The 72089-nt window shown below is 31.4% G+C and overlaps 4 protein-coding genes and 1 pseudogene across 6 annotated transcripts in view; 2 read left to right on the top strand and 3 right to left on the bottom strand.

The window, feature by feature from the left end:
• Positions 1-2310, top strand: part of LOC117909605 — a 3247-nt gene extending 937 nt beyond the window's left edge. The window contains exons 2-3 of the mRNA XM_034823674.1: positions 1594-1694; positions 1846-2310. Coding sequence (XP_034679565.1) covers positions 1594-1694; positions 1846-2127 — 383 coding nt within the window. The 3' untranslated portion in view covers positions 2128-2310. The remainder of the gene's footprint in view (positions 1-1593; positions 1695-1845) is intronic.
• Positions 2311-4109: 1799 nt separating this feature from the next.
• Positions 4110-8880, bottom strand: LOC117908464 (cysteine synthase 2-like). 3 transcript variants are annotated; one of them, XM_034822060.1, is made up of 6 exons: positions 8595-8880; positions 8249-8323; positions 5912-6055; positions 5280-5669; positions 4956-5191; positions 4110-4668 (listed from the first exon to the last, which is right to left on the bottom strand). In XM_034822060.1, exons 1-6 carry the CDS (start codon positions 8790-8792, stop codon positions 4446-4448), a joined length of 1266 nt encoding a protein of 421 aa, XP_034677951.1. In that variant the 5' UTR covers positions 8793-8880; the 3' UTR covers positions 4110-4445. The 3 variants fall into 3 exon arrangements, with proteins under 3 accessions (XP_034677951.1, XP_034677952.1, XP_034677953.1); XM_034822061.1 differs by having other exon boundaries at positions 4956-5128; XM_034822062.1 differs by lacking the exon at positions 5912-6055.
• A 28037-nt stretch (positions 8881-36917) lies between these two features.
• LOC117908582 (procyclic form-specific polypeptide B1-alpha-like) lies at positions 36918-37868 on the top strand. The gene is made up of 2 exons (XM_034822228.1): positions 36918-37435; positions 37609-37868. Exon 1 carries the CDS (start codon positions 37056-37058, stop codon positions 37419-37421), a length of 366 nt encoding a protein of 121 aa, XP_034678119.1. The 5' UTR covers positions 36918-37055; the 3' UTR covers positions 37422-37435; positions 37609-37868.
• A 19077-nt stretch (positions 37869-56945) lies between these two features.
• Positions 56946-59363, bottom strand: LOC117908564 (two-pore potassium channel 1-like). Its single transcript, XM_034822211.1, has 3 exons — positions 59275-59363; positions 57412-58350; positions 56946-57293 (listed from the first exon to the last, which is right to left on the bottom strand). The coding sequence occupies exons 2-3, from the start codon at positions 58311-58313 to the stop codon at positions 57143-57145; spliced, it is 1053 nt and encodes a 350-aa protein (XP_034678102.1). The 5' UTR covers positions 58314-58350; positions 59275-59363; the 3' UTR covers positions 56946-57142.
• Positions 59364-66306: 6943 nt separating this feature from the next.
• On the bottom strand, positions 66307-67414 carry LOC117908148 (annotated as a pseudogene).
• Between the last annotated feature and the right edge of the window lie 4675 nt (positions 67415-72089).

The following is a 72089-nucleotide window of genomic DNA, read 5'->3' as shown; positions in this document are numbered from 1 at the left end:
CTTTTATGTTTTCATTATTAATAGAGGTTTTTTTTTTTTTTAATTCCAATAAATCTGTTGTGATGATTATAAATGTGTGGAGATCCTGATTAGGAAATCTTTTGTTAAATGGTTTCATTTTTGCTTTTTGACTTGGGTCACTGTCTTCCAACACATCATTGGTTGGACTTCTAGAAAAATAGAGAACTCGTGTAAATTAAGCCAACGGTTTTCGTTGACACCAACGGAGAAAATTCAATGCTTTCCCATGCTGACATTCTATATCATTTAGAGAGGGTTAGGCTTGACCTTGAAGTAGTGGGGACAACTTTTTAGAGGAAAGAATTGAATTTAGAAACGCAAGTTTTGAATCAGAAATTGAGAAGAAACTTGAGATGGATCGTGGGCAGTAATAATGGATCATAGTTATTAAAGGTACACCTAGGCCCAAGATGTAGTGACCCCCAGCTATGATGCCTAATTGGACAGGAGGGCCTCATCTTTTGAGACAGAGATTGGGAAGAGACTCAGGATGGATCATGGCCAGTAATAAGGGGTCATAGCTGTTAAAGGTAGACCTACGCCCAAGGTGTGGCAACCCCCCAGCTACGATGCCTTGTTGAACAGGGGCACCTCATCTTTTGATACAGAGATTGGGAAGAAACTTTAGATGAATCGTGGTCAGGAATAATGGATTAAAGGTACACCTAGGCCCAAGGTGTAGCAACCCCAACTATGACGCCTTTAGGGAGATTTATATATGTTGTGTGCACGCGCGCCTGTGCGTGTGTCAAAGCACTGTAATGTTGCCCCTTTTTAAAACCATTTTACCCCTTTGAAAGCAAAAATGGTTATTCCTGTGATGCGGTGAAAAATGCCAACATTCAAAAAAGTGTTTATGCTTCTGCCTGATTTATGAATTATGCAGCACTCAAACTGATTTTTGAGTTACTTAGCCCCCAAACAGTGAAAAATAGAAGGGTTTTTCCTCTCTTTTTCCTCTCTCTCTCTCTCTCTCTCTCTTTAAATTTCTGAATGTATTTGAAATTTCATATCGTTGCCTTATTTTTGTGCTTGGGATCATTGCATATTGGGCATGGGGTTTTTTCTTGTTCTGGGGTGGGTGTGGGAGGAGGGGGGAAAGTGTAGCAGAGAAAGGACATGTAGAAAAAGGGTCAGATAGGGAAAAGGCGAGAAGGGCCAAACAGAACAATAGGTTGCAAAGTCAATCGAGATTCTTCCTTGCATGTGAACCAGCTGGGGAGCACTTGAGGAAAGTGGTATGTGCCTATTGTGTGGCAGGGGCCAAGAATCTCAATTTTTATGTGATATGTAACTGATTAAGTTGATTTTTCAGCCCTTGGGGTTTAGAATTAATGGAACCAAACTCTTTTACCTACCAAAAGCACTATATACTTGCCTTATGACAACTTACTTTTTTTTCTAGTATTGAAGGAAAATTATAGTTCTTTTAGCATACACCATTTAGTTTTCATGTAGCAAAACCTGTAAATTTTAGTGGATTTGGTGTTGTTCCATTGTATAACATGTATGTGGAAGTTATTCAAGTATTCAAACATTTTGACATTGTTGTGGTCTGATATGATTTATTAGACAATGATGACTTCGTGATTCCAAGCTTGGGAATAGGAGACCCAGATCACAGTAGAACTGATGTTTCAGAAGTAGAAGTTTCAAAACCATCTTCCCCAAAGGTTAGCTGCAGAACTTTATTTTGTTGACATGAAGAGGATTTTTTTATTTATTTATTTTAATTTTAAATTTTTAGTCATCTGCAGATGCTGGACTACTAATACTTTGAAGCTTTTATCCTTTCTTGTTGACATGCTTGTTGTACTTGGACAGGCTAAAAAAGAGGAGAATATTTACCTGGGACCCCACGGAGCTCCTCCATCACAATCAAAGCAGCAAGAGCTGAGCTCTTCCAGTCGTAAGCAGCGGTTCAAGCAGAAACTGAAGGAAGCCGACAGCAGGATCAGTGGGACGGGAAGAGAGAATAAGTTGGAGAATCTGAGAGAACTTGTGGGTGGTGGAAAAGCAGGTGTCAACATGTCAAAGGATTCTACCAAGGATTGGCTAGACCCACATTGTCACGAGGCTCAGTTTGAGAAGTGGTACAACCATTAGGTGGAGTATCTTAGAGCTTAACCTTTATAAAGTCTTTTCTATTTCTCTCAAGGTGGAATATATTTATTAAGGTTATGTATCTTGACAATAAGCCTCTGGTTGGACCTATTGGTATTGCTACTATTGCAGAAGATGCTGTGTTGATGAAATTTATGTCATGTTTGCTATTTCTATATTCCTTTCCGCAATGGCACAACGGTTTTGGTTGCTTGCTCAGAATTGGCTTCACAGCCAACAATATATAGTGATCTTTACTTTATAGTAGGCTTTGGGGCCTGGAATCCCATTTGCCCTCTACTTCGTGCAGCTGGTGCGCAGCTGGATTGTTGACAAGGTTCCTTTCACCAGCTCCCTAACTACATTTTTAGCCTTTTTTTCCCCTGTTGGTTCCATCCATCTTCAGTTTGAAAAGCGATGTTTGCTATAAAAGCTTGAGCCAAAAAGTATACTCTGGAGCTGTAAGACTAGGCATGAGAACAGGCCTTTGCCGAACTCTCTTCCGTTGTTGACATTGATACTTTTTTACGTCAATTCTGTGATTTGGTAGTATGGCAACCGATGTTTTAAAGACTGAATGAGCCGGTTGGGTCGTGGACCAGCAGCCTCTCCAGTCCGGTTGAGTGAAATGGACTGTTTATGGGTTGGGCTGTCGTCCAACTGTTTGAACTCTGTAACTACGTCCGGTTTCCCATGTAGTTGGAGCTGTAAGATTAGGCATGAGAATAGGCCTTGTTGAACCGTTTACCATTGTTGACATTATGGCTCTTTTTCTATGTGAATTCTGTGATTTGATAATATGACAACCAATGTTTTAAAACCCAGACCAAGGATCATCAATCGGTAGCCTCTCCGATCTGATCCGATTGAGTGAAATGAACCGATTATGAGTTGGGCCGTTGTCAAACTGTTTGAACTGTGTCTGGTTTCCTTTGGAGTTCAGCTACAAGACTATGGAGCTGTAAGACTAGGCCTTTGTCGAGCTCTCCATTGTTGACACTTGACACTATGGCACTTTTTTATTGTCTATTTCGTGATAACCGATATTTTAAAAATTGGATCGTCTGGTCCAATCGGCCCGGTTGAGTGAAATGGACCATTTATAAGTTGGGCCGTCGTCAAACCGTTTGAACACTGTCCGGTTTCCTATGAAGTAGTCAACTTTTGTTTGTCCAAAACATTGATGGATTTCCTCTTCTGGCCCAAAGTTTCTTACTACCAAGCTCACCAACCTATCATATTTTGATGTGGGATTGGTAATTGGCTATGAAGGAAAAGAAACTCGGTAGACACTGTAGCTAGGGACCTGCAATTGACAAAATGAACAAGGGCCCACCGAGCTGTACAACTCCTTGGGTGTAAATATTATGGTAAATTTTTATATATTAATGTTATTTTCAAATTGTTATCATATAAAATTATAAAATATTTAAGCAGGTATAAATATTTGCACACACATTTATGTATAATATAATATAAATTAATTGATATAGTAATTTTTAAAACAATGACATACATATAAAATAAAATAAAATATTATAATTTTCTTTTCACTTTAAATATATCTTTATATTTAAATATTACACGTATTCTATTTAATAAAATTTAATATATTATTACATTTATATTTATTTTTATCATTTGATTTTATATATCCAATATATAAAAAATATTATTAAAAATTTTAATTATATATTTTAAATTTCTTAAAATTAATATTAATTTTAATAAAATACAAATTATATATTTATAATGTAACCATTTCGACCATGATTCAATCATGGGTTTGACCAGTTTCATCATTAAATAGTGAATATAATTTTTTCGATTCAACTACTGACTATTTTTAAAACATTGGTGACCGACTCAAACAATGAATATGTAAATGCAAATGGTAGGCATGAAAACCCGGGTTGGGCCAATAATTCATTGCTGAACTCCTGATCCCAAAATCAATCACTACAAGAACACTCATAATCCCAAAATTGATCTCTAGAGCAACTCACAAGGCGACTTGATTTATTGATTTTTCATAGAAAAATGATAATGAACTTTGTATGCACTTCTCCTCTATGTAGAAGTATGAATGTCCTAGCCCTTACCAGTTACTAATATGGATCTCTCTGCATCCGCACCATTGTCTTGGTTCAAAAATCAGACCATGGCTTCATACTCGATCTCACATGAGATGCTTTCTAGTGAGCAGCCTGATCGTGCTACTCCAACTTTAGTAAAACATCTTGCAGCTCAAACTGGGGTCAATAATGTTCAGACATCAAAGAGTTGAATGAGACTGATACCTTTTGGCCAGAAAAAAAATCTCAGCTGATGCCAAGGAACTCTAACCCGGTTGCTGTGGGTGTCAAACCATGCTGAGACAGATACTGGGAATCGTAAAATTTGCTCAGATGCCTCATCCCACTGTCACACAGAATTGTTACAATTGTGTGACCAGGGCCGATCGACTGTGCCACTCTGACAGCTCCAACGCAGTTCATGGCTGAAGAACTCCCGACAAATAGTCCATCATTCTTGAGAAGATACCTGATGAAAGTTTAAATGGGAACATAGAATAAGAGCCAATGCTCAAGAAAAATACAACTGTTAAAGATGTTCTTCAGGGTGGCCAAGAAATTTTAGAATTTTACATTTTTCACCATTTGGTTACCACTTCCCTTCCTTGGAGGCTCCCTTTCTTTCATAGAAAGGGTAGAGAAAGAAGCATGTGCCACCATATCATTCCGATGGGATTTTACTTCTTTTTTCTCTAGATTTAGACAACCGCACGGCAATATGAAGAAATACACAAAGGGGGCAAAGTTTGGACCAACCTGGACATTTCAACAGCTTCCATATCTGTGCCTCGGAAAGCCCCATCAAGTTCTGCCATCAAAAAATTCTGGGTCAACCGGTTGATTCCAATGCCTTCAGTAATAGTATCAAATGGATTCTTCAGTCTCCGTCCTTCAGCCTCCTCTCTAGTGTACATTACTCCCCTTGTTATCTTATTGAACAAGCCAGAACCAGGAGGATCAATCAGAAAGCATTTGATATTTGGACTTTTTTCCTGTTGAACATGTAATGACTACAGTGACTTTCCTGGCACAATTGAAGTGCAGAAAAAAGGTTTGATAAAAAGATGGAGGAAAAATAACCTGGAGAGACCGGGAAACACCAGCCAGAGTGCCACCAGTTCCTGCAGCTGCCACGAAAGCATGCAGATCACCACCGGTCTGCTCCCATATCTCAGGCCCAGTACCCTCATAGTGAGCTCGGAAATTTGCTAGGTTTTCAAACTGATCTGCAAAGAAACCACCTTTACAATTGCTTGAGAAAACTGAATTTTGTTTCTCTTCCTCAGATATATGACCATTGGCTTGCACTAGGCCATCAGCATCCATTCCTATATATTTTCCATGCTTTGATGCTAATTCATTTGCCTCCAAAGCTCTCCTCCTTGCAACATTGACATAGTGGTCTTTATGTGTAATTGAAACTGGTCTTACTCTTTCAACTGTAGCTCCAAGGGCTTCAAGAATTTGAGACTGAGAAAAGTTGCACAAGTAATTTTTTTTTTAAATGAAATAAAAATAAATAAATAAATAAAAGCGGGGAATTAAAAAGGAAACAAAAAACCTTAATAGTACCTAAACTAGATAATTTCCTTTTTCTTTGGAAGAAGAGAAAAGAGCGCATAATGGTTAATTGGCTATACAAGTCCAGTAAAAGTTTCCAAACTCAACAAGCACAGCTATGAGGTTTACAGAAGAATAAAGTTCATACATACTTTCTCAATGGCAACATCATCTGGGATAACAACATGACATTTGCATCCATATGCAGGAGCCACAGTAGCAAGGCTAATGGCAGTGCTACCAGCACTGCCCTCTGTCACTACTCCACCTGGAGCTAGCTGGCCAGATTCCAGAGCCTTTATATGGCCACAGGTAACAATGAGCAACAAAGAAAACAGAATAGTTAACAAGGACAGCACAAAACAACTAAGAGACTAGGCATGGAATTATCAAAAAACAAAGTACATGAAATATCAAGGGCAAATGAGCCACCAACACTTACCCACATCCTTCAATATTCTTTTAGAATCTAATATTTGCATATTGGGTGATGTAGGACAACCCTTGGATGGTTGTTTACAACCAGATAAGATGGCATTGGCCTTCAATATTTTAAGATTTAAAAAGAGCAATGGAGAATAAAATTATACCAACATGAAAAAGAAAATAAAAGATTGACAGAAAAGAGGAAAAGGATAGAGAAGAAAAGATAGGATAAAACCTTAAAAATTCACTAAGATTTTCTAGGAGTCTCATCTAGAAGGAAAGCATCAGATTCTTACCATTGAAAATTGCAAGGCTTGAAAAAAATTTTCATATTATTCATTATCATTCATCCATTTATAGCAATTAACCTTATTTATAGTCTTTAAAAAAACCTTATTAACTGAATAAAACCATGAAAAAAAGAAACTAAATGTACATAGAACTAATAAGAACTAAATCTCCAAAATCTACCAAATAATGGAGTTAACTTTTTTTTTTTTTTTTTTGGGAATTAGAAACATAAAGAACTTTTTGGAAACTTATTTGTAATAAGAGTTCCTGATAAAGAAGATTTTCTAGAAACTTTCTAAATTCCAAATAATATCAACGACAACTAAACTTGACTCTAGAAAACTTGAATCGGTAAAATTTTCTCTCCTTTTCCTTTTCTTGGATAGATCTTGGAGACTTGTATCCATTGCTAGGTTTATAGTAGTACCAATATAGCAGTATGATTAGATTCTCAAGCATCACAACATAATGAAGCAATCTACAAGTGCTGCTTGACTTTGAGGGGGCTGTTTGTATTTTCCTAGATATAAATTACAAGTATTATCAATTTACAAAATTTATTATAGAATGCCATTCTGATCGTTTAGTATGGCCGTAATTGCTTTGATGTACAAAATGAATTATAGCCTTCAAAGAATATGGAAACAAATAAACTAATTTAATTTCCACAGGACTTGTGTCCTTAGCTAATTCTGTATCCTGTTGGTGACTGATCATGATCACTCAATTTTTCGCAATGCTTGAACACATAGATGACTGATTCCCACTGGACTATATTTATCTGATGGTTGATTTGTATGCCTATAAGGACGGATTCCTTAACATTTAGAGCATATTCAATTTTAAAGAAACCGAATGGCCCACAGCGTTCTGTAGAATTAAGAATTTCAGATGTAGAGATGCCTCATCCTATCCCTTAGAAAAAAAGGGTTCTGTAAGAAATGATTGTAAACTATTAGTAGCCCTAGAAAGAAAACACAAAACTGGTCCCAGAAATCTACTTTCATAAAGACAATCTCTCCCATACAAACATCAAATATGAAGAGTGAAATCAAGGGAATAAAGATGATTGATAGCCATTTGATACCCTAATGTGTTCCATTTTGTTATAAAGAATTGAAAATACAAGACAGGAATCGGATCAACAATGAAAGGAGGAAAGACAAGTAGTGGGCCACTTCAATGATATTGCATAGGAACATTTGAAAGATGAGAAAAAGAAAGTGTTATGCATCTTGTGACAATGCTTAAGATTCATAATCAATCCCTCCTTGTAATTACTAGCATCAACACTATATTGACTTCCATTTCTTTTTACTCATCAATGCAGCCCGATAAGAACTAATCACCCAATAGGGATAAAACTTTAAATCACATACAAAACAAAGAATCAATTCATGAAAACAGGGTAACTTATGTTTTGTTTGGATATACTTCCTCTTTTATATTTTTAAAAAGCAGAAAACAGAAATATTTTTTAAGAAGTAATATTTTCCTCACATCCATATTAAGCTATAAACTCTTTTAAGTAATAAGCTATAAACTCTTTAAATAAAATTGGAGCCTCAAAGCTCTTAATTCAGCTTAAAAAGGAGCTTTTGCCTTCTCTAGAGTAAATCTAACCAGGGCCTTAAACACAAGGAAACTCCCCCCCCCCCCACCCACAATGTGACTCCTATAAGACAACTCTACTTAGTTGAATCCACTTTTCGATTCCTGTTTCAAAGAGCATAAAACTCTAAATTTTCCTTCTACCGGTAAAAATGACTCACCTCTTCAATGATTTTCACTGCTACTCTATCTTTCACACTCCCTCCTGGATTCAGAAACTCAGCCTTCCCAAGAATCTGCACAAACAGGCAAAAGAAGAAGCATAAATAAATTAACAATAAAATGTAGGACACAGATAACAAAACTGGAAATTTGAAAGGATCCAAGTCAAAAATTAAAAAAAAAAAAAAAAAAAAAGAAAGAAAAAAGAAATGCAAGATTGAAGAGGAAGACTGAAATTGCCAATAAATTTACAAAGACCCGGTTCACAAAAATGGAAACAAACAAAGACCCAGATCACAAAATCAGAAAAGGATGAAAACTTGAAGCAATAAAGATTAAAATGACCTCGCACCCAGTGGCTTCAGAGAGGCTATTGATTCGAATCAAAGGGGTGTTGCCAATGGCTTCAATAAGTCCTCTTCTTGGCTTCTTTTTCGATATCGGTTTGTGGGTTTTTCTGGATCGAGAATTGCAGAGGAGATAGGAGAGTACAGCGATGGAGAGAGCAGCAAAAACAGGCCCTGTGACCTTCACAGGCGCCATTGTTGTGGTGACTAGAACTCGAGACCTTCGGAATTCGGAACAATCAGCAAATGGCCTTTCCAGGGTACGAGTCTCCTTACAGGTAATGGCGGCGTTCCACCTTACCCGCCTTCATGCTTAAGAGAATTATGTAAATATACACCCGTTAAAAAATAAAATAAAAATAAAAAAATGGAAAAAAGGAAAATTACTGCATAGATTCGGTTGTTAGAAATAAGCAATGTTTTCATTAGCGTATCGATGATTTGAATTAAAAAAGTTATCGATTCACCCACAAGTTGGGCTGTAGGTCGTGAAATTATAAATAATAATTTATATATTATATAAAATTTTAAATAATTATAATAAATTAAAATTATATATAATTAATTTTTTTTTAATATATTTCATTTTTATATTTTACATATCTAATTAAATGATGAAAATAAATATAAATATATTAATGTTTTAAATTTTATTAAATAGAATATTTATGATATTTAAATATAAAGATATATTTAAAATAAAAAATTGTAATATTTAATTTTATTTGTATGTCTTTTGTATTTTATTATTTTGAAATTATTATATTAATTAATTTATATTATTTTTTAATTACATTATATAATTATTATAAAAATAAATGTGAAAGTGTTTAATACTTTTATACAATAAAAATTTTGGCTTCAATTTTTACACTCGAAGGTCCTAATTCAAGCTCTCCAGCTCTCAAAATTTTTTTCTTCTCACTAACTAATTCCATATAAAAAATTAATAATATATATATATATATATATATATATGTATGTATGTATGGATTATGGGGTATAAACGACATGCAAGAATCATTAACTTGTAAGACTAAAAACTTATAGGGCTTGATGACAAATGGCTTGGATGGGCTCCTCATAGAGTGATCCGGTTCCCTTATGAAATGTTGTCGTTTTGGTGCAAAATGCATTCAAATATTTTTTTTAGCTTAAAAAGAAAAAATATTGAATTATCCAATTTGGAGAGAACCGACTAGTTCATCGGTCTGACAGTCGGTTCAATCAATTTGATTCAATTCAATCTTTGGCAGACCCATTTAGTTAGACCAAATAGGAACCGTGATTTGGTCGGCAATTGAACTGGCCGGTCCAATCCAGTTTTTAAAACCATGGAAATAAGAGAAGAAACCATAATCAAACTTTAATTTCTATCGTTTCTATATATATTTTTTTCTTGTCTTGGTTATTATCCTCTTTCATAAATCACAATCTAAAGAAGTTTTAAAAAATTCTTCTTCAAAAGGTATCTTAACATATTTTCTTAGGTAGACATTTTTATTTTTGTTTAAGAGTTTACTTTTATGATGATTTTAATTTCTAGGGTTTTATTCTAAATATACAAGAATTCTCTTTATAGGGACTTTAATTCCTAGAGTTTCATTTTGAGTACCGAAGAAATCTCATTTCCTTAAGATCCATTACAAAATCGAGATTGAATTTTTAGGGTTTCGATTTGAATATCTTAGAAATTTCATTTTCTTAAAGTTACATGACAAAACCAAAGTAATCTGACTAAAAAAATTTGAATTTTGAATCTCAAAGCTTAGAGTTTTATGACTCAAACTTCAAATTTTTACATGAATAGATATAATGTCTTCTATTTCATGATTTTTGTTATATTATATTGTTATTGCTATTATCATTTTCATTCTTATTTTTTCTTATTGTTTTTGTAGTTAATTCTTTTTCATGCATCCTTAGAGATCTCTTTGGATTTTAACTTTGTTCTTTTCATTTAGGTATACACATATCTAAATTTTAGTTTTTTTAATTATTTTTTTATGGTTTAATTAATGTCTTTGTCTTATTTTTCAATTTGTGGTTTCTGTTGAGATATTAGGAATGTTTAGATATTAGGAATGTTGAGATATTAGGATATTAATTGTTCTTTCCTTATATCATTCCTTCCTTGTATCATTCTTTCCCTTTCTTAAAATGGTGATTACCCTTTATATATACTCTGTACATGAACGACCAAAAAAAATTTATTTTAAATTTTTTTTACTTAAAAAAACCATACAAAAAAAATAGCGAACAACCTTTGCAACAGGAATCCATGGATTAATAACATTCCGTGATTAGCAATAGACCATAATCCGGAACCTTGTCAAGGCATCAGGGTCGAAATAATCAATGAAAAACTACCATTCATCAATTTGAAGTTGGTATTAGAGCCATGGAACTGAAATCCTGGATATTTTGTCGGTAAGGCCAGTCATCGCCCCTCCTTTGCGATAAAAAAAAAAAAAAGTAAAAAAAATACTATTGTTTTTCAATTTGAAGGTACTTTTTATCCAGGAATTATTTTGACTAAATCAAACTATGACGTTTGGTCACAACTCATAGAGATGCATATTGCCGAATAGGAAAAACTTTCCTACATTCGAGGTAAGACAAATCCACCAAAAGAGTCAGAAAATGGATATGAAAAATGGTATGCTGAGAATCGAAAGGTGAAGAGATGGTTGTTAATGTCCATGAGTCCAGAAATTATGAAGCATTACTTACGCTTACCCACCGCTCAAGAAATTTTGAGTGCATTATCAAAGGCCTTCAATGATGGAAGTGATGAATTACAAGTTTTCACTTTGAATAAAAAATCCTTTACTGCCAAACAAAGCAGCAGGTCTCTTTCTGAATATTATGGAGAGTTAACTGAAATTTTTTGCGAATTGGATCATCGGGATAAGGTAGTCATGAAAGACCTTGAGGACATGGCAACATACCGGAAATCCATTGAACGACAACGGGTGGACATCTTTCTTGCTAGATTGGATGGTGACTTTGAGCAAATTCGAGGAGAGATTCTACGCAAAGATTCTCTCCCCGATTTGGAATAATGCTATGCACTGATTCGATGAGAGGTAGTGCGTCATGCTAGTATGGAAGCAGAATCTGAAAACCCTGACACCTCAGCTATGGTAGTCCGACAGCGATCAACCTAGAATTAGCAGGACCAATCCAAGACCAACCATCCTAAGACATACCCTAATATTGATAAGTCAACCTTCAAATGCACTCACTGCAATAAGACTGGTCATACCAAGAGTTGTTGCTTTGAAATTGTGGGATATCCATACTGGTGGGATCATAATCGTGATCAACGGAAGAAGGATTCCAAGAAAACCTTGATTGCAGTTGTTGCGAAAATAAAAACAGAGGCTAATGTTGATGAAAAAGCCTCTGTATTGGTAGCCGCTACAGATTATGGTGACAATTTTTTAAATACTTCTACACTTGTTATTAATAGTGCATGGATAATTGATTCTGGTGCTACAGATCATATGACTTTTAATTCTAGACAGGTTTCACCCCTTAGACCTTCCTCATAAAAAATTGTTTCCACAACCAATGGTAACACAACCCCAGTCATTGGGGAAAGATCCTTAACTCCACACCGTCATAATAGAGGTATTCCTAAACCCACATATGAACCTGAATTGTCTACCAAAGTCAAATATCACATGAGCAACTATGTGTCTAACCATCGTATGTCTGAATCAAATAAGTCATTTGTAAATCAATTATCTATTGTAGTTATTCCTAACAGTGTGCAGGAAGCCTTGGCTGATCCAAGGTGGAAAGCAACCATGCATGAAGAGATGAAATCATTGCAGAAGAATGAAACATGGGAACTTGTAGAATGTCCACTAGGAAATAAGCTAGTTGGGTGTCGTTGGATCTATATTGTGAAGTACAAGGCAGATGGTAGTATTGAACGATTTAAAGCAAAACCGGTAGCAAAAGGGTACACTCAAACTTATGGAATTGACTACACAGAGACATTTGCACATGTAGCTAAGATCAACACAGTTCGAGTATTACTGTCTTTAGTTGCAAACCTGGATTGACCATTACAACAGTTCGATGTGAAAAATGTCTTTCTGCATGGCAAGTTATCTAAAGAAGTATATATGGATATTCCACCATGATGCATGGTGTCAGAAAAACAATGTCAGAAGGTGTGCAAATTGAAAAAGTCATTGTATGGGTTGAAGCAATCCCCGAGAGCATGGTTTGGAAGGTTCACAAAGTCGATGAGAGCTTTTGGCTATCGTCAAAGTAATTCATATCACACTTTGTTCCTGAAAAAGCAACATGGTAAGATTACGACACTCATTGTATATGTGGATGACATGGTAGTTATAAGAAATGATCCTGAAGAAAGAAAAGCTCTACAAAATTATCAATCTAGAGAATTCGAAATGAAAGATCTTAATTATCTGAAATACTTTCTTAGGATTGAAGTTTCTCAATCAAGTGAAGGAATTTTTCTGTCTCAAAGAAAGTATGTCTTAGATCTTTTACAGAAGACTGGAATGTTGGGATGTCAACTTATTGATACATCAATAGAAAAAAGTCTGAAATTGTGTGTTAAGCCTAATCAAGTATCAACCGATAAGGGAAGATACCGGAGACTTGTGGGGAGATTAATGTACTTAGCTCATACAAGACCAGATCTTGCTTATGCATTGAGTATAGTAAGTCAATACATGCATAATCCTGGAGAGTAACATATGAATGCAGTCATGCGTATTTTGAGGTATTTGAAGAATGCTCCTAGGAAGGGAATTTTGTTCACTAAAAATGTTGATCATCAGAGTATAGAAGTATATACTGATGTTGATTGAGCCGGTGCAGTGGATGATAGGCGATCTACATCTGGTTACTTTACCTTTGTAGGTGGTAATCTTGTGACATGGAAAAGTAAGAAGCAGAATGTCGTCGCTCGTTCAAGTGCAAAAGCGAAATTTAGGGGTATGGTTCTAGGACTTTGTGAGGCATTATGGCTAAGATTCCTCTTATAGGATTTAGGTTACCTATCTAGGCAACCAATCCGATTTTTTTGTGACAATAAAGTCACATATGATATTGCTCATAATCCAGTACAACATGATCGTACAAAGCATGTCAAGGTGGATAGATTCTTCATTAAGGAGAAGTTGGATGATAAGATTGTGAAATTGCTTAAGATTCGATCAAAATATCAATTGGCCGATATCCTCATCAAAGCTACAATCTCAAGTCAGATGTTCTTAAAATTTTTAGACAAGTTGGGCATGTGTGACATCTATGCACCAACTTGAGGGGGAGTGTTGAGATATTAGTAATGTTTAAATATTATGAATGTTGAGATATTAGGATATTAGTTGTTCTTTCCTTATATCATTCTTTCCCTTTCTTAGAATGGTGATTACCCTCTATATATACTTTGTACATGAACGAATGAAATAATCAATGAAAAACTATCATTCATCAATTTGAAGTTCTGTATTAAGTTTATTGAATTCATAATTGGATAATTTGTTTTCTCTAAACTAGGATTTTTTGTTGATGTCCTCAAAGCTCTATTTTTTTCAATAGGAAATGGTTCCCTTTCAAGAATTTTTTTCCTATCAAACCTTGGGAAAAGAAATTTATCATGCCTTTTCAAAAGCATTACAAATAAAATATGTGTTTAAGCTTGAAATTTGTTTATACATTTATTTATATATGTTTTTTTTTTGTTAAGGTCGTCAAAGATATTTTTGTTTGAATAGGAAATAATTCCATGATTTTTTTTCACTTATAACTTCATTTATAAAACCTAGGGAAAAAAATCTTTCATTCCTTTTTAGTAGTTCTCAAAATCGAATACACATCTAAGCTTGAAATTTGTTTATATATTTATTGATATTGGTTTTTTCCCCATTTTTTGTTAACATCCTCAAAGATATTTTTGTTTTAACATAAAATAGTTAATTGAAATTTTTCTAAGATTTTTTTTTTTTCATTTAAGGCTCTATTTATAAAACTTAAGGAAAAGAAATTTGTCATGTCTTGTAGTATATTTAAAAGTAATTTTTTTTTAATATGATGATAATTTATCGAAGGAAAAAAAAAAACATAAAATAGTTGCTTCATAAAGTACTTGGTGCTTTGTTGGTAGATTTTCATTGGTACATGGCTTGGTACTCAAATTAGTTGCAAGCTTACAATGTGACCTTAAAATCCTATACTACTTATTTTTGGTGAATAAATAATATGAATTGTCGATAATTAGTATTGCAATGATGTTACCACATATCAAGTTTTTAACCTAAGTCAATGCTTGTATTTTCCAAAATATACTATTGTAGAAAAATAAATGATCGCATGAGAGTGCTTAATGATATTGACATATGACATCATTTGTATTCATTATTGTATTTGCATTTGATTGAGGTTACTTTATATATTTAATGACTATTAGTCCATTTAATGTATGTTTGAGTTACTTTACATGTTGATCTTTGTTTTATTTTTAATAAAATATGGGTATGACATAAATATACTATACTTTTAATATACATATACTAATATTACAATACACTATAATAAGACTTGATTCGAAACTTTTGATTTGTTTACAAAACTGACAATAATGGGTTACTATGCTATGCTCCATAACATGCTTGATGTTATAAACAAACCTTAGAAGTAAAATATAATATCAATTTGAAGTCACAAGACTTCTAATATTTTTAATAAAAATTAAGTAATAAATTAATGCATTAAGTGGATGGTGGTCATACACTAGAGTGCTATGTTGGATGCCAATAGGTACACAAAAACATCTTTAACATTGTTACTTTTATTATAAAAGCTTAGTATGATAAAATTCATTACACTTGCAACATAAAAACACTCACATTACGATACATTACAACTTAATTTATAAAGTTTTGAATGTTTTTACGATACCGCCAATTATAGGTTATCACACTATACTTCCTACCATGCTTTATACCATAAGCCAACCTTAGAAATTAAATAAAATACCAATTCACAAGATATATAAGTTTTTTTTTTTTTTTTAAAGAAACCATTGTGTATTTTATCAAAAAAATGTTGATTGATAATAACATTGAAATATTTCCTTGTAAGTTCTAAGAGAAGATGACAAAATAAAAGGTAAAACTTTTGACACAACTTCTAATATTAGATGATAATGAAGTTTGGGAGACCATTTACCAATGCATAGTATTAAACCAAAGTTTGGTTAATCTTGATTTTGTTTATAATAAAATAAGATTTAAAACTAATGATTTACTCTAAGTTTGTTTAGTAAGAAGATTTTCAAGTGACAATCATAAACATAAATCAAGCCAAAAGAAAATTAAGAAGAATGAGAAAAGCTTTCAAGTCCCATTTGTTTAAGATCTCTTTGTAAGGTTGTTGATGCACTAAGATTATGTATTTTATTTTTGCATAACAAAATTATCCAAGTTCTAAATTGTTTTTAAAATTTTTTATCATTAGATAATTTCACATTTCCAATTAAAACATTAAGCTAAATCCTTTCTAAACTTGTCTTAAAAGGCTTTAAGAAGCTAAACATAAGTTGTTGGAGGTTCTAGACTTCAAGTTGGGTTGTTTAAGCACTTTACAATGCAACCAGTTAAGGTTCAAGGAATCAGTTGAGCTTGTTAGGCTCAACCAATCGAGGTGCATTTCATACCCCTCATTTTTCAGTAGCATATGTCTAGTTGGTTTGGGCAAAGCCTTGAGCGATCAAGGACCAATCAAGGATCAATTAATGTTTTGACCTCCAATAGTCACTTACCAAAGCATTAAATGTTCAACAATTAGTGAATCGATTGAACCGATTGCCTGATCAATCAAACCTAAACTGTGTCTAACAACTTGTTTGGGCTTCCAAACCCTATTTAAAGCTCTAAACTTCTTTGTTTTTGTAAGGGTGCTAAATCTTTTATGACTACTATTTGAGCCTTGGGGGAGTGTTTTTTCAAACTTGCATATCAATTAGTGTACCTCAATCCTTGTTTATCTTGTATTATTGGAACTTAGATTTCATATTAGGATTTTTTGAGAATATTTCTTATCATTTCTTGTAACTTTTGTGAGGTGAGCTCAAGTATAAGTATCACTTGAGGAAAGAGTTTGGAGACTTGTCTTGAAATGTCTTGTTGTAAATGATGTTTGGAGTAATAACTCCAAGAGAGAGTTTGGAGCCAAAAGTCTAAGAGGGTTGATTGGAACCATAAATCAATTATAAAGCTTGGAGGCTTGTGTTGGAAGCCTTAAATTAATGGAATCCTCACTCAGTTAAGAACTTGAGGAGAGTGGGCGTAGGTCGAGTTTCGTTGAACAATTATAAAATCTTGAGTTTACAATCTCTCTTCTTTGCTTTCCTTATTTTAGATGCAATTGATTTTCTATTTTATTTGCTATTTAATTTCATATATTTGTCATTTGAATTCATATAGTTTAAATTTGTAAAAAGTGATCATTACCTTATTTACTCCCCTTCTACAGTGATTATCTTAGGTTGTTTTAACTAGAATCTTAAAAAACACAAGAATGTTAAAACAATTTGCATGTAAATGAATTCGTTGTACTCCATTTATATGTCATTAATTTTTTTTTTCTTTTTTTCTCTCTCATTCAATGGGTAATCCATTAATATATTGTATCTTCAAAGAAAGAAGTTAGTATAAAATGATTATCATACTAGAAATTCAAATACTTAGGCAAAGTAGAATTTAGTTATTTTAATATTTATGATCTATATATATATATATATATATATATATATATATATATATATATATATATATATATATATATATATATATATATTTCAATGTAATATGATACTTAATAGATGCTAGACATCTTATTCAAAAAATTCATGAGTATTGTTCAATACAAGCTAGAAGTTTTTGTTTACTATCTTGTTACAAATTTTTTATACATATTTTCCTACTTGAATATGAATCAAGGTTACTTATGTATACCTCATTATTTGGATATTGTTGGAAATTTCACTTACTTATGATGATTTAGGTTGCTCCACATTTGTGTCAATTCAATGAACATTATTCCTTGTATCATCCATTTAACAACTTTTTGTAAGGAAAGTGTTTGTTTGAAATAAAAAAAAGATTGAGTAGATTTTGATCATGTCATAATGTATCATATTTGTAGTATTTTTACATTGTAATGTTAGTAGATTTATATCATAATTTTAATCTAATAGGCTAAAAACCTTCACAATGTATTACTATTAACAATATACAACATACATACATGAGTTAAATATAAAGCTTCAGTACATAGATCTCTAACTACACATTATAGTGTATTACATCAACTCATGAATGAAAATGTCAGGAAATTTTGTTGAAATATTGATGAAATTTAGGATATTAGGAGTGGTCGATACAAAATTGGGCATCGATTATCGATCAAGTAAAAAATTGTCGAAAAATTGCCAATATGTTGACAATATTTCAACATTTTTCAATTTTTTGGGGAATTCCCACACTCCAGCTTCCTCTTACCTACTTAGTTAACTTGGGCATAGCACGCTCCAGCTAGTCAACTCAGTCAAAGCACACAAATGATAAAACTTATACAATGGAAAAAAGATTCAAACCCAGGTTAAAAGGTTCAAATTGAACCCTTGGCAACTACTAAACCAACTTTGCTCTTTGTTGTATATGAACAAACATTACTCTATTAAATATATTATAGTTGTGTTTACATATATTTTTATCCTTAACCATACCTATATCAATTATACCTACAAAATAACTTTAACATGTATTCATTTGAGATTGTAATGCACTACTTCCTGATTGGAGAGTGTTGAGATAGAGCCCTTAAAAGCAAGACATAATGTAACAAAGTTAAACTCGAGTTCCCACTTATCTATCCATCATTTGCATTGATATTGATTTGAGCATTCAAGCTTGCATCACTTGCACTGTACATCACTTGGGTGCATTAAGAGTTTCACGAAAGGTTGAAGTCATGGGTTCCTTGCAAGATTGATAAGTTCATAGTTGGTTTATAGACTTAGGCAATCTATATGAGGTTGTGGTGTACTACTTTCTAATTTGAAAAATGAATTCTCTTGGCCATTGGGATAAGTTTCCCATGGTGAGTGCACTAGTATATATGATCACACATTAGACAAAACTTACAATGAATCATGACATTGACTATCGGGTAGTCAGAATTTATCAAACTATTATACTAGATGAACTCTCAATTTTGAGAGGATGGTGAGCCTGTACTGAAGTCATCATGAGGCTTTGACCTATGGGTGAGACTTTAAGGTGGTCATATATTCTCTATCGATTAGGTCATTATTGATAGAAACTGGTGATAATGAGTATTCTCAATAGAGACACCATGATATCTCATGAGATTGAGATAGTGCATTCACTTAAGTGATCTTAAGGAATTATGTTCATGAAATATGTGGCATTGCAATAATTCTTTTAGTGAAATTTGACACATACTCTTCATGAGTTAAGGTATGTCATTTGATCACATAATAGGAGGATCTGTAACTAAAGAATTTGAGAGGTAATCTTGAGAGGTTAATAACACATATCTCATTAGATTATAGACACTAATTCAAGGGAAGTCTATATGCAGTGGATAATGGGTCACAAACTTGAGTTCTATCTCTTTGTAATATACATATGATATTAGAGTGCAACTGACTCTTTATAATAGAATGTTGAGTCAACTTTAGAATTGGATTGTGAAGAAGTCGGTATTTTCCTATGAGTTCTAATGGTCCCCACTTGAGTTTCATATTCATGGTGACATAGTTTTGAGGGTATTTTTTGGGTTTTTAATTTATATATGTGCATAAAGGTGTTTTGGTAAAAATACAAGGTTGCATTAGATCATATGAATGGTATTTTTGGATTAGACTAATTAATTAATTAAGACCCAAATGGACTAGATTAAGTGACCCAAGCCTAAGTTCAACTTAAGTCACTTAAGCACATAAGGAAACCTATATAACCCTCTTTAAAGGTTTAGGGCTTCAAATTTTCACTCTATTTTTAGAGATTCCAAAGAGAAAACCTTTTCCCTCTAGAGAGAATGAAACCCTTATCTTGTACCAAGATCAATGAAAGAGTGATCAGGTGAAAGATTATTGGGTTTATGAAATTTACAACACTTATAGAGTCTTTTCATCTTATTGGATTTGATTTAGAAACAACCAGGTCATAAGTATGATATCTAAACTCTCTAGTTCTATGTTTTTAATGGTTTTTATTGCCATGTTTATCCATTGTATTAGATCTAAAGAGTCCTAGGAATAGATTGCATGTACCTTAAAAGATCCAAGGTTGGGAATGGAGATATCCAAGTTTCCTTAGATAGAGGGATGATTGGTCTTGGTCCTTGGGATGGTTTTCTTATGGTGAATGCACTAGTATGTATGGTTATATATTGAACAAGACCTATTGTGAGTCATGATGTGAGACTATCGAGTAGTCATGACCTTACCAAGCTATTATATTATATGGTCTCTCAACCTTGAGAGAATGTTAAGCTTGTGCTTAAGTTTGAAGTAGTTTTAACCTATAGGTAAGACCCTAAGGTGACCAACATATTCTTTATAGACTATTGATGGAAGTTGATGACAGTAACCTATAAAGTGCAGTTGACTCTCTATAATGGGATGTTGAGTCGACTTTAGAATTGGATTTTGTGAGAGCAAGTATTCGCTTATGGGTCTTAGTGGTCCCTACTTGAGCTTGTACTCCTTGAAGACATAGTTTATGAGGGTTGTTCGAATTCTTTGGTTCACTTGTATGCATAAAGGCATTTTGGTTAATACATAAAGTTGCATAAAAGCTAGTGAATGGTTTACCTAAACTAAGGTAATTAATTAATTGAAGTCTAATAGGGTTAATTAATCAACTAAGACCCAAATGGGCTAGTTTAAGTGACCTGAGCCCAAGATGAGCTTAAGTCACTTAAGAATACTTGGAGCCTATATATATATATATATATATATATCCCTCTTTAAGGTTAAGGCTTTAATCTTTTGACAATCTACTTGTTCACTTAGAAATAGAGAAAGAGTTATAGCTACCAACACTAAAGAGATGATTCCACCCCTTTAGTGTTGAGATTCAAGCAAAGAGTTATCATAACAAAATATCGTTAGGTCTACACTACCTGTTACATTCTTCAACATCTTTTCATTAACAAGATTAGATCTGTGAACATGCAAATCTCATGTATGCCACTAAACACTAGATCCTAGAATTTTATTTATTTTTTATATATATTACTTTCATTACTAGAATCTACAACCCTAGGAAGAATACCATACATCTAACTATTTTTGGGATGAAGAATGGAGTAATCTAAGGTTTCCTACACAACTGAGCTTAATGAGTTATACATACAATTACATATTGGTGTAGTGATTTTGATGATATTGGCGAACCATTAGTTTTTGCATCTACTTAAGAAATATTATGTCTTGATGCTCTAATAAGCAACACATAGTCTTTAGGCTAGTATCGAGATTGAAAGCAAAAGTTTAGAAAATGTATTCTTAGAAATCTTGTGGTGGCAATTCATTACTAGATAACTTGAAAATTAAACAACCAAGAATACCTATCATTTTGTTTAAGAATCTTCACACTATTGCAATAACTCTTAATCTAATTTTTTCAGTTAAGAACTAAAGATTTTGAGTGGATCATTATTTTGTAAGAGATAATGTGCTTAATTAAAATCCAATAGTTAATCATGTACTACCTCTAAATCAAAGAGCAAACGTGTTATTAAATGTATCATAATACACAAGTATACAAAAGGTATAAAATATAAAAGAAAAAAAAAAAGATAAATAAATAAAAGTCCCCATTGCAATCAAGGAGTGATCAAGATCAAAATAGTCACAAAATGATATATACCTCAAATCAGTCCACAAAAGAGACATAATCAATGAAGAACAACTATACAATCATCATGTGAGATCACTTCATAGCATGTGAATGAAGTGACAATCAAGGCCATCTTGAATTTGACCAACAAAGTATGTACATGCCATCAAAGAGTCGAGTATGGTCATCAAAGGGTCAAGAAAAGCAACGCATGGTAACAATCAAGAGTATGGTCAGCATACATAATCAAGAGCATTAGATACCAAACTTCAAATTTTTTATAAGAGTACGACAATTTTAAAAAATAAGTCTTAAATTACTATAGTGGGAAAAATAATTCCAAATCTACCATAGTTTTTGCTAGGTAGGAGAGGGACAATTTTTTTTTTTTTTTTAAATCGTCTCTTCAAAAGATAATTTATGACCTTTTAAAAAATTATAAAAAAAAATCATTTTTCCAAGACACGATTTCTAAAATTCCATTTTTTATATGAGAAATTGTCTTTTGAAGATATGATTTGGGCCAATTTATTTATTTATTTTTTGAGAAATCGTCTCTTGAAGAGACGATTTCCACAAAAAATAAAATAAAATAAAATAAAGAAGTGAGAAATTTAATACAATTATTTATCTATATATTATAAAAAATAATACAATTTAATATAAATATATATTATAAATCCAGTTTGGAATTAAAAAATTAATTATACTCATACAATTATTTAAAATAATACAATTGTTATAAATATATATTATAAAATTAATTAATTTTATTTACTAAATTTAATATAAGATAAATAATATTTATCTATTATTTTTTTTCTTTGACTTTGGAATTAAAAAAAAAAACACTATTATCAATTTTATGTGAAAACTGAGTTTAAAAAAAATGTTATTAATTTATTTATAAAAAAAAAAGTGAGAAATTGTCTCTTCAAGATATGATTTTCATCAAAAAAAAAACTTCAAAAATTCATTTTTCCATTCCCTATTATATGTATACAATAATACAATTATTACAAATATATATTATAAAATGAATTAATTTTATTTACTAAATTTAATATTAGATAAATAATATTTATCTATTATTATTTTTTTTTCATTTTGCAATTAAAAAAACTATTATCAATTTATGTGAAAAAATGAGTTAAAAAAAACAAATTTGTTATTAATTTATTAAATAATTATTTACAAAATAAATAATTTTGTTTTGTTTTAATTTTTAAATTAATTTTATTATATAAATTTTAAGATTAAAAATATTAATCTTTAATTTAAAATTTCATTGTAAAAGGAATAATTTCACTAGGAGAATTTAACTTACCACAAAGCCTCCACTACACGCTTCATTTCCCCAAATCTAATAGCGCACTACACCCATAGCCCACAGGAGAATCTTACCTACCACACCCCATCACTTCATACACTATTACACTACAATTCTATTGCAACACTCAACTAATTTGAAGACCGTTTGAGGTGTTGTCATTTCTTCTGAAATGTTGAAATACTCCATCAATTTTATTGTTTCATGTCATTTCTTCTAAAACATTCAAACGTTCACCCCCTATCCAATACACTACACCCATCCTACCTCTTCCCAACTTTACTTACAATATAAATCGGCTTCAAACTTCTTCATCCCCATTTTCTCCTTCTTCCCCATTTGAAACTCAGTTTTTCCCTTTTCATTGCTTCTATCTATATCCCTCATTTATCTCTGAGGAACTTCTTAGCATATCTTCTCTCTTTTCTTCGGACACTCACATTGCTTATAAGGTAATATTTTTGTTTTTTACTTTATTTTTTTTTTATTTCGAGTTATTTTGTAATGTATAGTTTTTATTATTATATAAATTTTAAATTTTATTTGGATTATGTAATATTTGTTTGAATAATATTTATTGAAAATTATTATTTTTAATAGATTAAATCATTCAAAAAAAATAAAAGTTATAGTATTTTATTCCTAGGTAATATTTTTGCCTTTGTTTCATATTTATTTTGAACTACATGATAGATATTTATTGTTATATATATATATATATATATATATATATATATATATATATATATATATATATATATATATATATATATATATATATTTAATTTATTGGATTTATGGTAATTTTTTTAGAATATTATTTGTTGTAAATTATCATTATATAGAGATGAATGGATTAAATCATTCAAAAAATAAAAGTGATATTAGTTTATTTAATTAATATGAAATAATAAGATTATTGCTTATATTTATCAATCAAATAATATGTTTTATAAAATATTAAAAATTAAAAATTAAAAATAAAATAAAATATTAGTAAAATGAGAATGAAAAATAATAATGATAATAGAATAATTATATATCTATATATTTGCATAATATATGATTTAAAAAATATTAAAATCTAAAAAATAGAAATACAACATTATCCGAAATTATGAATTTTTCCTATATATTTTTTAAAATTAATGTTAGTCTTAAATCATTGAAAAAATTGTTTTAAAATAGTGAGATGTAAAAATATAAATACAAATAAAAGTAGAAATAAAACTAAAATGTTATTTGATTCATTTAAATGTATATTATATATATATATATATATATATATATATATATATATATATATATATATAAAATAATTGTGTATAATATAAAATAGTAACCGTGAATATTAAATATATTGTAAATGTACATTTAAAATGTTAAATAATAATGGTATATTTAAATGTATATAATACATATTTAAATATTAAATGTATATAATATGTAAATTTACATTTAAAATGTTATATTATATTCATTCAAATATCGATTTTAAAAAGAAAAGAAAGATATAGTTGTAAAATGTTAGAGTATATAATAAAATAAAATAAATTTAGTAATAGTTGTTAGTATTAAATTATTATTTTTTCATATAATATTATTTAAAAAATATTAAAATGTAATAAATATAAATAGAACATTATCCGAAATTATGAATTTATCATATATATTTAAAAAAATTAATATTAGTTTTAAATTGTTGAAAAAATCTTGTAAGATACTAAGAGCTCAAAATAAAACTAAAAATAAAACTAAAATATTATTTGATTTATTTAAATGTAAATAATATAACAATATAAATAGTAGTCGTGCATTCTTTTTTTTGAAAAATATGACTTTAAAAAAATAGATTTAGTAATAGACAATGCACCATAATATTAGTAAAATAGATTTTCAAAATACATATTGTATATCAATCATTATCATAAAGTTTATTGATGATGATACTTCTTTGTTGATATTTTAAATAGGTTTGATAATGGATTATTACACCACAGTGTTGTGTTATACTAGTGGTGAAATTATTGATTGTGAATTTGGGGTATGTTATAATTGTCCTCCTGAGAAAGGTGTTTCAATTAATAGTATGATAACATTTGACGAGTTAGAAACAAAATTATGTCATGCTCTGAATATTAATTGTATTTACACCAAGTTAAATATGATGTTCCGATATCCAATTCCCTTTCTAAATGGAAATGGTACTATTAGTTATGTCACTTTGTCTATTCAAGATGATGGTGATGTGAGCATAATGTTTAATGTTGTTGCACAATCTCCTCCTCCAAATGAAATATATTGTCAAACTTCTTCAATTGATCATCACTCCATGTCAAGTAACTTTACTACTCCAATGCATATTGAAGGTGTAGGTCCAAGTCAACAAATGGTAGAAGAGAACACCTCTTCCCCTATGTATATGCAAAGTTATGATAATGACATGCAACCTATAGTTAGGGTAGATTTGGCAGGGGTCACTAATTCAATTGTAATGACAGTTGAAAATTATGTTGATATTTTTCCTGGAAATGATGATGACAATGTGGAGTTCTTTGATGAAGATGATGGTAATGAGGATTGTGAAACCAAGGCTTGGTTAATCTTGATTTTGATGATAACATAACAAGGTTTAGAACTAATGATTATATTTCAAGTGTGATTAGGCAAGACGATTTCCAAAATGGCAATCACAAAGACAAATCAACCCAAGGAGAAATCATGAAGAAGAAGACCACCTCAAAGAGAAGTGTACCCAAGCTTCATAAGATCTCTTTGTAAGGTTGTTGGTGCACTAGGATTTTCATGCATTACATTCTTTACTTATGCACCAAAATCATCCAAGAGTTATTTTGTTTTAATTATTTTAAGAATTGGATGATTTTATGTTTTTCAACTAAAACCTTATGTTAATGTTTTTAAAACTTGTTTTAAAAGGTATTAAGTTGAAAAAATTAGTTGTTTAGCCAAAAAACGGCTCAACCGGTTGAATCGGATGAGGAACCGATTGACCGCAAGCTCAACCGGTCGTGGTCCGGGTCGACCCCCAGCTCAACCGGTCGAGGGTGCAAAAAACTTTCTCTTTCTTCTAGAACGGTTGTTCAATCGGTCAAGGTTGAACCTCAACCAATTGAGGTCCGGTCGAGGTCCAACGATCACCTGCCAAGCATTTAATGCTAACGGCTAGTCAATCGGTCGAACCCCCAAACGGCTAGTTTGGTTTTGCTCTTCTGTAAAAAGACTCCAATCTTCATTGTTTTAAAAAGCTTAACCTTCCCAAAACTAGAGGTGGAGGTGTACAAACACGTGAATGACATATTTTTTATGATCCACACTTTCTTGTTAAAGATCCATCGCTAGATTTTCCATCATCATGGCCTCTACAACATACTGCCTTCACTTTTTCTACACCACTTGACTAGTCACTACCTCTTTCATCAGTTCCATCCATTAATGAGGAGGTGATACAGGAAGATGTTGGGACATCATTCATCTTGGAGCTATTGCATTCTCATAGTCATAGACCTTATTTTCATATACCTATGTCGTCTAGTATCGAGGTGTCATTTACTCCACCTACAGCACCACTCATTACTTTGTCACCACAATCATTAAGACATTTATTTAGCGATGATGTGGCGACGCAAATACAATACTTTCCTACACCACTTGTTGAACAACATGGACAAGACCAGGTTCAAGATCAAGGATGTGGACAAGGACGAGGAAATGGAGCAACATTAGATGGTCCCTTAGATCAATCGGAGTTGGAAAGATGTCACCAACGCCCACAACGAGGAAAAAAACCACCTTCATGTGGCACACATTGATGAATTTTATATCTTTTATTGAACATAAATTGATGATACATGTTGCTCTTTTATTGCTTGTTGGTTTATTTGTATTGATGATGCATGCTAATTTTTATTGGTTGTTAGTTTATTAGTGATGTATGTTAATTTATTGTCTGCTAATATTTGACATCTAGTAATGTTGAATTTTAATATTTTAGCTTTGTTGGTATTCATCATTATTATTTTGTTAGTTGTTAGGATGTTCGTTGGTTTATTAGTTTATATATATGGACAAGGTATTAGTTTTTTTTTTATTCATAATAGTAGTTGAACCTTAATCATTTAGTATTTGAATACGTTTAATTGTTTAGGGATTGAACATATTAATACATGTTGTCGATTACTTAGGATTAAAATATTAATACAAGTTATTGGTTGATATATATACAAGGTTATTGGTTTTTTGCATTCATGATAATAATTGATTTTTTATTATGATTGATATTTTATTAATTGTTGGGCTGCTTGTTGATTTTTTAGCATTTACATAAACAATGTTATTGGTTTTTTATAATCATGATAGTATGTGACTTTAATTCTTTAATATTAAAATCATTTGATAATTAAGGAAGACAATGGTGTTTATATTTATGATATAGTGTATTTGAATTTCAAGGATTTTATTTGGATATATAGTTTTTGAAACAAATGATTTCTTCATTTTTTTTTTATTCTTTTTTATCTAATTGATTTTCTTGGAACCTATGACATTAAAATTTGAAAAAAGAGGAAAAGTTTTATATAACCAAAAAATATTTTATTTTGCTCAAATTTTTCTTAATAAAAAATAGTTAATCATTTCTAATTTTAAGTGTATTAAATTATTTTTAAAGAAATATTTTATTATTTTTCAAATTACTTTAGTTGTTTATCATTTATAATTATTAAATAAAATATTTTAATATACAAATGATTACTATTTCTTTTTAAATTTATTAATACTAAAAAAATATATATCTCTTAATGCTGAAATTTTTATTGAAATTTAATTTTTTATATATATATTTTATTCCTTTTACAATGAAATTTTAACTTAGAGATTAATATTTTTAATCTTAAAATTTACATAATAAAATTAATTTAAAAATTAAAACAAAACAAAATTATTTTATTTTGTAAATAATTATTTAAAAAAGTAATACCAAATTATTATTTTTAAAATCATTTTTTCACATAAATTGATAATAGTTTTTTTTTTTTAATTTCAAAGTGAAGGAAAAAAATAATAAATAAATATTATTTATTTTATATTAAATTTAGTAAATAAATTAATTATTTTTATAATATATATTTATAATAATTGTATTATATTAGTATAATAGGGAATGAAAAAAAAGAAAGAATGTTTGAAGTTTTTTTTTTTGTGAAAATCGTCTCTTGAAGAGACAATTTCTTACTTTTTCTTTTTTTTTTTCTTTTTTAATAAATTAATAACAATTTTTTTAAAACTCAATTTTCACATAAAATTGATAATATATTTTTTTTTCTTTTAAAATTCCAAAGTCAAATAAAAAATAATAGATAAATATTATTTATCTTATATTAAATTTAGTAAATAAAATTAATTAATTTTATAATATATTTATAATAATTGTATGAGTATAATTAATTTTTTAATTCCAAATTAGATTTATAATATATGTTTATATTAAATTGTATTTTTTTTTATAATATATAGATAAATAATTGTATTAAAATTTTCACTACTTTATTTTGTTTTTTTTTTTTTATGGAAATTGTCTCTTCAAGAGACGATTTCTCACTTCTTAATTTTTTTTTTTTGAAAATCGTTTCTTTAAGAGACCATTTCTCATTTTTTTTTTTTTTTTGTCCAAATCGTATTTTCAAAAGATGATTTTTCATATAAAAAATGAAATTTTAGAAATGAAATTTTAGAAATCGTATCTTGGAAAGACGATTTTTTTATAATTTTTTTTAAAAGGTCATAAATCTATCTTTTGAAAAGATGATCTAAAAAAAAAAAAAAAAAAAAAAACTCGGTATATTTGAAATTATTTTTTCCACTACGATAATTTAAGAATTATTTTTTTAAACTGTCGTACTCTTATAAAAAATCCACCAAACTTCCTATGGCATGACAAAAGAACATCATCGAAGATATTTAAAGTCAACAAAATTTGAAATTTATAAGCATGATGGCAACATTTAAAATGAGGTTACAACCAAGTTTAAATACGTCCAAAACCACCTCATGAGCATGGCAAAATAACATTATAAAATATGCTCCAATAGAGTGATTACATGAGCTTGTGCAAGGTGTGAAAGATTCCAAATGTATTCTCACATCTTCCAATGATCAAGTCAGGCATAAAACTTGAGTCAAAATGCATATCAACACCAAAAAGAACAAGGAGAAAGGACAATCAAAATGGACAAATTTGAGGCAAAATCAACTTTTGAGTTCAAATCATGCTACAAAATTCAAATTTTTACCAATTTCTTCAATAAAATTCCTTCGATTTGCATTCATAAGGCATTCCCAACCTCAAAAACACATCTAATTAGGTTCTAAACATGAGGATTACATCAATTAAGTATGGAAAAAAACATCATATTTGAAAATCAAAACGATCTATTCAAGTTCATTTCAACCAACAACAATCTTCAATTGAAATCAAGCCATTAGCATACATCCTTTTTAACCATATTTTGAGCACTCATTCTCATTCACCTAGACCATAATTTAGCTACCAAAATGATTCAAAATGTACCACCAATGAAGCATACAAGATAGTTCTTTAAAACACATTTGAAAACCACTCTAGAACATTACTCAACCAAACTCATATACAAGCATGATTATGAATGTTCATTGACAAAATTAATCCATGTTCCACTCCGTGGATACTCATCATTGACTATTTTAAGTCTAGAAGGAACACAAAGTTAAATTCAAATTACAATGAAAATGATTTTAAAATCATATTTGTAAACGAACACCCGAAGTTATGTAAGAGTACGTTTGATAATGTTTTTTTCACTCAAAATATTTTTATTAGAAATATTTTTTTTTAAAAAAAAAGTATTTTGAGAAAAATTACTTATCAAATATTTATCCATAAAATACTACAAGTGATTTTTCTAATTTTTAAGAATATTTTCTAAATTTTCCTAAACACTTTATTATTCTTAAAAAATAATTTTTAGGATAAAAGTGTTTCTTTAAAAACACTAACAAATGACTTTTAATATGAAATCAATGGGTTCTCAATTGAAAAAACATATATTTTTGCTTTTGTTTAACCTTCTAAAAAAATATATGCCACATGTGTGAAATTCAAAGCTCTCTTAAATGTTTACATCTCCTCTAGATCAATTGCCCTCAATTCCACTCTTTCCTTTTACCCCACTTCTTTTTCTTGTCACATTTACCAAATCAAGCATTTATATTTATTCACAAGCTTTGTGATTATTGCCATGAAAAAAGGAATATTCCAGAGTGATTTCTTGTACTCTTTGAACTTACTATATTCATAAAAATACCAAAGGATGATTAATTAAATCAATTTCAAAAGATCCCAAAGATTGAATAAGAGATCACTCTGTTCAATTGCTATAAAGGCTAAAATTGACCCATTTTAGTTTCTATACTAATTATAATAGCAATGAAATTACTACCCATCAATTAAACATCTCACTTTCCCGAGAAAAAGCTTTCAATTTATCCACCCATTCAAGGCTTCATTTTCCATTTAAAAGTTCAACCCATTAGGTGATGAGTAACCTTCAACCTTAATTGGATGAAATTATTTTTTTCCCTAACAAGTTAAAAAAAAAAAATTTAAATATTACAAAAAGTAATAAAAATAAGAACCAAACCTAAAGAGAATTTTGTTTTTTTTTTTTTTTCATATCTTAATACAAATGGGCCACACTCAAAAGCTACTAAACCTACAATGGGATGGAATTATTCCCATTGGGAATAACTTTTTTTGGGCCTTGGATCAATGTAACATGCATGCAAGCTGGATCTTATCTATTCCCATAACCAAACAAAAAATAATAAGTAGCCGACAGTTTTTCAGTGAAAGGACTAAGGTTTTGTGTGTAAAAAGGCTCAGCTTTTTAGGTACCCACTAACCCCTTTTGTCTTTATCTAATCACCCACTTCCCTTGCTCACATGATCAGGAAGTTGGCAACCATTGTCTTCAAAATGAAAAATAATTATATCGGAAAGTGGTGACATTGTTTTTTCAAATCTAAGCTCAAAGTGGTTTTGAAATTTGAGACATAAAATGGAGGAAATTTGGCTTTTGCCCATATTTCAAATTGAGGATCAATTCAGGGGTGGGTAAGACTTTCTAAGCTGATTTTGAATTTAATTTCCTTCTATTTTTTTAATCATTTCAAGTTTGATAAATAAATTTATTATTTAATATTCATGACATTTTTTATTATTATTTTTTATTAAATTAAAAATTAAAGTTGAAATCAAAATCACAATTATTATAGAATAATATCAATATTATAAAATTTTTATTAAATATCAACTTAAGAAGGCAAAGTAGGTAGACCATGAAAACCCGAATACACAACAAAAATCAAAGAGAAAAATATAGTGTATGTACCCACAATATTAAGATGCAGCAAAAGCTGAGGCTTACGAGGTTGAAATACCTATTGTATATGTGGGTCTCTTACTATACTGCATGCTGCTGGCCTGTCCTCCTCCAGTCTTCTTCATCATTCCCCCATTTTGTCCTTGTTGAATACCCCACTGGTAGAAAGCATGCCACTCAGTAGTAATATTTCTGGTCAAAATTAATTTCGATATAGGGTTGAAAATAAGTAATAATTATCTCTTTATTTTGCTTCTACATTAGTCATTTTCTTGATTGATACTCATCCTCTTTAGAAGAATTGGTGTTGTCTAGCATCATTCTTTTTATTGGCGGTGAAGTCTTTTTTTTTTTTTCCCCTCCTTTTTTCTAGCTAATGACATACATCCGCTTTAGATTACTTGACATGATACCTTCGTGGAAGTAAACCATGACATGATAATTAATTGATTAGATTAATGACGCTCTCCATTATGCATTCTATCTATTTGAGCCAGTTCACAGAGCCTATAACTAGAGCTACAATCTAGGCCTCTCTATCATCTCATGTCAAAGCTTCGCTTCTCTCTTCTTCTCTCCTACTGTGAAACCTAGAGAGCTTTCTTTTGGGTTTTAGACTACTGATTCTACTCTTCATTACTGTTGAGAAATATACTTTTGTAAGCACTACCAACTATTAAATCTTAGAAGTGAAATGTCCACTTTTGTCTTGCTACATTGACATACATATTTATTGGAGGATCAAACTGCTTTAAGGATACTGTCATGTCAAGCCTAAGCCAAATCCCAATAAATCATCTGTGTTTTATTTTCATAGCGAGGTATCAGTCTTTGAGGTGTCACATTTGGTGTCAACTAGGGAGGCCTCCATGTCAAAACTACTTTAAGGTTTGTACTTGTAATCCTCTCTCTCTCTCTCTCTCTCTCTCTCTCTCTCTCTCTCTCTCTCTCTCTCTCTCTCCCTCCCTTGTATTTCCAGCAATCTTAATGTAGTTCCGATATGGAAGCACCCCTAGTACTTCAAACCAAATCTAACACCTAAAAAAGTGATCCTTTCAATGGGACATTTTTCGAAGGTTGACAAGAAATTATTTTCTCGACCATTGAGAGCTTAAGACATTTTGACGGATCCTAAAACCAAGAATTTTAAAATTTTGCATGCATGGGAAAATGGAAATAAGTAAGTTCATCATGTGATGTTGAGCATTTTGTCAAATGAATTATTTGATGTGTATTAAACTATTAGGCATGCTAAAAAATATGGGACAAGATGAATAAGAAATACATCTTGGAAGATGTTACGACTAAAAATATGTTATAATAAAATTTAAAAATTTCCTAATAATTGAGGATAGAGATGCATCATCTTAAATCCATGACTACCATATATTAATTAATAATATAAATAATGAACATATTGAACTTCCTAAATTTTTGTGGCTAATCGGACTGTTGAAAAATTTATAAAAATAATATGAAGCATAAGAGGAATCAAATGTCCCTTGAAGATGTCATCAATAGGTCCATTTGAATTAAGGAAAAGAATAAAACAAGGGATAAGGCTGAAAAAGCCAATGAGCTATTCTCTAAGGCAAACCTAGTAGAGAAAAAGGTTAAATCAAACAAGAACAACGTACAATTCAAAAAAATAAAACTTCAAGCCCAACCTAATGAACAATGTCTAAAACCCTAGAATAAAGAAAAAATGGACTAGGTTGTTGATGTTGGGCTACCAAACACATCTATGGAAGAAAAGTGCATTTATCTTCTACGCTATATTAGAAAGAAAAAAAATGAGGAATAGGTATTTATGGGTGGCTCAAGGTCATATGAAAGACCTTTAGAAGAAAAATGCATTTATCTTGTACACTATAGGGGTAATACATATGTCATCATCTACTTGTATATAAATGATATGCTAATTATTGGAATAGAATAAATCATGTTTATGAGACCAAGAGATTCCTATCATCTAACTTTAATACGAAAGACTTGGGAGAGGCAAAAGTGATTCTAGGAATCAAGATAACTAGAATACCTAATGAACTTAAACTTTCTTACGAGTGGTATATGGAAAAAATACTATGGAAGTTTGAATGCTTTGATTCTAAGTATGTCTCAACACCTTATGATCCTAAGTCATAATTGAAGAATGATAGTGAACATAGTGTTGCCCAATTAAAGTGTTCTCATATCATTGGTAACTTGATGTATTTAACTAACTATAATAGTCTTGATATTGTTTGTGTAGTGGGTAGATTGAGTTGTTACCCAAAGTCCTAACTAAGACCATTGGAATACCATCTACGGTGTACTTAAGTACTTGAGAGGCATTGTTGACCATATTTTGTGGTATGGTGGATTTCCAAATGTACTTAAAGGGTGCAATGATGTTAATGGAATCTCTTATAAAGATGATATAAAATCCACTAATAGGTATGTCTTTATCTTTGATGGAAGAGCAGTTTCTTGGAAGTCTTTCAAGTAAACTTGCATCACTTGATCTACTATGGAAGACAAATTTATTACCTTAGAGAAAGCAAGTTTTAAGGTTGAGTGGCTTTAAAATCCCTTAATAGATGTCTCTTTATGGGCAAGATCAATAACATTTGTGTTTATGCATTGTAATAGCTAGGTAGCAATAGCCATGATTAAAAATAAGATGTTTAATAGAAAAATAGGCATGTTTGACAAAGACATAACATTTTGTAGAAGTTGCTTGAAATAAGGATCACATCCATAGACTTTGTTAGGTTAGAGTTAAATTTGACTAATCCTCTTATCAAATCATTAAGTATGAAATTAGTGGAAGAAACATTCATGGTGATAAGACTTATGTTTAATACAAAGGTCAGGAGTGATGGTAACTCAACTTACATGAATGAAGATCTCAAAAAGTAAGTTCATGTACGAAATAACAAGTTACTTATGGACTTTTGAAATGCTATATCAATTACTTATATCTAAGAGTCCACCCCTAAAGTATAGATGGAGCATGCTCCACAATGATTAAGGCTGAGTATATACTCATCCCTTATGAGTGATATGTATAACTGTAGGATACACCATGGATCCACTTATATGAGAGTATATACAAACTCGCTATATACAACTTTGAGTTAAGAAACTAATATGAAGAATGGTTTTCTTATGTGTTTCACATAAAAATAAAAAAATAAAAAATCTAGATTTATTGAAAATTTAATTTTTACCAAGTTTTTATGACTCACAACCTACTTGTCTTAAGGTTGCTTCATAACCCAAGACATAAGTCCTAATGTATTGGAATCTAGTATATTGATCTTCTAGTCATCCTCCATTATTTCCTCGAATTGTGTGCATTCAGTAGGGGATTAAGGGGCTACTTCCCCTTATTATTTATATTTACATATGCTATATTTAAGTAACCCTTATAATATCTATGCATAAAATTAAATATTAAAATAAAACTTTAACCTTGATATATTTATGCATAAATTTAAATATTAAAAGAAAATTTCAATACATAAATTAAATTATTTTTTATTTTAAAATTTGGTTTAGTTTATTTTTAAAAATATAAAACCATTATAATAATATTTTTACAGGTCTTTTTTATATCTTATGTATAGTAATTAAATACAAAGAAATTATAAGAGTGTACATAAAATTATAAATATTTTTAAATAAAAAATAATTATATATATGTATATGTATATTATTTTTTTATATCATTGAATATCATCATTTTAATATTCAAGTTCTTCAAATTATTATTGAATTCCATAAATGTTATCATACATACATACATGTTTCTTCAATAAAACAACTTCATCATGCATATCATTTATTCATCTTGTGATGTAAGTTAACACTCCTTGATTGACCCCAAACATCTTATTGCATTTTCCAATTAAAATGGAATATTATTATTGTTGGTACACGACCAACAAGAGTGTAACCCGTCAAGCTACTAAGATATAAACAGAGGATTGACTTACACAAAGGAATGTCCGGACGGGTTGTTCAGGCATGCCCCTTCAAAGCTTAAGTCAGATAGAGAAGACTTGAGAAGGGAAGATTCTTGGAAAAGAATCAGCATGCCTTTCTTGTGGTCATGAGCGACTATTTATCTTTGCTCAAGTGAATGTCTCCTTAAGCACTTTAATGGTGCTTTCATTGTGCTTGATTGTGCGTTACTACCTTTAATGTTAATGATTATCAACGCATAGCGGTTGTCATGCCTTAAAGACTGGCATTTTAACCTCGTAATGGTTGCGTCAATCAAGACACCTAATGTCTGTTACAGTTAATGCTTTCAAACATGTTAGACATCACATTCTTACCCGATTAGTTGGATGTCTGTCTACTACCTTTGGGCTAGACGAACAAACCATTTAGTCTTATGTCATCAAATCATGATCCAGACAACTATAGGGGATGGTTGCAAGTGCCCACAATTACAAAAATTGAATTATACATCCAACGTAACCCTAAGAAGATGTAATCCCATGCTTATACTCGACATGTACTTTTTCATCCAAGTCCATCACAAGGAAAATGAAACCAAAAGTTTGCGTTATCTAGTATCAAATGAGAGCTATGAGAAAATAGAATACTATTATTTCTCTAATTTTCCCTTATATTTAATTTTATAAGTTCTTATACTTTTCATTCCACTAATAATTTTTCATTGAAATTTTTATTCACTATTTTTCTAAAATCTAATCAATACTTTTATAATTTTTTATAATTTAATCCTTATGTGATAAAAGATATAAAATTCATTTATTTTTTTAATCAATATTAAATATATTTTACCTTCTCAATCTTTACCTTATTTTACACTTTTCCCCTCACATTCAAAATTTAGCATTTTGCTCTCCAAATTTGTTAAAATGTAATAATTTGTCTCCTTAACTTATTAAAAAGTTAATAAATAATTCGCTAAGTAAAAAGTGGTTGAAATGAAAAGAAAAATGTCTATTGTCTAAGTTTGAAATTATCACACTTCGCAACTACATGTGAAAATCACGAATAGTCATACAAATATTTCTCTAAAATAAAAAATCAATATTAATAACGCAGTTGAGAAATACCACTTTTTAAGGTTGTTGATTAAAAGTTAGTTTTACCAATTTTATACTAAGTTTATAATTTGATAAAGGGATTGGAATTGAAAGCAAAATGTTAGTATTTAATAAGTTTATGGGATAAAATGTGGGTATTTAAATATAAGGAATAAAGTGTGAAACATGCCAAAAGTTGAGAAAGTAAAGTATATTTAATCCTAAATTTATATATTTTAATCTAAAGAATATAAAATCTATTTATTTATTTTTTTAAGAACTATATATTTCAGACAATATTTTCAATATCTTAAAGAAAAAGAATATGCTGGTTTTGCATTGTTTTTAACAAACAAAATTAATAAAAAACAATAATAATAATAATAACAACGGAGGCTCAGATGCTCACATCAGAATCAAGATTTTGAAATGCTTAGGTCCTGACTCCTAACACCCCATTGGTCACCACAGAATGACCCAAGCCCCCCAAATTTTACTGCAGAAGGGTAAAAAAAAAAGGCAAACCAAAACAAAAAAAAAAAAAACTAAAAAAAGAGAAAACACATCTCCAGAGAATCTCTGCGCAGAGAGACAATAACCTCACACAGCACCACTCTCTCTCTCTCCAAAATAACTCATCTATCTCTAATACCGATTTCTCTACATAAACTCATCTTTCCTTTACCGTTTCTCAGCATAAACTCATCTCTGACTCTCTCACTCATGGAGATCTCAGAAAAGCTACTCAAGTTCAAATTCCCCATCCTCTTCGCCTTTGTTCTCTTCCTCCTCATCTCCTGCCTCTTCATCTTAGCCCCCAGCTTCGTCACCATCATCGCCTATTTTTGGCCCCTCCTTCTCTCCACTGCCCTCTTTCTCGTCGCCGTCCTCGTATTCGCCCGCACCTCCCCTCCAGATATTGACTCATCCGTCGACAAGGCCGGGGAAGGCCTCCTCGACTTCGTTGCTGGCAAGCCGGAGCCCCAACCAGATCTAGAGTCAGAGCCCGAACCCGAACCCGATCCGGAACTGGAACCGGAACTGGAACCGGAACCGATACCCGCCGGAGAGAGCTTGAAGTCTGAGTAACCACATCGTCTCATGTAACCCTAACTTTCTCTCTCTTGACTCCTTTTTTTTTTTTTTTCTCTCTCTCTCTCTCTCTCTCTTTACTTTCTCTCTCAACGTGAGATGTAAATTCTGGAGGAATAATCTTGAAATTATTGACCTTATTGACCTTTCTTTTTCGTTTTTCATCCTCTGGTACCAATTACAGACCTTGGTGGTGAAGCTTACGGTACGCTTGGTGCGGAGTGCGCACCCTTAGCAGTGATTACTTGTCAGTTGCCCATTTCTTTCTTTATTATTAATTTCATGCTCATCCACGTCAGCCCTCTTTAAAAGCTAAAATAATATTTACAAACATTCTTTTCCATTTCATCTTTGGTATCTGATTAAGCAAGAAGTCCACGTCTTAATTGCTCTTTTTATTTCTTGATTTTGCTTTAAGAAATATGCTAAATCCCATTAACATAATGCTCAGATTTGTTTCTCAGAGTATTATAAGGTATGAATATTTTAATTTGCATAGTGTGATGACGTCAAAAATAGAGTAGACATAGAGATCATTTTATTTGATAGGACTGAGAGGGACCGTTGGATGCATGATTAATGGGGGAATGATTTGATGGTACCGCACTAAGTAGAGGTGATCGTGGATGTATAGTTAAAAGTCATGTGATTAAGCAAGAACTGGTTTTGTGGGCCCCGGTAAATGAGGCTGCATGATTCGGGCGGTGGGATATGCAACCCCATCTATCGTGTTGACGTCACCCAAAATTATTGTATGATGTGATGATATACCTCCATTTGTCTGGTGTTAGGAAAAGTCTGTTTGGTACTTATTCTAGGTGTTGGTTCTACCATTTTTTTAACCCCTTCAAAATTTTCATCTTTAAAGGCTAGAAAAATCCTTGGGAGGTTAGAAACACTTATGGTGTAAAAAGTATAGTTTGAAAGAAAAAAAATTTCAAAATTTTGAAAATATTGTTTAAATTTTATCAAATATTAGGGCCCATTTTTTTTCAAATTTGTTTTTAAAAATTGCTTTCAAAATGGAGAAAAAAAAACAGTTTTTAAAATTTTTTAAAAACAAGGGTGTTTGGCAAGGTATTTTAAAAAATAATTTTTTTAAAACAAAGAACAAAAAACTTGTTTGGACAATTTGTATTGTTTTTAAAAATAATGTCTTTAACTTTTGTTTTATAAAAATTTTATAAACTTAATTTATAATAATATAAAAATTCAAGTTAAATCTTATTAAGAAAATAAAAATTAAATATATGATTATATGTGATTTAAAGATAAATATTTTTTTAAAGTATATGTGTATTTCTATTATTTTTAAAAACCGGTAAAAATAATTTTTACTTGTTTTTAAAAGTTGTTTTCAATTTCAATTTGTTCTTAAAAACTAAAATAAAGAACAATAACCAAACAGTATAATAAGTTTTTTAAAATATTTTTTTATTTTTAAAAATAAAAAACAGTTTTTAAAAACTCAGTAAAACATGCCTTTCAATAATATTTTTTAGATTACTATATAGTAATTTTAGAAAGTGTTTATTTATTTATTTTTTAAATTTAAAAATTTTAAGTGTTAAAAATATTAAAAATATTTATAAAATTATTAACAAAAATAGTTGTAAAATACATTTTTAATCCGCAATTCTCTTAAAAATACTTTCATAAACAATATTTTTACTGAAAATACTATGTAGCATATTTTTAATCGATGAAGTATATAATATCAACAAAGACATGGACTCTAATAATAATATATTAGTAATTTAATATTGTTATCCTTATAAAAATTATTAATTTTGGTTTGATGTGATGTAGATATTTTAATTTTATACAAATAATATTGTCTAATCAATGATATTTAAAAATACTATTTTATATAATATTTTACTGCATTGATATAAAATTTAAAGATTATTTTAGCTTAGAATAATATAATGAGACGGACTGACAAGTAGTAGCCTCTTCATTAGGTTTATCAACATTCACATATGAGTTTCCATCTGTATCTCATTTCACCATTTATTTATATTCATCGTAATTTTCTACGGTTCAGATTTATTTTACGTTTTATCGTGTGATCAAAATGCCATGCATGGATGATAAGGTTTGAGGACCATTCTGCAACAGGGCAAGAGTTGTCTTGAATCTTTGTACTAGGAATCTACTCAACAATGCTAACGGTCAAAACACTTTGAATTATACACACACAAATATATTTTATAAAATATTGTGAAGGATGTGTTTCCTTTTGGAAAAAATGATTTTATTATCTTTGGTTTTATTATCGAAAATAGAAAAAAAATCAAATATAATTAAAATCATTTCGAGATTTATGTATAAAAATAATGTAATGTCTATAAATATAGGTAAGGTTTGGTTCTCATATTTTGGAATTGAGTATGATATATCAAATTATAGAGTTATTATGTTGATAGTGGGGCATAAAGTGAAAGTTTTTAAAATCGTAAAAGTGTACCATTTGAAAAATATGGATGAATTAAAAACTTTAAAAAATAGGTTTCATAGATACGGGAAAAAATAATCACTAAATCATGTATTAGAATAATAATTTTATGCATTCTTCCAATACGTCTCGTCATTCTTTTTTTTTTTTTTTTTTTTTTTTTTTTTTTTTTTTTTTTTTTTTTTTACTTTTTTTATTATCTTTTTGCTTTTAAAAGTCAACTCTTCCCATTCCACTTCTCTTTACTTTGTTGTATTTAAATTTTGATTTTTTTTAAAAATAATTCTCATAATTTTTCCCTATTTTTTAAAATCTACTAAATTAATAAAACAAAAATAAGGTTTAAGGCATTGTGTAGTAACTGTTTTTAAAAACAATTTTAAAAAATAGTTTTTAAAAACTATTTTTTGATGTTTTATAAAATAAAAGTTTATTTGAAAATTTGAAATGTTTTTAACTTATTTTTAATATTTTAAATATATTTTAATAATAATTTTTATGTTTATAACTTTTTTTTTTCTTTTTTTATCATTATACATATTTGTATAAATATTTTTTAAACAAATTTATAAAAATGAGTGAAAATAACTAAAAAAAAATGTTTATTGAAAATATCCCATTTTCTGGTTGCGAAACATATTTTTCAATATTTTTTCTAAAAAAATTAACTGGGAAAGTTGACAAACGAAGGACAATGATGTGACAACACAGAATTGCCTTTTACCGAATTTTTCCATTACGATCGTGTTGACAAAAATGCCATACAAGCATTATTAATGGTCCAAAAAATCCAAAAGATAGGCTTTGAATAAAAATAAAATAAATAAAAAATGTTGTACCCGCTTCCGATAATTATTATTATTATTATTTTTATGAATAGAGAGTACGTAACAGAATACCTAATCAAAATACTTAATCTCCAAAATTAAAATTTGTAATATCTTTAAAAAAAATTTGACTATCAAATGATTAATTATAAATTATAATTATTTTTTAGTTAAATAATATGTTGTTTTATCTACTTTTCTTTAAATGTGATGATAATAAAAAATATTTAGATTATGAAATAACTTTCAAATATCCCCATTAATAATTGTAGATCCCGTATTTCGATTTATGCGCTTTCACTCAATGGCGAACTCATTTTTTTATTTATTTATGAAAAATTGATTTGTTTAGAAAATGATTTGGAGTCGTCACTTATTTTTGTTTTATTTTTAAAAGGTAAACAAAATAAGAAATAAAACATTAAGTCAGGTTACTTATTGAGGTATAATAACGAGCACCCATCTAAGTTCCTAAAAATGGGTCTCTACTAATGAGATGGGGCGAGCATGACAATTGATTGATCAAACATGAATACCCGAATGAATATCAATTAAAACATAATAACCGAAAGAATAAGAGGGGCAAAGAGTGTACCTAAGCGATGAGTTGATTTGCTTTATGGAAAACAAAGGTTAGTAAATATGCACAAAATAATCACATGCATGTATTAGAGTGGAGTAAATCAATCATGTATAGCAATCGATTAATCAACCAATCAATCAATGAGGAAATCACATATGTTGGGCCCCCCACCAAAGCCCGATTTATTTTAACATGAATTGGTCTTACAAATTCTATTGTTTTAGAATTATGAGAAAAAAACATTCTTGCTTATATAAAATCAAGAGAAATAGAAGATATTTGAAAACCATAGTGGAGTTAACACTGTTCAAGAGAAAATTGGATTTTTGAAATTTATTTGAAAATTTGGAGTCTCGAAGATTACTGGAAAACCAGAGTTTTGAAAATTAAATTTAAGAATTGGAATTTTGGATATTAAATTTAAAAGAAATTGGAATTTTGAAAGTTAAATTTAGGAAATAGAACTTTGGAAATTAAATTTAAGAATTCAAATTTTAGAAATTAAATTTGAAAGAAATTGGAGTTTTAAAAATCAAATTTAGGAAATGGAATTTTGGAAATTAAATTTGAAAGAAATTAGAATTTTGGAAATTAAATTGAAGAATTTGAATTTTGGAAATTAAATTTGAAGGAAATCAGAATTTCGGAAATTAAATTTGAAAGAAATTGGAGTTTTAAAAATTAAATTTAGGAAATGGAATTTTGGAAATTAAATTTTAGAATTGGATTTTGGAAATTAAATTTAAGAATTTGGATTTTGGAAATTAAATTTGAAAGAAATTGGAGTTTTAAAAATTAAATTTAGGAAATGGAATTTTAGAAGTTAAATTTAAAAGAAATTGGATTTTGTAAATTAAATTTGAAAGAAATCAGAATTTTGTAAATTAAATTTGAAAGAAATGAAATTTTAGAAATTAATCTAGGAATTTATTTGAAAAATTGTTTAAAGATGGAACTTTTGAAATAAATAAATAAATAAATAAATGGAATAATGATGATAATAACGAAAATAATAATTGAATAAAAGAATGTGGATAATGGAATTTTTTAGATTAGAAATTAGATTCAAAAGTCATATTTTTGAAGAATTGTTTGAAGATGGAATTTTAAAACAAATAAATAAATGGAATAATAATAATAATAATGAAAATAATATTTAAACGAATGAACATGAATAGTAAAATTTTTTAGATTTGATAATTTAATTTGGAAGACGAGAATTTTTTTTAAATAAATAAATAAATAAATAAATAGAATAATAATAATAGTGAAAATAATAATTAAATAAATGAACGTAAATATTAAAATTTTTGAAATTGAAAATTAAATTCGGGAATCGGAATTTTAAGAATTACTTAAAAATAGAATTTTAAAAGTAAATAAATAAAATAATAATAATAACAAAAAGAATAATGATTAAATAAATAAATATGGAAATGGGAATTCCGGAAGATTATTCTAAAATGAAAGTTTTAAAATTATTTGAGAAGTGGAATTATAAAAGGAATTTTGGAAAATTGGAATTAGGAAAATCGTTAAAATAATAAGAAAATAAATAAAAAGTCAAAAGCTTATTGGGCCATGTGCCAAAGTGAAGGTGGGCCAAGGTGGAAAAAGGTTTTCAAATGATGTTTGAACATCCTGACAGCCCAAAGAAAAATAAAACAAAATCTTGCAATGTGCAAATGCATGAATTTACATCTATGCCCCACCATTCAATATCACCGCCAAACCAAAAGAAAACCCACCAGTCCGGAGGCCGTCCTCTGCCATCAGCAATAAGCACAAGCTCTGATTTCTCAAATTACAAAATAGCCCCACGGAAAGAAATTCAATTTCGAATCTCCACCAAAAACTCCAATAATTGCCTATCAACTCCACCCAAACTGCAAAACACTAATAATTCAACCACCCTCCAGACCAGGCGTAGACGCTCCACTTCTACATATTTTGGCACGTATTCTGTCAAGATTATTGGATGCTGCCCATGAGGCCTGTTAATTAGTCGAATGGTTCTCAACCGAGCTTGAAGCTTTGTTGAGTCATAACCAGCTTCCCCTTGTTGTTGGCTCTCAGTGAGGGATATTTCGGATTGAAGACCTCTACCATATCTCTCATAATATATCATGGGCAGAGAAGCAATGGAGATAGGATTGATTCTTCTTGATTTTAGGAGCTCTATTAACTCCAATTCCAACTTAACTGGAAATTCCGAACCAGTGAGAATTATGGGACCCGTACCCACACCGGAATTTTCTACTATCGTCTTTGGATAACACACCACCGCATGGGTCAATCGGTTTTGTTTTGTACGCTGCCACTGTAAATACTCTGAAGGAGGAAGACTTCAGCCCAAATGCTCTGGAAATGCTTCTCACATAATCCAAAGAACCTGGACACACTTTTCATTTGGGTCATCTCTTCTTTGAACCCATTTCATAATTCCTTCTCTAACATCAGGATTTCACAGCTCATTTTGTAAAGGCCACTCAATATTTTTTTTCTTTTTTTTGTTCCTCTCTGATCTCCCACAAACCAACAATGAACTCACCAGTTTAAAATGACATATATGGAAGAAGAAAAAGCAGAGGTTAAAAACAGGGTAAATCTCAAGGAAGAAACAAATGGGAGAGACCAGATGACAAACATGTTGAGCCCCATTTCAAGCACTAATCCATGGGCCATGGGCAGGGGAGTGATGGAGTGCATTAACATGATTCATATAAACGCATATCCACAATAACCTCAAGTAAAATCAGAGAAGGTAAGAGAATAACATAGCAAACACATCCCAACCATGCATGGAAGCTAAAACAATCATAAAAATGTACGAAGAATAATGTGATAAGAACATATGAACTGAAAAATCAACAATCCCCACACCTAGGAGATCTCCACTCTAACGGAAATGAACGAGAAAACTCATGAGCTCTTCTTCCTCTCTCTTGCTTCCCTGCCCCCCTAGCTTCCTCCTAATCGGCTGATCAAATCCTCCATCTCTTCCTATTTCTATCTTCTCCCGTAAGCTAATACCTGTTTCCCTATGCACCCCTCAGCAATCTCCATCCTCAATCACCATCATGTGCGGGCTATGCTCTTTGCCACACGTCCATGCAGCTGGTTTTTCTCTAGAAAGAGGTCCTCCCCACTTCAAGAAAATGGAAAAAATCTCACTCTCCCGGGTGGTCCCAAAATAAAAGAAAAACAACTATTGGTTTTTGAAGGGGTCTACAATAATATAATAAAATTAGGAATATTAATTTGTATTATTATTATTATTATCATAACAATCTAGCCACCTTCAATCTCTAGGTTTAAGAAATCATTGTTCTTTGCAACTAACATACTATCCTTTAAAGTCATACATTCTGTAATAATAATTATGAAAACATTACCTATATGCCTACTTGCAACCATTTTTATAATTCCATTATAGTCTCTAATAACTCATCTGGAAACACTTTTATTTTCTATCCTTGAATCATCAAAATTTAATTTGAATCTTCCATTCATTGGAGAAATTCAACGAATGCATTTTTTCAACAATTCAAAGGGCATTGTGTCCTTCGATTTGAAGATAAGAGTCAATCATATAATCTTAAAAATTTTGGAAGTTTAAGGTAATTTTTTCAATGATAAAAAAGGGGTTGGGTTGGATCTTCCTAAAAATTACTTCATTTCTATATTTAAAATAATCTTTTTATTACCAAGTAGAAGCCATCTTATTTAATTTTTTTTTTTAATTGAAACCATATTTATCAAATGAGATTTCATTTTTGAACTGGAATCACATTTGATAAATGCAATGTCACTCTTGAACTTTTCATACTATTTAATTTCACACCTGTAACTTTTGCACTTTTTAATTTCACACTTTTGCATAATTTTTATGATTTTATTTTTTATTTTGTCTTCCTTGTTCATATAACTTCATTAATTTAAGATTATTTATTTATTGATAACTAAAAGATTAATTTATTAGTAGTTTTATAAATATATCTTTATTGAAATATTATTACTCTTAAGTTTCCATATATGGTTTTTTATTTATTAATTTAAAGCATATGCTTTTAATTTCACGTAAATAAGAGTATTATTTGTACACACACAATATATATGCCTGAAAATACATTTTAAAATTAGTTAATGAAATTAATTTGAAAAAGTCTACTACAAAATGTAATTTTTACAATTTTAATTAAAGTCACAAAAAATACCTACTAAACATTCATATAGTGGGATAAAAAAAGTAAATAATTTCATATGCCTCCACAAAGAGAAAACTTATATCTAACTTGTACTCTCTTCCGGCCATCCATCTCTAATTGTAACAGGTACTAAATCTACATGTTATATGTGATGAACATCTATTTATGATGGAATCGAAAATAGAGGTGGTGATGGTAGTACTCTAGGTTGACATGGGTCATGCCTACCCATTGTAATGCTTGGGAGTAAATCCAACAGAGTAGATGTAGCGGTCTCTACAGGTATAAGGACAAATATTAATGGGTTTGATGGTGGAAGAGTATTCTACTTGTGTACGATCGATGTCCTAAACTTAGGCCCTAATGACGTAGCTAAGGAAGTATCAAGGTGCAGTGAAAGTGGGTCGACAGATGAGGTAGGCAAGCACTGAAGGTGGGTTTGAAGAGATAGTAGGTATTAACAATAAGCCTAAAGAGGTGGGAAACTGTATTGATGGTGGGTATGAAGAATTGAGGGACTACACTGATGGTAGTCTAAAAAGATAGGGGCTTTGTATTGATGTTGGATTTGAAAAGGTGGGTGATCATACCGATCGTGGGTCTAAATAAGTAAAGGGTATTTTGATGCTAGGTCTAACGAGGAGATCAGTTGGCAACTAAATTTTGTTTTGATATGATAAACGATAAAAATCCATTAATAAAAAATGAAGGGTAAGAAAGAAAGTGAAAGGGATTTAGCTAATTGATATTTTTTGTTTGTGTTAGTTTGCATTAGCTAGGTTTTTTTTTTAGACTTTATTATTATTATTATTATTATTATTATTATTTTAAGAAAAACATAACATTTGTAATTGATGAATGAGCATACCTAACTTGAAAGAAGTTTATAGAATACTATCTTACTTGCTTGATCTTAAAAGACTTATTGTGTAGATTGAAATTGATATGACTTTGAAGTTTTGATTTTCCCAAGGGTCATTTCTATTTGAGTTTTGACACATACTGTCCACTCTAAACCCTAAATATAATATAAAAAACTAGTTTAACCTTGAAACTTAGACTTAATTATCTTGGTAACATGGATTACTTTTGAATTAAGTTGAGACACCTTGAAAAGAGGCCAATGAGCCCAAATTGAAATCCTTATATTATATATATATATATACATTTACCTTGAAACTCTAGTAAGGCCAGAGAGGTATATGACCCTAAGGTCTTTGGAGCCTGGTACCCTAAGCCATTTTGGTTGGGAGCCACTGACCTCAATGCTCGTTACATGGGTGGATGGGTGGAGTATGAGCTCAATTGTAAGTGCTAAAGTATTGGATCCTATTTTGAGGAGTCTAGGGTCAAGTTTGAGGAGTTAGTGGTTGGTGAAATTGTCTTATAAACTTATTGCCCTATGCCTTATGGTTAGGAGTCATCGATCTCTGTTACATGGACCATATACAAGGGAGACAACTTTAGCATTGCACTCCTACAAGAAGTCCTTTGAAAATAAATAAATAAAGATAAGTGCATTCTTGACCTATGAGAGAGTGGTTTTTATTTCTTAATATGAATTGAGCTAGGTTGGGGGAAGATTAGTTTTGAATAGTATATCTAAGGGCTATCTTAACTACACTCAAGACTTGCTTAGAAAGATTATTTTGAGGAATAAAAATAAATGCGTCTTTAATGATTTGATTTACATGATATTTTTTCTATTAGAGATAGTAAATAAGTTGAGATTTTGATGATACTTATGGATAGTGAGGTGTGTTTTATTATTGATCATTTGTGCTATGGAATTTAAAAAAAAAAAATACAAAAACATTTTTCAAATGAGTTGTTTAGTTTTTTTAGTTCTTTAGTATTCTTTCTCTTTCTTTTTGTCAAACCATTGTTTCTTGACTAGCAATGTGTTGGTTGGAGGGAATGATTATTGCTCAAAAAGAGTATATTATATAAAACAATGTCATGCATTTCATATCTCTTTAGTAGTAATTATGCCTAAAATACACAATTCATATGTTGTTTCCCTTGCAAGAGTTACTAACAATTTTTATAAGTTTTGTTCATATCTCTTTAGTAGTAATTATGCCTAAAATACGCAATTCATATGTTGTTTCCCTTGCAAGAGTTACTAACAATTTTTATAAGTTTTGGAGTTATTTCAAGGTGTGATTTTTAATGAATTGAGTGACAAAAGAGATGAATCAACTTGAAGAGGGTAAATAATATTGATGATGATCCAAATGCATAATTTAAAAGGGTGGTTTATCTTATTGGAATATAGAAAATTTGAATGATTTATGAAGCTAAAATTCCTAAAGTTTGAGATTTGACAGTATTTGAGCCATATTCCTAGCAATGCAAACTGGTTTGGATAAGGATTAAGTTGATTGGAGGTAGCTAACTTGATATTAAAGGAAAAAATTTGAAGAAATGATAATGAAAAGCTGAAAAACAAACTTTAACTAATTTCACATGCTTATGCGAAATTTCGTATGCTCGTGCGAATTGGACCAAAGAAGGAGAATATGCAATAGCTTGAAAAGACGATTTCACATTACCATGCAAAATTTCGCATGAAGTTGCGAAATGGTCCATAAAAGCTTCAAACATGCTGCTACCACTTACCTTGGGATTTCACACGATCGTAAGAAATGAGAAATGCTCATGTCAAACTATTGGTAGTCGTGCAAAATGGCCAAATCTCGTGTGAAAATATGTTCTTGGGGTCAAATTCCTAAATTTTGAATTTGGAAATCTTTAGAAGACTAATGAGATGTTGTCAAATGTCCACTTGACCTTAGCTTATTAATAGGAATTTGAATTTCTTATTAAGAACTTTTTAACCCTTTTGATTTTAGAATTTTCTAGAGACTCTCTTTCCTTCAATATAATTGTTTATTTTCTTTCATTTTCCCTTATTTTCTTAGTATCCAAACATACCTTGTGAGACCAAATCTCCAAGCATGAGGGGCTAAATCTCATTTTTCTTAGAGAAAAAAATATTTAGAAGTAAGATCTATGGTGATATAAAGAAACAAAACTTTAATTGCCAAGTAATTTGATTCAATTGATTGATTAATTGAATTTTAGAGATTTTCCTCTTCAAGTTGCCTTGAATGACTACTATAATGTAAACTAGGTAGATTAATTAAATTCTTAAAGCTAGATTTAATGAGATTGAATAGTTGCATTATATAAATCATTGGAAGATGATTTAAGACAAATTGAATAAATGGTTTGAATTAATCTTTTGAATTAAATCACCTAATTTGAAGAAAATTTGGATCTATACTTCAAATTAAATAAAAAATCAGTTTAGATGATAATTTAGATTTTCAATACAACTTGATGAATGATAGATCTCAACACCTATTCACCATAATGATTTTCAATAATATACACAAACGAATATTTACAAGAACTAATAAAAATAAAACAAAATAAAAGTGGGAAATAAAATATGTACTCAAATAAACTTACAACAAGCTCCACGTGTCATAAATTTGTATTCAGCCAACAAGATTGCAGAATGTGCACATGCAAAAACAAAAATAGCACAAATGTAAATATCCAGAGATGTACAAAATCCTAAACAAATATTCAAATTTCAAATTAGTCCAATAATTTTCAACAATTTAAAATGGGTCAAAATTAACAAATATAACACAACAAAAATATCTCACATATCCTAGATCCCAATCTAAAATTTCCAAATTAATAGCTAAAATATAAGCTCAATTAATCAAACGATAAATTAAAATAAATCTCATTAGATCTAAATTTAATATCTCATCATTCAAGCCCAATTTAACAAGCAAACCTAAATCCACAACCAAAATCAACCCAATTTAATATTCAAACCCACATCCAAAATATACTATAATATTACATTATATCCAAATTAAATAATTCAAATGAGTACAACCATATAAATTATCAACTAATTTAGCCAAAATCAACAAATTCCAAATTAATAAATTTCAAATTAATTCACCAACAATAAATTAACCCAAATTTCATATTAATTTACCAACAACAAATTAACCCATTTCATATTAATTCAACAATTCAAATTTCATAAATAACAATTACTATTAAAATAAAAGAAAATAATAATAATAATAATAATAATAATAATAATAATAATAATAATAATAGAAAATGAGTGGGATGGGAAAGTGAGGGAATGAGAGAAAATGGGAGTCGTCGGCCGATAGTGGCTCGCTGGGGGCAACAGGCAGGTGATCTTGTTAGCGACAGTTGATGGCTTTTCTGGGAAACAAAAAAAAAAAAAAAAAAAAAAATGAAGAGTAGAATAAAATGGAGAAATGAGAGGAAGATCAGAGAAGAGGGGGGAAGAGAAAAGAGTCGCGTGGTGCGTCTCTAAAGTGGGGTATGGTGGAGAAAGAGAAAGAAAAAAAATGGAGAAAAAAATATTGGAAGAAAAATGGGTAGGAGAAGAAGAAAAAAAAACGGGGGAAGAAATGATAGGGGGACGTGGAGTCGGCTATGTTAAGGGGAGTTGCAGAGAGGATAAGAGAAAAGTTGGGGAAGAAAATAGGGAAAAAAATGAGGGCTCACCGTGTGGGAGAAAAAATGGGGGCTCACCGTGTGGGAGTTGGGAGGGAAAGCAAAAAAGGAAAAAAATAAAAATAAAGAGAGGAATGGGGGGTGGGGGCCGACCGGTTGCTATTGGGGGAGAGGAACAAAAGGAAAAAGCATGGGGAAGCAAAAATGGAGGGTGGTTGGTCGTTCTCAGGAATGGAGAGAATGGGAGGGAAAAAATAGAGGGCCCGCCGAAGGAAGGAAAGGAGAGTGGGTAGGAGAAAAAAATAATAATAATAATAAAAAAGAACTGGGAAGAAATGAGAGGGGCATGTCATGTGGGGGGATGGGGGGTTGGTGAAGGTAGAGAAAAAGTGGGTGGGGTAGGGGGAATGTAAGAAGAGAGAGGAGAGAGAAGAGAGAAAGAAAAAGAAAAAGAAATAAAAATAAAATAATAATAATAATATAATAATAATAATAATAATAATAATAATAATAATAATAATAAAAGTAATAGTAATTAAATAAAATAATATATAAAATAATAAAAACTAATAATTAAACGGTGAGTGGACTAGAAAAAATTATATGTAATTGAGATTTAAAATCTAATGACAAAATTAGGCTCAAAATTAATGTAAAAATAAAATTAGAACAAATTTTGGGGTCTACACAAAATTTGATTGTTTTACATTGAATTGTTCTTCCCAAAATTAAAATCACTGTTATTTTTATTTTTATCATGAATTGTTAATCAATTTTTACTTGATCTCTTTTATTTCTTTTATTCCTATTCAAGTTTTAATTGTAAAAATGTGGATCCCGCACTTCGGCTCAATGCGTTTCCCACTCGATGGTGAGTTCGATTTTTATTTTATTCGAAATTTTGATTTTTATTGATTAAGAAATGACTTGGAGTCGCCACTTATTTTTGTTTTATTTTTAAAGGGTAAACAAAATAAGAAAGAAAAACCCTAAGTGTGACTCCTTATTTGGAAAAGGTGGTCTACGAAAAATCGAATCGGGTTCGGGGGTCAGGTAACTTATCGGGAAGGTACAGTAAAGACCGTAACACCCTTCTAAGTTCCTAAAGTCGGGTCTCTACTAATAAAATGAAGTAATCATGGCAATTGATGAGGGAATCAATGAATACTCAGAGTGATCATGTACATGTGAGAATCGGGACATGCATAGACAGCGATTAGAGGGAAAATGGGTACATACTTAGGCAACGATCCACCATGCGCTATCAATAGAGGGGTTAGTGCACAATTTAGGAATAATTTCTAGCATGCATGTCAAAGAGCAAGATAAATCAATCATGTATCATAATCAAATCGATCTATTAGTCAATCAATCGATCAGTCACATATGTGGGGCCCCCACCAAAACCCGTTTATTTTACATGAATTAATCCCATAAATTCCATTGTTTGGAATTATGAAAAATTCGTTCATGCTTATTAAAAACAAGAGGAACGGAAGATTGTTTGAAGACCAGAATGGAATTAAGCTATTTGAGAGAAAATCGGATTTTTGAAATTCATTTGAAAAATTGGAGTCTCGAAAGTTATTTAAAGAAAATTGGGATTTTAGAGTTTATTTGAAGATCGGACTTTTAGGAATTAAATGCGGGAATTTTGAAAGAGATTGGAATTTTGAAAATGATTTGAGTGTTCGGGATTTTTAAAAAAATCAATTACGAAAATTGGGACATTGGAAATTAAATTTTAAAAGAAATCAGAATTGAAAGTTATTTGAGAAGCAGAAACTATGGAAATTGAATTATAAAAATTGGAAATCTTGGAAATCATTCGAAGGCGGAATTTTTAGAAATAATGAATAAAATAATAGTGATAATGATAATAATAAGTAACGGGATAAATACAAGAATTGGAGCATGAGAAACTGAAAATTAAGTTCGAAAATTAGAGAATTGGAATTTCAGAGAACTAAATTTCGAAATCGGAATTTTGAGGAACTATTTAAAGACGGAATTTTAAATAAATGAATAAGTGAATAAATAAATGAATGAAATAATGATGATGAAGTAATAATGGTTGGATAAATAATTGCGGAAGTTAGGGGTTTCGGAAATTGGGAATTGGATTTAGGGATTGGAAATTTGATGAATTACTTAGGAATGAAATTTTAAATGAACGAACAACCGAGTAAATAAATAAGTAAAATAACGAAAATAATAATGATTGGATAAATAATCACGAAGACGGGAATTTTGGAAATTGGAAGTTGAATTTAGAGAGGGGATTTTAAATAAGTGGATAAGTGGATGAGTGAATAAATAAATGAATGGAATAATAATGATGGCGAAATAATAAAGATCAGGTAAATAATTGCGAAAGATAGAATTTTTAGAGATTGAAGATTAAACTTAGAGATTGAAAATCTACGAAATTATTTAGAGATGAGATCTTTGATATATGAATAACTAAATAAATAAATGAATGAGATAACATTAATAACGAGAATAATCATTAAACATCGGGATATGAACGGTGGAGTTTTTGAGACTGGAAATTAAATTTGGAAGTCGGGTTATGAAGAATCGAACTTTTATGATTGGGAAAAATAAATAAATATGGAATAATAATGCTAATTAACGAAAATAATATTTAAACGAATAAAAAATGAATAGTGGAATTTTTTAGATTGAAAATTAAATTAGGACATTGGATTTTTTTTGAAGAGTTGGATTTAAATGAATGAGATTTTTAAAAGAGAATAAATAAATACATACAAAATAATAATAATAATTAACAAACATAATATTTAAACGAATGAAATTGAATAGTGGAAATTTTAAGATTGAAAATTAAATTTGGACGTTGGATTTTTGAAGAATTTGAATTAGACTTTAATGAATGAGATTTTTAAAAGATGATGAATAGGTACATATGAAATAATAATAATAATAATTAATAATCATAATATTTAAACGGGTGAAATTGAATAGTATAAATTTCGATATTGAAAATTAAATTTGGAAGTTAGGTTTTTGAATAATTGAACTTTAATGATTTGAATTTTTAAAAGAAATAAATAAATAAATATGAAATAATAATAATAATAACCGAAATAATGTTTAAACAAATGAACGTGAATAGTAGAATTTTTTTTAGATTGAAAATTAAATTCGAAAGTTAGGTTTTTGAATAATTGAACTTTAATGATTGGATTTTTTTTTAAATGAATAAATAAATAAATGGAATTATAATAATAATGATCAAAATAATATTTAAGCGAATGAAAGTGAATAGTGGAATTTTTGAAGCCCGGAACTTAATATCTGAAATCGGAATTTTGAAAAATTTATTTAAGGATGAAATTTTAGAAATAGATAAATAAATAAATAATAATAATAATAGTAACGAAATGATGGTTAAATAAATAAATGTGAAAATTAGAATTTTGAAAATAGGAAATTAAGTTTGGAGATAAGAGTTTCGAAAATTTGTTTAAAGATAGAATTTTAAAATGAATAAATAAACGGAATGATAATAACGAAAATAAATGATTAGTGAACATTAGAAATTCTAAAACGGGAAATTAAATTCGGTCGGGATTTTGATAAATTGTCTAAGGATGGAATTTTAAAATAAATAAATGAATAAATTAATAGAATAATGATAATGAAATAAATAATTAAAGAAATGGACGTGAATATGAGAATTTTTTAAATGAGAAATTAAATTCGGAAGTCAAGATTTTGAAAAATTGAATTTAAAAGTTTGAACCTTGGAAAGTTAAATTTAAAATTATGATTTTAGAAAATAATTTTGAGAATTGAATCTTGAAGAAATAAATTTTTTCTTTTCTTTTTTTTTTTTTATTTAAAAAAATGGAGTTTCGGAAATGCGAATTTTTAGTAGTCATTTGAAATTTGGACTTGACATGAAATTATCTAAAAAAACCGGGACTACAAGGATCATTTAAAAAAAAAAAAAAAAAAGAATTTGTAGAAATCAAATTTGGTCACATGTTTATGCCGGATCGCTTTTTTTTTTTTTTTTTTTTTTTTTTTTTTTTTTAAATAATTTGTAGAAATCAAATTTGGTCACATGTTTATGCCACTTATGGTGATTCCCAGGTCACCTTAGAATTGCCACTTTTCACTTTTTTTTAATCTTTTACATGTCACAGTGGGTTGCCACTTATGGAAGAATAAAAGTGAAGCCTGCCTTTCATCCTCCTCACCGGACCTCCCTCCCGAGGACATTATTTCCATGAAGCTTATTAGCTTGTGTGTCAGCAATGAACATGTTGACTGGTGCTGGCAAAAATCTAGAAGGCTCCGCAACCTAAATGATGCCTCAAACTTCCATCCTATACTACCATAGTCCCGGGACTTCCAGGTAGTTTACATAATAATGGTTGGTATTTTTCAAAAGCAAAAGGAGAAGGCTCAAGAAGCAAAGCACGCTCAAAGTCCATTAATCAAGACTCCATCTCATGCTACACTTAATGGGTCTAAACAGGTGAGACAAGTAGAGAGCAGTGACATGATTAATCAAACATCAAGCTCAAAAACAATCCATACATCAGTTATTGACAGGAGAAATCAAAGAGGGTAGAAAAGAACCAAAATAGAGCAAGCATAAAAACAAACTCAAATTCAACAAAACTCAATCTACAACCAGACAAACTAACAATGCTTAAGTAGTAAGAAAAGATGATGAGGAACAATGATAATGAAGAAGACCCTAAACAAAAAAAAACGATACTCCATACCTGTGAAACTCTTCTCCAATGAAGCTCACTTATCTTACCGCCCTCTCTGCCTCCTCTACCAGCCAGATTTTAAAAGCTTCTCTGCTTTCTCCCCTTGCTCCTCTGGTAACTCTCTCTCTCTCTCGTAATCTGCTGCCCCCCCCCCCCCCCCCCCTCCCCCCACGTTCTCGCCCCAGCTCCTTCCCCGTTCCGAAAAAAAAACCCCCACCTGCAGCTATACCCACTCTCCTATTCTTCCCATCAGCCAGCATGGCTTTCTCCAACCACCTTCATGGGCAACCATGCCCCCCCCACGTTCTCGCCCCAGCTCCTCCCCCGTTCCGAAAAAAAAACCCCCCACCTGCAGCTATACCCACTCTCCTATTCTTCCCATCAGCCAGCATGGCTTTCTCCAACCACCTTCATGGGCAACCATGCCCTTGGCCAGTTGCAGGTGCGGCTTGTCTCGTGCATCAGCAGGTTCCCCCCCCCCCCCCCCCCCCCCCCTCCCCTCCCCTTTTCTCCCACAAATGTCATGAAAATGAGCCCCCAAAGTTCTCTCGAGCCCCTCACTTTTAAAAGGGTCTACAAAAAAATAATCAATCCTAATGGACATACCTAAAACCGCAATATTACCATAACTTTTGCTAAAAACCATTTTTAATCGGGCAAAAGTTACTTCAGTATAGTAGAATTAAGTTATAAATTTTGTTTTGATATGATAAAAAACAAAAATTCATCTATGAGTAGGTCATAGACTTGAATTTTAGTATCTTATTTTAACATTATAAGATATTGGAGTGTACTCGAATCTTCCTAATAGGATGTTAAATCAACTTCATCTTTCAATCTTCCTAATAGGATGTTAAATCAACTTCATCTTTCAATCCTTCATCTTCTAATTAGTATCTCAGGATCACATCAAGTTAACCAAACATGATTGAGGATTTTTTCCTCATTACTTATATTTGATTTCCAAGAAAATAGAATGGAAAGCTAAAAAAGAAAAGAAAGAAAACTAAAACAAATAGGAAAAAAAAAATTAAAGATTTATTATACAAAGCATAATATATATATATATATATATGGCCTATAAACTCTCCGACTCCAAAAAAATTTTCCTATGGACCTTCCAACTCATTTAAAAAAAAAAAAATTCTTAACCTTTTGCCATATGTTACTTGGACAATGGAGGGAGCTTTTCGATAATGTGGATCAAAAAGCTTCACTTGGATATCTTAGCCAAATCCTAATAAAGCATAATTATTGTACACCACTATATTATAATAATGATTACAATAAACAAAAGAAAATAAAACAGTATAGTCGTTAGTATTGGACTGATAGCACGGGTTTGGACCCTTGAAAGACCTGTTCACGTGGCCTTGGCCTTATTCTCCACGGAAGGGAAAAGTATGTGCTGTGACATCGTTTTCGTGGTTTCCACGAATGTTCTTAAATTACGTTTAATCAAGATGATGAGATAGTCACTATAGACACTGCAAAACAAAGTGTATCAATCACTATATCTCCCACAAAGGTGTTTGCCTACGGAAGCCAGCTGCCATACACAGAATCTACGCCTTCTATGAGACATGGTGATTGAGACACTTCAAAGAATCACAGTCAAATTACTATTTTGTTTCATAAATAACGTGTTTTTCTTGAATGTTATATCACCATCCCGTATTCAGTGACGTCTAGAACGGAGAACTAATTGGTAAGAATCTGTGCCCCAGTGCAATTTAAGTAGCAACTAGCAGCTCATCGGTAATTGATATCAGGAAGTGGTTCTTGGTGATTCTTTTTGGAAGTCTTTCATTTCACGACATTCTTTTTCAATTTCAGACGCCAGGAAATGAGAATATAGAAGCAATTGAGTCTATATGACGAATGGATTCTAATTTTAGAAAGTATTGGTAGAATAAGAAAAAAACGTTTTTATGATTCTCCTAAAATTACTTTCAAAAAATATTTTTAATAAAAACACTAACAAACAGACCGTAAAAGTGCATGCATGAGGCAACTTATATGTAGTTTACAATGCATAATTCATGAATGTTTGGACACAAATTTTCTACCCTTTGGCCTCTAAGAAAATGAAATTTTTTAGATCAAAACTATTCGACCAGAGCCTGAGATAATTACTTCTTCCACTTCGAATTTTATCAGAGTCTAAGTACAGAAGAAATATATCTTTATTAAAATATATACCTAGTGAGGGTACAATGTAAAAATTGATTGCTTTTCTTTATTGTATCAACGTGGTAGTATGTATGAATTAGAGAGTGGCACCGAGACAACTAATACAAATTTTCTGCACTCGTTTACCCGCAAGTTACCTCTCTATCGTGGTCTTGGTAGCTCACCATGTTAAGATAATTGAGCAAGCTGTACGTCAGTGTTAGACAATGTTCCTGATTGGTCGACGTCTAGTTCTTCAAACTCCTTCATTACAATTGCAATATCTTTTTGGCTGATCTTCCCCATCTCTTTGAGCTTATAGATGATGAAGTCAGACACACTGTAAAAGCAAGAGGAAAGAATGGTTTAGTTGATGGATTTCCATACAAGGCATGATGGAGAAATGGATAATGAGAAAAGGACTAGAAGACTATAGATGAACCCATAATAATACTTACTCGACAACCCCATCTTCGTCAAGATCAGCAGCCTCCAAATCTAGTTTTGTCATCTGCCGGCCAAGCACCCACTTCACTAATTTCTTCTGTCTTCTCTCGGTATTAAGCTCAGCAATGTAGAAGAGCAACTGAGCTAAAGAAATACTACCGGTCAGTATCCAAAATATCGCGAAAACCCGCCCTCCTTGGGTGGTGAAGCTCACATCTCCATAGCCCAGGGTTGTGATGGTACAACAAACACAATAAAATGCATCAACGAAGCTCATTCCCTCCACTTCAGCTAGAAAGACTGTCCCAGCAATGATAACCACCACAAGAATAAGAGACATCACTAGACATTTGTTTTTCACTCTGTTGGTTTCCATCTCCCTCATCATTTCAACCGTACCAACATTTTGGTTCATATGCAAGGCTCTAACTAGCAACATTTCCTGCTTCTCTACCAGATAGTCTGCGGCTTTGCTCAAGCCTAGTGCTATGAGAGCCATCCCTATGAAGACAAAAGCACAGGCAAGTAGCTTTGTAGCAACGCTGTTCGGGACGATGTCTCCATACCCGACTGTGCTCATCGTTACAATACAGAAATAGACAGCATCTACAACTCCATTTGTTTTCGTCCCCCTCATGTGATGCCTGGTGAGGTAGAAGATTACAGTGCCAGCACCAAGGTAAAGGGCCAAGACGGCGATCACTTTAACAACATTTGGGTGGAGTTTACGGCTAATGATTTGAGAGCGGTGCAGTGAGTCAGGGCCAGCAGGATGTGGATGCGTACATGCTGCTACCGGGGCACTTCTACACCGGCGGTATCGTTTTCTCTTGAGGGAAGCTTTTTGATTGGTTTGCGGTGAAGGATTTAACAATCCTGATACTGAGGGCTTTGCTGCAGCACCATGATCCATGAAGATGATTCACCCAACGTGGGAAGTTTCAAAAGGCCTGTGAATCATTTAGAAGTTTCGAAGTTTACACACCCCGCATACAGTATATATCCAGTCTTTATTCTAAATATCATTCAACAATCATAGGTTCTTCTGCAATAAGGGTGTCTTTGACACATCCCCTGGAAACATGATCATCCAATATCTTTTATACATAGCACTCAAAGCTAAAAATTCATCATAAAAAATGAGATCATTGATGAAAATTGACTTTCCACAAGAGTCAAAAACCATCACTGGTTTTAGGATTAGGATTTGAATTAAACCATCAATTGTAAGGATGAATATCATTTCTTGCAATTAGTTCCATTGACAAAGTTGGATTTGTATTAAAAAAAAAAGTGTATTAATTTACAATCAAGTATTTTTCATTAGGCAGATCAGTTCACATCAGATAGTTATGTACCCATAAGTTTCTACTTAGATTTATCTACCAATTAATTAAAAGCATATAATATACTTTGAGAGATGGGGGAAGGGGAGAACAAGATACAACAGTCAACTCTAAAATGATTTCTTTAATGATTTCATTCCAAATTTTCAAACAAAGATTGCTGTAGATCGTGCAATTTGGACCCACAATTATCAGCTTTTTCCGTGAAGATGAACTCCACCATTGGAGGAGACTGATAATAATTTCAGTCAACCAAATCCATGTTTCCCAGATGAATTAAACAACAAAAATTGTTATAAATATGTAAACAAATTCAAAGAGCTTCAGTTGGAAGACAAAACAACAGTCAATTTCAACACCAATAACTCAACCCACTTAAAACCCAAATCCCAAACTTAGAAATACAAATGAAACCCCAGATCAAACCAAGAAGGAGAACAACACGGGTTCTCAAAGAGCAGATCCAAAACCAACCTCCACCACACGATTATAAGGACAAGATTCAAGAGGGAAGGGGAGAATGTTTACCGGTGGAAAATTCAGAGCAGATCCTTGAGAAAGTCTTTGGAAGATGTGAACTATACAGCCTCGAGAAAACTCGGTCTTATAGTGTTGCATGTCTATCGCCAAAGCTGAATGGTGGTTGAAGTGTAGCGGCCCCACATTTGGCCTTGTGAATGAAAAAGGACGAAAAAAAAAACAAAAACACCCGCGGCCAAACATGAATCAGAAAGCAGTACAGATTCCCGCGTTTTCTTTTTATTTTTTGATATTTTTTCTGGCGTAGAAAGGTTCAAAAGCCTTGAAAAATGTTTCAAACGTGAGCCACTAAAGCCAAAGAGGAATTCAACGACTCGTTAAACATGAGTCAACATATTTCCCTCAGTAACAAATGCCTTTTGATTTTGTGTGGACTAACTGAAAGGCTTTCAAACATGTTGTCTACATACAGCCATGGCGACCGCCACCATGGCTAAAAACTTCAAGCAGCCAAGGCGGACAACAATATGCCTGCTTCCTCCCTTGTTCTTCATTTTACTTTTCTAGATTAATTTGAAGTGGAGCATTTCTTTATTTTATTGTATTTTAAATCAAAAGTGAAAATTAAAAAATAAATAAATAAATAAATAAAACAAAAACAAGGTAGGTGGGGGGAGCAGAAACAAGGACTGGATGTGGGAAAGGAAGGTGACAAAGAGGTTCCATCTTCCGTTCCCATTTTTATTTACCAAAAAAGTCAAGGCAAAATGTGACGACATGCGGTCAATTCCAAAAGTTGTTGGTCAACTTTTTTCTTTAATAATTTAGAAATAAAAAATTGAACAATAAAAAGGATTAAATTTCAGAACAAAAACACTTTTTTTTCTTTTTTATTTTGTATTTTAAAGTTTACTTTGGAAAAAATATCAATTCAAGATATATGAATGATTATTGAATTTTGTCAACAAAAAATCTGAAAAATTAACACTTTGCTCTTTTTACTAAAAATATCAATAAAAATAAAAATTAATAATTATTTCATGTTTTATATTATTTAATTTATTTTTACTATAATTGAGTGGACATTTATCTATTAATTAGTTGACATGTTTCAATACACGTGTAATCCTAAAATGACATGTATCATAAGTAATTAGATTAAAATTTGTTACGTGTATGACTTATAAGATGTGGAATTTTAATAATTTCAAACAATATAATAAAATTAATGACACATGTTCAAATGACATTTATAAGATTTTTTTCACTTGGCATCCTAACTTCAAACAAAGGTATAACATGTGGAATAGGGAGCTATGCAAAGTAGGAATGCTATTGGTTGGTTGAAATATAATATAAAATAAATTAAATTTGATTAATCTCAATATACTTGATATTTTCATAAAAAATGGAATTAGGAATAATTTAAATAATACTTTTGTTATCACAATACATAAGAGTGGGATAAGCAAGAGAAATACTTATATAAACAAGTAATTAGTGTAATCAAAGTAACTCTCAGGTGGTAGATGTTATAGCATGATACTTAACTTTTATGAAAGATCGAGAAACAACAGTTTGTTTCTTACCATTAATATTTAAAAAACCGGATTGAACCAATGGTTCAACTGGTTCGATCATCGACGGGTCTATGGTTTGGGCTAGTTCATCATTTGGATTAGAAAAAAGTGTTAAACCGATCGACAATGAACCATGCGACATGGTGGTTCAATTGCTGAACTGAACCTCTCAACTAGTTTTCTAAGAACCAATCTATTATTTTTTTTAACCTAAGAATTATAATGTGGACAAGGATATGAGGCAGATGTGGAGGATAGCAGCAAAGAAGCATTTTTCGACTAAAAGGATGGTGAAAAAAAGGCAACGCAGCTATGTTGTGGTCATGGTTCAATTGTAAGAGAGGAGAAGATTGGGAGGAAAGGAGAGGGGTGGTGATGACGAAAGGGAGATGATGGTGGCCATGATAGGAAAAAGGGAGAGAGGAAGAGTTGGGGTGGAAGTGGGTCCCTCCAATTTTTTTCTCTTTTAGATTTTTTTAGGGATTTATTAAAAGGGATGAGATGGACGGTGGTGGGGATTAGGTCTATTAAATGGGTATCTAAACTTTATAGGAAAAAGTAAAATGTAAGCCACCAAAATTTAAAAGTAAATATTTATATATATTTATATTTATTCATATTTAATTTCAAGATAATAAAAATTAATATTTTTAAGATAATAAATAATAAAATATCTAATAATTAAAATTCAAATATATTTAAATAATAAAATTTTATTTCATGTTAATATATATTTTTACATTTTAATAGAACTAGAAATATCAATAGATTGGTAAATTTTATTCTTATCACAATTTCATCTATTAATATTAAATAATATGAAGAAACATATTTACAATTTTTAATTATTTTATATTTTTAAATTTTTATAATTATTTTGTTTTTAGTAAAACTTAAATTATATATTTATGATATCACGATTTGATCACGATTCAATCAATGAACCATGAACCGATTAACTTTTACAATTCAATAACAAGTTAGATTTTAAAAACTTTATTTATTTACCTCATTCCTCTCTTCATCTACTCATTTTTCTTTTCTATTTTTAAATACAACTTTTATAAAAAGGTCAAATTATCCTCTTCTGTGACCTTCAAATACCTATCCCTCCCAAATCCTAATTCTATTTTGCTCTCTTTTTTCCCCTCCATTTTTTTCCCATCTTCATTAGGATTTGGGAGACCTAATGGTAAAGGCCTCATAGCTTGGGGAAGACCTCAAAAGAGGGATATCAAGAATTCAAAAGGAAAATCAAAATCAAAATCCAAAGCTAGAAGAAAATGTTTTCTTTTTTGCCACAAGAAAGGACATTATAAAAAAAAATGCTATGAAAGGAAAAAGTTAGCAAAAAAGAACGATGATAAGGGTGATGCTTCAATTGTATCTGATGGGTATGAGTTTTCAGATGTTTTAGTGGCTTCTATTAGCCCAAGGGTTCTCCTAATCAGGTTTTGATGATAACAAACCATGGTTAAGTGACTAATTGGTTTGAATGGTAAAGAATCTCAGGTATAAATTCGGAAATTCATCAAAGGACCAAATGGATACAAGATCTCGACTTTCGGAAGACTTTTTATCATAGGAAACAAATGTAAGATGAATTCATGGGTGCACTTAGGGTTTACATATCTTTTTATGCATCTTTGGAAAACTTGGTTTGTTCTTTAAAGTTGCAATTTCATTAAAACCTGAGTTTTATCAAATATACCTTAGGCAAAACGTTTCAAAATTGTCATATTAATTTACTTAAAGACCTTGCCTAAGTACTAGAAAAGAAAAGAAGTGAAAAAGATAGGTTTTTGGGGCCAAAAGGCTAAACTGATCGAGACTCTAGCCAACTGGCTCAACCGGTTGGGGAACCGGTCGACCGGTTGCCCTTGTCCGGTCGAGGAGTGTCAAAAACACACTCTCTCTCTCTTCCAGTAGCCTTCCCTTTCCAGTTAAGGTTCCCTCCTTCCCGGTCGACCTCCGGTCGAGGCAACGATAACCTGCTAAAGCATTAAATGCTCCAACGGTTAGTGAGCCAATAGACCCCCAGCTCGATCGGTTGAGGCTGTTTTTTACTGTTCTTGACTCCCGAGCTTAGAAACCTATAAATTAAGAGCTCCACTTCATTTATGACTGATAGAACACTTGCAATCAATTGTCTACCCACTTGTTCTTGCCTTAAAAGTTCCCATTTCCTTCTTAGTGCATTAAATCCTCACTTGCATGTATTTTAGTGCACCTTTGTGAGTCATCCTAGCTTTGTTATGTATTTGAACTATCATTGAGCTAGGTTGGGGGATTCATTCTTGTAAAAACTGAGTGTTAAAGCCTTCAAGAGGTTTGAATCTTGAAGAGATTGTGCAAGAGCCCATTAGAGTCAGAATCTAAGTGTAAGAAGATTGGAAGCTTGATTGAAACTTCAAGTTAGTGGAACCTTCAATCGGTTAGGAGATTGAAGAGAGTGGACGTAAGCAATGAAGTGTCGAACCACTATAAAATTCGAGTTTGAATTCTCTAACTCTATCTCATTATTTTTTTTTATTCTATTGTGGTTGAATTTGTTGTGTTGAAAAAGTTTTTGAAAAACCTAATTCACCCCCATTTTGGGTGTTTTTTATTTATTTAAGCATAACCTTTATTTTCTCAATTGGTATCAGAGCAAGGCCTCTTGTTTAAGACTTAATCATCTAAAAGGAAATGACTATTCCATCAAGCTCATCTCAAACTAAAATTTTACGAAACATAGAGCTTCATTTTTTACTGGAACCAACTATCCCTATTGGAAAACTAGAATGACTTAGTATTTACAATCAACCAATTTAGATGTATGGGATGTCATTGAAGATGGCCAAACTTTTCCTACAAAACTAGTTGATGAAGTCTTGGTTTCAAAAGCCAAGCAAGAATGGAATGAGCTTGATAGAAGAAATTTTCAATTAAATGCTAAGGCCATTTTTACTTTGCAATGTGCTATGGATAGAAATGAATATAATAGAATATGTCAATGCAAATTGGCTAAAGAAATTTGGAGATTGCTTGAAATAACTCATGAAGGAACAAATCAAGTAAAAGAGTAAAAAATAAATCTACTTGTTCATAACTATGAATTGTTTTCAATGAAAGAAAATGAGACTATTGTTGAGATGATCACTAGGTTCGCCGACATTGTCAATGGTCTTGAAGCTTTGGGGAAAACCTACAAGGAATCCGAAAAGGTGATGAAGATATTGAGGTCACTCTCATCAAAGTGGCATGCAAAGGTCATCGCAATTCAAGAAGCAAAATACTTGACCAAGCTTCCTATAGAGAAACTCATAGGGTCATTAATGACATATGAGATCAATTTGACAAAGAAGCTACAAGAAGGTGAAGACAAAAAGAAGAAGAACATAGCTCTCAAAGCTACAACTAAGGAAGAAGAAGAAGTTGAAGAAGAAAAACAAAGTGAAGAGGATGATGATCTAGCCCTCATCACAAGAAAGCTCAACAAATACATGAGGGGTGAAAGGTTTAGAGGAAGAAGGTTCACCTCTAGAAAAGACCTTTCTAAAGAGGAATCTTCATCTCATGGTGACAAGGAGAAATTGGAAGAGAAAAAAGATTTGGTGTGCTTCAAATGCAAAAAACTGGGACACATTAAATATGATTTTCCTCTCTACAAAAGTGAAGCCAAGAGAAGAATGAAGAAGACAATGATGGCCACTTGGAGTGAAAGTGAAGAATCCTCTGAAGAAGAAAATGAGAAAGAAGTGGCAAACATGTGCTTCATGGCAATAGAAGAACTTGATGAGGTAAACTCTAACTTTAGTGATGAAGATATGCATGATGTTTTTGAAGAATTATATGAGGATTTTGAAAAACTTAGTTTGAAAAATAATTCTCTTAAAAAGAAAATTCAAGAACTTGAAGAAGTGAAATAAAAATTTTCAATTGTTGAAATTTCTAAAACTCATCTTGAAAAAGAAAATGAGATTTTGAGAAATGAAAATGAGATTTTAAAAAAGAAAAATGAATGGTTGACCTCCTTTTTTCCAATTTTTTCTTATGGACAAAAATATTTTGAAATGATTCTAGCTAGCCAAAAATGTGGTTTTGACAAACAAGGGTTATGATTCAAATCTTCAAAAAATCAAAAGTATTTTAAAAATTATTTTATGAAAGAATCCACAAGTGCAAGTCCTTCCACTACTTGAAACTTTTGTGGAAAAGGATGACACATTAGTAGTACATGTCCTTTAAGAAATGGTTCTCAAAAGAATTCAAATGCAAAAGCTAAAAAAGTTTGAATTGAAAAATCCAAGGTCACTAACCCTCAAGCAAGGAGGAAAATGTCTGGTTCTTTGGATATGGGATTTGTGTATGACAATGTTCATGAAAGCAAGGAAACAATATTTGGCTATGTAGATGCTGATTTTGCAACGTTCATTAACTAAAAAAGGTCTTTGTCTGGTTATATATTCACTGTATGGTGGAGTTGTTAATTAGTTGAAAATCTTGTTTGCAAAAAATGGTTGCTTTGACTACTCAAGTCGAGTGCATCTCAGCTGCAAAAGGTTTCAGGGAAGCATTGTGGTTTAAGGGTTTAATTGATGAGTTGGGTATAAATAATTCGAATTTGACTCTATATTGTGATAGCCAAAGTTCTATTCATCTCATGAAAAATCCAACTTTGCTTGAGAGGTCAAAACATATAAATATCAAATATCACTTCATTAGGGAAGTAATTGAACAAGGAGGTACTGTCAAGGTTAAGAAAATTCCCACTGAAGATAATCCAGCAGATGTTTTGACAAAGGTTTTACCAGTTACTAAGTTTAAGAATTGCTTGAACTTGGTAGGGGCTAGGAGTTGCTAAGCCCTTTAGAGTTGCTAAGCCCTTTGGGGTTGCTAATGCATTCACGTCTGGTTGTAGAGCAAATCTGAACCAAGGTGGAGATTGTGATGATTGGTTTAGGATTTGCATTGAGTGCCATGTAGGCCAAAGTTGGTTGTTTCTATTAGAAGTTGTTATATCAGTTAGTTATATGTGGTGCTAATATACAAGGGTATAAAAACTGTTGTAACATAATAGAAACTTGATTTTGTGAAAAGCTTTAGGGAGTGTTTGAGAGAAAACAGAGAAGATTTTCTTGGTGAGTTTTTCTAGGAAATCAAACATGGGAAAAATGAAGAAAATTATAATAAGCTTGTACTCAAAATTGTTCATCTATAAGATTGACTCTGCAGTATATGTATTCGTGGAAGTAGGACACATTGTCTAAACCACATAATTGAGTTGTTCTTTGATTCTTTTTGTTTTTTACCTTCTTTGAATTCTTGGCACGAGTATTTTTTGCAGAACACCTGAGATAATTATTGAGGCCGTAGTGTAAAATTGTCTCTGTTCTATTGTCTAATTGTAATAACTTAAATTTGAGTGAGTAGCACCAACGTAATTGACATAAATTTTCTTCACTAGTTGACTACTGTTTTAATACCTCTCTATAATGGTGTAGATGATGATTGATGATCACCCAATAGCTTGAAAGGATTGAGCAAGTGCTATATCAACGGCTGACAATGTTCCTGACTGATCAATATCAATTTTTTCGAACTCCTTCATTACAATTGAAACATCTTCTTTGTTGATCTTCCCCATCTCTTTCAGCTTATAGATGATGAAGTCAGAAACACTGTAAAATCATAGTCCAAGAGGGAACAGTTTAGTCAACAGAAAAACTGTGGTAGATTTCAATGAGAAAATTAAAGGCTATGGAGAAGCAGACCAATCAATATATGAAATGATGAACTTACTCAACAACCCCATCCTCGTCAAGATCAGCAACCTCCAAATCTGTGTTTGTCATTTTCCTATCAAGAACCCACTTGACCAACTTCTTTTGCCTTCTTTCAGTGTTAAGCTCAGCAAGGTAGAGGAAGAACTGCGCTAAAGAAATAGTTCCCGTCACAGTAAAAGCCCTTCCTGCTTTGGTGGTGAAGCTCACATCTCCATACCCTAGGGTTGTGATTGTACAACAAACACAATAAAATGAATCAATGAAGCTCAACTCCTCCACTTTAGATAGGAACACTGTTTCCATCTCCTTTAAGATCTCAGCCATACTGACATCTTTATACATGTATAAAGCTCTGACTAGCAATATTTCCTGTTTTTCTACCAAAGAGTCTGTAGCTTTGCTCAGACTTAGTGCTATAAGAGCCATGCCTGTAAAGACAAAAGCACAGGCAAGCAATTTTGTAGCTACACTGTCTGGGATGATGTCTCCGTATCCGACCGTAGTCATTGTTACAATACAGAAATAGACAGTATCTACAACTCCATTGGTTTTCTTTCCTTTCATCTAATGTCTGGTGAGGTAAAAGCAGACAATGCCAACACCAAGGTAAATGGCCAAGATGATGATTACTTTAATAGAACTTGTGTGGAGTTTTTGAACAGTGGATTCCGAATGTTGAATTGAGGTCGAGTGATTACTATGTAGAGAAATAGATTTGATTGTTGGGGCAATTTTGCAGCGGCGGTATCTTCTTCTCTTGGAAGCTGCTTTTTGATTGGTTTGGGATGAAAAATTCAACTGTCCTGATATAGAATGTTGATTCGCACCACCACATGCCATTAAGATGATTCAACAAAAGTTGAACAGTTTCGGAAGACCTGTGTATCATTAGAAGGTTCAAAACTTAAACTGAATGATCCATGATTTTTTAAATCGAATATAAAATAAAAATGGATCTTAATTTCCTCACTTACCATCACCACTAACCCAGATTCAAGAACAAATTTCTAAAGAGAGAGAGAAAGAGAGTTTACCAGTGGAAAACTCAGACAAAACCTTGAGAAACACTTAGGCAGATGTGGCTCCTACCACCTTGTTACTGAGATTAGCTTTTGTTTCTGTGTTATGGTCTGCACGATGTCATCTTAATGTGCCACACGATGGCATGCAGTGACTTGCATGTCTAACTCTGCGGTGAGAATGGTGGTTGGATATGTCAAACAATTTGGCTTTTGCAGGAAAAATAAAAAGCTCCCTAACATTAACAGTGGCAATTGATGTTGATACATTGCATTGGTGTCAAAACCTAAGTATCTTACTGTCAGCCCCTTAGCCCCTTGACTTAACCATGGAGGAAAAGGCCTCATGGATAGGCCTTGCACCCATGAGAGCCTAGGCTGAAAGCAAGGAAAGCCTAGAGGTTTGGTGGTTCAAACTCTAAGGGCTAAGTGAGGAGGATGTGGGCGAGCCAGACGCGCATCGCGCACGCGCCATGGGTGAGCTAGACGTGCATCGCGAGCTGGCCAGACGCGCACCGCAAGCGAGCCAGACGCACACCGCGTGTGCACCAGATGGGCATCGCACGTGCACCTAACTTAGGTGGTGCAGATGAAGGCTGAGGGACTTTTGGAATTTTAATTTATAATTATTTATTATTCCATTATGTCTCCTCAGGCATATTGATGTCTCCTCCAGAAACAATGAAAACGGTCTGTATTGCTCTTTAAGGGGGAAGGGGGTAGGTGACTCAAAGGAGGGAGCACCAAGGGAAGCCTTGACCACACCAAGGGGGCACCATGACACGACCTTGGGTGTGCTTAGGACACACGGACGTGACTCAAACACACACACATGGGCTCCACGACATGTGTGGTGTGCACCCCGTGGCCGCAACGGCACGGGGCCTGGTGCGGCCTACCTCCTCCCCGCACAGGCACGAGGGCGCCTAAGCCTTGTGCGATGAGCCAACTAATGAAGTCATGGGCACAATGTCATGGTCTGATATGGCACCAAACAATAGCTGACTCGCACCATGATGCCTATGCACAACACAGGGGCGCAATACCCTGTGCACCAAGAGGGATCAGCCATGGGCGCAATACCATGGCTCGTTGCTATGAAGCTGGACCTAATAGGGGAAGCAAGCAACAAGTCCAAGCCATGGGCACCTAGACATGGCACGGGTTCACACATTAATGTGGGGAAGGCACACTAATGCACCAGACACCTGGTCAGCTGGTTGGTGCATGTTGCCTAGATCAGAAGGCCTTGATCAAAGACATGCTGATGGGCACCCAGTCACAAGAGGCACCTTACGGGAAAGGAGGCAGCTTGTTTGGGGGACTCTCCAGCAGCTTGGTGAGCAAGGCTTGAGGATATGGCAGTGCAGCTAGCTAGTGGCAGTGTAGCTAGTCAGTGGCAGCTAGCTAGGACATTAGGTGATCAAGTCAAGCAGCCAATTGACTTACAGTTGGCTGAGGAGATGATGGTTGGTGCAAGTGGGTGGCATGTGCAGGCCACTATCTGGGTGGCATGTGCAGGCCACTATCTGGATGGTGGGTGGTTATGCAAGGCAGTTATGGGCGGTTTTGGCCAGTTGCATAACCACCATGTTGGCTCCAACTTTTGAATTTGAAAATTCAAATGTGTAATTGCAGGCTAGGTCTTTTAAAAGGGCTCCTATAGCCTTGAAACAGAGAGAGAGAGAGAGTTTGGGATAGGGTTTTTTCTCGTAATGGTTGGTGTGAGCATTGTACTCTGATTCAAGGGAACAATTTTGTCTTGTAGAGTGAATTAATACAAGTTGTGAAAAGGTTTCCTATAAATTGTTAGTGTCCCTATTACTATGTTTTTGCTTTGCTTGAGTTTGCTTTTACTTTGTTTTTCTAAACGCTAAGAAGGAAGGTTGGCTAAGGAAGGGTCCTTAGCACCGCACACTCGTGAAAAATTTAGTGTGATCTTCAGGGGTGTGACACCTACCATAAAGGTAAACCTCACCCAACAAATAATAGTCGTATTAAAAATATTTACTTAAATATTATCTAATTATAAAATAAGTACCACGGTAACTTATTTAATTTATTAAATAATCTATTTAAGTTTATAAGATTAAGACCTTAACTAGACATATTTATAACTCAATCAACGTATTAAAATGAAATAAATATTAGTTAAATAATTTAAAGTTGTAATTAGTTTAATCAATAAAATTATTAAATGGATCAATTCAAATCAAATTCGTATTTTACGAGTTGATCCAAAAACTATTTATTTATTAAATAGGAATACAAATTAACACAAATTTGATTCAAATTAACCCACTTATACTTAATCCAAACATGCAAAAAATATGTTGAGTTTAAGTAATGTATCATATTTTGTCACCTCTACCAAAGATGTCTAAACATATATCATTCTATATAAAGAAATTGCTCTAGACATAAATTTCAAGACTTCCATTATTCGGACTCCCATTTCACTTTGTGCAGTGAGATGAAGCTTTGAAAAATGCTTGTCTTGAGCATAAAAACAATTCCAATATTCCAATAGTTTACTTTTCAAAATATCATCCACACGAAAATAAATTTCTAACTTAAAAGAGTCTTTAATCTGTTTGATAATGATTTTATAAAAAAATTCTAACTTAAAAAGTTTTTGTTTAACAATAATTTTATAGAAAAAAAAAACTTAAAAATGTTTTTGAGAAAAATTCAAACGTTTCGTAAAATTTTAAAAAGTCTTTTTAAAAAATTGAAGAGCCACTTATAATATTTCCTCCAAAAGTACTTTTAAATAAAACATATTCATCGGTATTTTGAGGTGTATTTGCTTGGCTTAACGAGATCGAATTAAGTCTTTTGCATACATGTCTCTTAAGGTTCAATGGACAAAGATAGAAGGAAAATCTAGACGCAAACAATCTTTAAAAAGAAATATCCTGCCGACTTTGGAACAGTACATAGAAGGCATACACTTAAAGAGTCAAATTCCACGATTTTCTTTAATTTTGAAATGAAGGGAGCAATTAATATCACATGCATGTACCTGCCACAGCCTAAATAAATACGGTAGGAGCCACCGTCATATTCATTGACATATTATATCACATATTATTATTATTATTATTATTATATTGGTATAAAATAATATATATAAATATGTACATAAATAATATTATTAATTTTATAGACATTTGTTTTTATTTTCTTATTATTATGCATACATCATCATATTGGAAAATGGGTTAATACATTGAATGTGTAAATGAATTTAACCTTTTCTAAAAACCTAAAAGTTTCGAAAAGTTAAAACGTTTTGGCTTCTTAAAGTTTAACAGTCTCTCTCCCTTCCCTGAGTTTATATAAAGAAAGGTTTTAACTCTCTTTTAAAGATATTAAGTTTTTGAATTTTAACGTTGAAATCATCAAAATTTTTATTCCCTTCTTTTCGTTGTGATAGAGTTAAACACAGATCAGTTTACAGGAAATGATTGCATGATGTTGTTACTGTCACTCGAAAACCATTTTATCTTATGAGATAAACGCTTTGCAATTCTCAAAGTACCAGCAAATAAAACAAATTTGTTTTAAAAAAATTATGACTTTATTAGACTTCGATTTTGTTCCTTCTTCCCCTCTCTGTTTTTTTATTTATTCATTTATTTTTACTTTTTGTCTTTCTTTTCTTTCTTTTCTCTTTCTACTAATTCTCCAAGGTGTGGCTTACACACCCATTCCCATAATGTTGACGAGGAAGTCAGGCCCCAATCCATCATGATTGACATCAGCCCATGCAGTGCTTGGCCTCTCATTTAAGGGGGTAAGATGTTAAATATCAATGAAGATACTGACATTCATAGCAACTTCAAATTGAAAGATTTTTACAAAAATATTAAAAAGTTTCCTTTTAAGCATATCTTTAGTACAAATATATTTTATATTTTTTTATAGATGTTATATGGTATGACATCAGCAGCAATTTTTAATTTTAGTTTCATATTTTTAAAAATAAAGTATTTTATAATTCTTCATTCCATAAATTCCTTAAATTATTAATGGATAAAATTAATATCACCCTTGAATGATAGTTTACACATTATAGATGCTTGAGGCTTGGAATACACCTCTATATATATATGTATATATATATATTTTCTCATTGGTATGATGTGTGGTCATTTGCAAAATTTTTATTTTAGTTGATTATTTTATTTAGTTTATGCTTGTTTAATTGATATGGGCTATTTTAATTTATTTAGGCCGAAAAAATCATTTGGGGTTTGAATTTTGATGATATATGTTTGGTCCAATTTAGGGTAAATGGATTTTTTTTTTCTCTCTTTAATTTGAAGGGTTTGTTTCAATTTCTTTATGTTGGCCGAGCAAGGTGTCGTCATATTTCATTTGGAGGTTGATATTAAGCTTTAGTTGTTTAATTTGGGTTTTGAGGGTTTGGTTTATTTAATATGGGCTTTGTGCTTTAGTTATTTAATTTGGGTTTTGGTTTGGTTATTTTA

The sequence above is a fragment of the Vitis riparia genome, chromosome 19 (assembly GCF_004353265.1).
Source record: "Vitis riparia cultivar Riparia Gloire de Montpellier isolate 1030 chromosome 19, EGFV_Vit.rip_1.0, whole genome shotgun sequence".
Taxonomy (NCBI): domain Eukaryota; kingdom Viridiplantae; phylum Streptophyta; class Magnoliopsida; order Vitales; family Vitaceae; genus Vitis; species Vitis riparia.
This window is presented reverse-complemented; position numbering and strand designations above follow the sequence as displayed.

Coding starts and splice junctions, on each gene's coding strand:
- LOC117908564 (XM_034822211.1), bottom strand. CDS start 58,313: ATGGATCATGGTGCTGCAGCAAAGCCCTCAGTATCAGGATTGTTAAAT. Junction 57,294..57,411: donor GACGAAGATGGGGTTGTCGA/GTAAGTATTATT, acceptor TTGCTTTTACAG/TGTGTCTGACTTCATCATCT.
- LOC117908464 (XM_034822060.1), bottom strand. CDS start 8,792: ATGGCGCCTGTGAAGGTCACAGGGCCTGTTTTTGCTGCTCTCTCCATC. Junction 5,670..5,911: donor ATGATGTTGCCATTGAGAAA/GTATGTATGAAC, acceptor AACTTTTCTCAG/TCTCAAATTCTTGAAGCCCT. Junction 5,192..5,279: donor GTGTTTCCCGGTCTCTCCAG/GTTATTTTTCCT, acceptor CATGTTCAACAG/GAAAAAAGTCCAAATATCAA.
- LOC117908582 (XM_034822228.1), top strand. CDS start 37,056: ATGGAGATCTCAGAAAAGCTACTCAAGTTCAAATTCCCCATCCTCTTC.